Here is a 72089-nt window from a genome sequence, read left to right on the forward strand (position 1 = left end):
AAATTCCAGAATTGCCCCGCCGTGGTGGTCTAGTGGCTAAGGTACCCAGCTGCTGACGCGCAGGTCGCCGGTTCGATTCCCGGCTGTGGCAGCTGCATTTCCGAGGGAGGCGAAAATGTTGTAGGCCCGTGTACTCAGATTTGGGTGCACGTTAAAGAACCCCAGGTGGTCGAAACTTCCGGAGCCCTCCACTACGGCGTCTCTCATAATCAAATGGTGGTTTTGGGACGTTAAACCCCACAAATCAATCAATTAATCAATCAAGAATCCGAGAATCGGAAGAGAACATGTGGTTTTAGAGCCGTATGTTCAGAAAATTAGTGTGACGGAAAAACGTGTTGAGCACTCCGAGATTTAGCGGCAACCATGAATATTGTCCATCCTTCGTTTGTGTCTCCAGAATACTTTACGGGAGACTTTAGAAGACTTTACCTTTTTTGATAAATGCGGAATAAAAGTAGTGCACAGCTCGATCTATCACCCGCTATCTTAACCGGTAGAGCGTATACATTCTGTTCTGAAACAGATACTGAGAGCTCTTAGCTACGAACACAAATGCGACTGGGAAGCGTGTATTCCTCCCGCTATGTTCACTTTGAGATAAGCTCCTCATAAGAGCACTGGTTTTAGCCCTGCAGAGCTTGTGTATGGTAGGAGTTTGAGAACAACGCCATTGCAAATGCTATGCGAGTCCTGGGAGGGATTCGATGAGGACCCTATTGTAGTTTCGTATGTTCTATACCTCCTTCTGAGGCTTAAAAAATTAAAAGATCTAGTGGAAAGTCACATGAAGGCTGCACAAGTGTTGTCGAAGGAATACTACGACAAATCGGCGAAGAAGCGCGCTTTTGAACTAGAAAGTCGGGTAATGCTGCTGCGGCCGCCCAAAAAGAACAAGCTTGAGGTTCATTGAGAAAGGCCTGCCAAAGTAATATCAAAGGTTTCTGTTACCCATTATGAAGTGAAATTAGGAAGGCAGCCAAACAAAATTTAGCACTGTAACTTGATGAAACCATACGTTCATCGTCAAGCGGTCGTAAATCTGTTTTTGATTGCTTGAGAGGAAGTGGGAGCAGGAATTTCGACCTCTAGTGGTGTAATCGAAGGGGGATTGGAGGTAATCTTGGAGCCGTTGCACCTAGAGGCTAGGTTAAGTGAAGTCCAGAAGAAGGACTTGAGAAAGATTTTTTCTGAGTTTAAAATCGTGTTTTTGGACCATCAGGGAAACACGACTGTGATTTAACATGATATCGAGCTAACTTGAGGGGAGCCAATCCGTATCAAGCTGTACTGATGGTTCCTTGTGCAAGAGCATATCATGAAAGAGGAGATCGATAAAATGCTGGAGCCGGAAGTCATAGTACCGGGCGAGAGTGACTATACAACCCCTCTAATATTAGTTCAAGTGCCAGGAAAAATAAGAGGCCATGCATCGAATATCGGCGTCTTAACGCCATAACTCGAGATCAAATTTACCCGATACCAAATCTAGAGGAGAGGGTAGAAACTGTATCACAGTCTAGTTATACTTCCACGTTAGATCTCATGCGAGGTTATTGGCAACTCCCCCTTAGGGAGCGCGCTAGCCGCTATGCCGCATTCATTTTTTTATTCGGAGTGTATTGTCCACTTAAGCTGAGCTTTGGTTTGAAAAATACGTCTGTTGTTTGCCAGGCTTAACGAACCATGATCAGAATTGCCTCTCTGAGTTCACTCTGCCGTATCTTGACGATGTCGCCATCTTCTTAAATAGCTGGGAAGAACATGTAGAGCGTTCACGAGTCGTGCTCACGAAATTTAAATATGCTAGTCTTACCGTGAAACCTGCTAAATCTCTAACCTGGGACACGTCGTGGGGCGTGGCCGGCTAGAACTTCAGTATTTCAGGTAGCCGCCGTCGTCAACTATCCACGACCAATCACAAATTCTCAGATAAGGGCATTCTTGGGAGAAGCTGTATACTATTAACATTACGCGCAAAATCACTCTAGCATTACCAGCGCACCAACTGACGCACTTCGCAAGTCTAAGCCGGTTGAAGTGGTTTGGGTCTCAAAAAAAGAGAGTGCGTTTTGCAAGCTTTTACAAACCTTGAGCAAAAAAACGCGTTCTCATGGCACCCGATATTTTTAAGGGGTTTGTCATTCAATGCGACACGAGTGATCACGTTGGTGGTAACGAAAGGCCAGCTTTGTATTATAGTAATCTTTATTATACATACAAATCTTTAATATACAAAGTACAGTACACAAGTACAGTAGACACAAGTAAGGGGAGGGTTGGCAAAAGGCAAATTAATGCCTGACAAGGTGCCGTAACCTGTCCCAGACTACAAAGCGCAAAAAAAGAAGTAATGTACACATAATTAAAATGTTTTACCAAGAAGCAGCCACATTTACAATTTTTTCATAAGAACTTAAGTCGAAAATTGAGCTGCAGGGAAGAGGCGTACAGTACCACTGAAAAGGAAGGCGCTTGCCTTCTGTGGGCCGTTCAAAAGCTAGCCTGTTATGTCTCTGGTTCCAGGTTTGTGGTTGAAACGAACCACTATCTTCTAACCTGGTTAAATATCAAGTCGACTAAAAGTGGCCGGTTACTGAGGTGGAGCATGATTTTCGAACAGCACATCCTATATGTTTGCTACAAAAAAGGAACGCTAAACGCCAATGCAGACGCATTGAGCCCCGCATTTTAGTTAGTACCTTCTACACCTTTCGGTCTTTCGCTGGCGAGTCAGGGCAAAGTTTTGTCCTCATCATAGCCTTAGCTGAGGGCTTCAGTTGAGAGTGGTCTCAAAAGGCCAACCTTATGCTGTATTCTATTTAATTGCGTTGTTGTACGTGTAAAAATTTGAGTTTAATTTTCAGAGTGTTGTGTCCCACATGTGGCTCTTGATTTAGAGGGAACGGAATTCCGATAGACTCGTAGCTAGATATTTGTTGTACTATAAATTGCCTGGTGTTGTTTTGAGTAACCGAGGGCACTTGCTTGTGTCAGGTGTTTTCTGTTGTTGGACCGTTCTTGACAAGTTGCAGAACCATTGACAAGTTTTGGCGACAAGCCAGTGGAGCTGGGATCCGCCCTCAAGAATCGGATGTGTTAACGAAATTGAGCCTGGAGCCACATTCTTCACCTAACCCTGGGGGGACCTGGCGAATGAGCACCCGACATCTGAGCCACGTGGAAGCAGCTCGTCTTTCTGGCACATTGTCTGGTGGCGGGGGTGCTGTTACGCCTGAAAGCCCATCCCGAACGTCATTGCCTCTGCAAAGGCATTCTGTGTCAAGGCCAGTGAGCGAGCCTACCTGATACCTTCTCCTCATTGACGTCACCTAGTCCAGTGGCGCTGGTGGGTCTTGCGCAACGCACGACAAGCTCTGTTCACGCACGTGTCCGGTTCCAACCAGTTGATGACTCGCCGCCACCTAGTGTGGCGAGTCTTACGCAAAGCGTGGCAATCTCAATCGTCCTTGGGTGCAACCCACTGCAGCAGCTTTGGATTTAAGGATTATTATGCCACCCAGCAAAGGGTCACAATTGGAAGATTCTGACGTGACCGAGTGGCAGTTTCTATTGGACGTTGATGAGTTAAGGCATCGATCTAAGACCTATAAAGAACCAACTGGCGCTTCGCCAAGCAGCCAACCTAAGCTTCAGAGAGAAGACATCTCCACTCTTTGAGTCCCTAAGCTGTCGGCTCAAGTGCAGAAAACGTAACACCTCTATTTTTAAGTTGTACATACATCTTGCCTTAACTCACTATTGTCTGGCCCGCTGGTCTATCAGCTCTGCGCTGACTCAGTCGCGAGCTGAGAAACACACGCTACCAAACAGCGGACGACCTTGGTGGCCCTCGACCTTGGCTGCCTTCGCAACAGTGTCGGCACCGGTGCGAGTCGTAACAGTGGTGGCAGCGGCGACTTTCGGAGCAGTGGTGCCTTCGGGATCGTGTTGGCATCGCGCCTCGTAACAGAACGGTCGGATGAACAGACAGATGAACGGATGCACAGACAGACAGACAGACAGACAGACAGACAGACAGACAGACAGACAGGAACATGGACGGGCGGACAGACGGAAGCAAGAACGAATGGAAGGAAAGACGGGCAGACGGACGCAAGCATGCAAGCTAGAACGTTAGCTTCGCCCGATTCATCATCATTCACTCCGCGTATATGCTGTGATTTTTTGAGGCCGAACTCTCCTGGGAATGTGCGAAAGCTGGTGGCACTTCTTGAGCCGGTGTTATTAAGACGTCAGACAGCATTCCTGGGCATGATGTAGGGCAACCCTAATTGCTGCATTCGACCGGATTGCCGGTTTCCACAGCGAGTGCCATTCGACCTTTTACAGGAACGAGGCTCAACAGATGCCCACATGGAAAACGCTATTCCGAGCTGCGTCTCCAGAGCAAACTGCGTATCTGGACTTGGTATTGTGAAGAGGTTTATTAGCCGTTAAGGACAGTGACGAGACAGCGTGAAGAACTGTCCAGAGATCGGCACAGCAACCAACCGAAGCACTAGTCGAAAGGGCCGGGCGTTGGCGATGCTGCTTGCTGCAGGCACATCTTCTTCTTCACAATCGTCCCCGCTGAAAAAGGAGCCACCCCGGCGACGTAAGAAGTTTCAGGCAGAGGCTCATAATGCGAATTCAGGCGGGAAACATGGACCATGTCACGTGCACGCCGGTGCATGTCGTCTGATCGGAAAACTGGCTCAATTAGGAAATTAACCGGAGAGGTTTTCCATAAAACGGTATAAGGCCCCACGTACCGGGGGACAAGTTTCGATGATAGTCCCGAAGTTTGGTATTGAATGGCGAGCCACACAAGAGACCCTGGGGCATAGCTGGGATCCGGAGGGGAGGTGCCATGGTTTTTTTGCTGGCGTTGCTGCTCATCCGAGGTGAACGCACGGGCGAGCTGGTGGCACTCTTCAGCTGTCGAGCAGCATCGGAGATAGGTGGACACTCGGAAACATCAGGGCGGAAGGGAAGTGGAGTATTGATTGTATGGGAAGGCTCCCGTCCGTAAAGAAGAAAGGAAGGTAAAATCCCGTGGTTGTTTTTATTGCAGTATCATATGCGAATGTGACGTATGGGAGAACATGGTCCCAGTTTCTATGATCACATGGTACATCAATAGAGAGCATGTCACCTAGCGTGCGTTTAACTGTTCCGTGAGCCCTTTAGTCTGTAAGTGGTATGCTGTAGTTTTCCGATTAATGACATGGAATTCCGCAACAAGAGCTTCGATGACCTTGGAGAGGAAGGCGCAGCCTCTGTAACTTAGAAGCTCTCGAGGTGCGCCATGCCGAAGGATAAAGTGCCGTAAAATGGAAAAGGCGATATCCTGAGCAGTAGAGCTCGGCAAATCAGCTGTTTCAGCGTAGCGTGTTAGATAGTCTACCATGTGATGCAGGTTTACGATTGAATAAATTGTTGCTGGGAGGGACATCTTCGGAACTAAGATACGACGAAGCCGTTTAAGGTGTGAAAAGAAAAGTAGAAATTTTAAGTCTAATTATCAAAAAAAGATGAAGTTGCGATGTACAGACACCGAGTCTAAGCAGACAAACTGAAACTTGTTCTAAACGTTGTCCAGCTAGAATGTTTATAAAAATCAACAGTCACCGGTGGCGTTGTTGGTGGCGGTGGCTTGGTAGGTTGAGGTGGCGGCGCTGGCGATGTCTCAGCAGGTATAGTCACGCGCTGACCAGCACGGCGACGTTTGGTGGAAGACGAGGTAGCCCTTGTCTTAGCAAGAACTGCGGCCGCTTGCCGATGCTGGCTCGTCTCGAGGAGATGATCACCACGCGGAAGGTTCCACCCTCCACGGGTGGTTCGGGTTTGGAGTCAAAGCCCGGACACCTGGGACGTGACCTTGAACAGTCACGGCCGGAACGAACCCCTGGGACGTGACCTTGAACAGTCACGGCCGGAACTCTGGACGGCCGCGTACCTCCGAGTACACCGTGGGCAGCTGGAGTGTCCTGGCCTTGCCTGATTTCATGCGGTTGGGTCCGCAACCCGACACCGCAGTCGCGCGACACCCAGGATCTGCACTCCAGCCAGCTCGATCTCGTTCTGCTCTCGACTGGTCTTCCTCTTCTTCCCTCTCGTGCATTGGCTGCAGCGCAACGTTTCGCGCAAACTTCCTCTTCCTTTTGGCGGGCCGCAGTTTCATGCGGGACGTTTCGCGCCAACGTCATTATCAGCTTTCCGCCGCTCAATTGTTTTTCACCGCTGCCATCGCCTCCGAGCACGTTGTACATAACACCACTGTGCCAGCACACTTCAACGACACCACCACTTCACTCTACTACACCACAGACAACCACTATGATCCACCGATCGCCATCTGGTGTCAATGGAAGGGAGCCGTAGAGGCCAACGCCAACGCGATCAAATGGCTTGGCAGTGCATGGAAGTGGCTGCAATGCGCCAGTCGCATGTAGCGGTATTGATTTGTGTCGCTGGTAGTCAGGACAGCACTGCACGAATTCGCGTACAAAATTGTACATGCCGCGCCAGTAATAGCGATGGCGAAGGCATTCATATGATTGGAACACCCTGGCGTGGCCACATTGTAGATCGTCGTGAAGAGAGGCGCATACTTGCGATCGTAAAGTGCGTGGAATGACTAGTAGCCACCGGTGGCCATCGGGAGCGTAGTTGCGTCGATGAAGAAGTTGATCGCGGATTGCGAAATGGAAAGCTTGACGGCGAAGGAATCGAGATATAGGAAGGTTGGGCGTGCCAGATAGATATTCGAGAAAAGATGCGATGCACCGGTCACGACGTTGTTTGGTGGCAATCAAGTCAAAATTTAGCGATGACAAGGTCTCGAGGCAAGTGTTTCTGCACGTCAGATCAGGTGGTAAAGGTGAGTGGGACAGGGCGTCAGCGTCAGAGTGTTTGTTTCCGCAGTGGTATACGATGTGAATATCGTACTGTTGGATGTGGAGTGCCCATCGCGCAAGGTGGCCAGAAGGGTGTTTCAGCGTGGAGAGCCAGCAAAGCGCGTTGTGATCAGTTACTAGATCCTACGGGCAGTCGTATAAGTACGACCCGCAGGTCGCGGCATCAAATCCCGGCTGTGGCGGTTGCATTTCCGATGGAGGCGGAAATGTTGCAGGCCCGTGTACTCAGATTTGGGTGCACGTTAAAGAACCCCAGGTGGTTGAAATTTCCGGAGCCCTTCACTACAGCGTCTCTTATTATCATATGTTGGTTTTGGGACGTTCAACTCCACAAATCAATTAATCGTATAAGAACGGCCGGAACTTTTCAAGCGCCCACACCAGAGCCAAACATTTTTTTGTGCCACGCTGTATTTAGTTTCGGCTTTCGTCAGATTGTAGCTAGCGTAGGCTACAACGTATTCTGAATTGCCGGGCTTTCGTTGAGCGAGGACACCGCCTAGCCCGACTCCGCTGGCATTGGTGTGTACTCTGGGAAGAGCCGTCGGGTCGAAGTGGCGAAGAATAGGTGGGTAGGCGAGCAGAAGGCGCAGAATAGTGAAGGCAACGGTAGATGCAGGGGACCAGGAGGAGAGGTTCACGTCAACGCGAAGAAGCTGGGTTAATTGTGACATGATGGATGCGAAATTGTGAACAAAGCGCCAGACATAAGAGCATAGGCCTATAAAACTGGGAAGTTCCTTCATGGTCGTCGGCTTAAAAAATTCTGCGACTGCTCGAAGTTTTGCTGGGTTAGGTATTATGCCGTGCTTGGGCACGACGTGGCCTAGGATGACGAGCTCGCGTGCAGCAAAGCGGCATTTTGTCCAGTTAAGCTGCAGGCAAGCGTTGGTCAGACAAGTCAAAACTTGCCTGATATCAAGGAGTGCGTAGCAAAAGACATGCGAGAAAACCACGACATTGTCGAGGTAGCAGAGGCACATATTCCACTTGAGGCCACGTAGCGTATTATCCATAAGTCGTTCGAATGTAGCAGGCGCATTACAAAGCCCAAAGGGCATGACGTTAGACTGGTATAGTCTGTCAGGTGTAATAAATGCAGTTCTTTTTGTCAGTCGGCTTCAGCCATTGGGACTTGCCAGTAGCCAGAGCGCAAATCTAGCGACTAGAAGAATTACGCTTCGTGAAGGGTGTGAATGGCGTCATTATTGCGCGGCAAAGGATAGACATCCTTGCGGGTTATCTTATTCAAACGGTGGTAGTACACGCAAAATCGAATAGATCCGTCTTTTTTACGCACCAGGACGACAGGAGACGCCCAGGAACTGTGAGATGGTCGAATGACGTCTCTACGAAGCATATCTTCGACTTGATCGTTGATGATGCGGCGCTCTTCAGTGGAGACACGGTATAGTCCTTGACGCAGTGGCTGGTGTAGGCCGGTGTCAACATAATGTTCGTCTCGTGACGTGTGGCCTAGTTGAGGTTGTGACACATTGAAAGAATCCCGGAGCTCATGCAGAAGATTGAGCAGGTCGGCAAGTTCAGTTAAAGTGAAGGTGGCGGCGATGGCACTAGAAAACGTACCTTTGGATGATTTCTCGACTGCTGACAGTTCTTTTGGGTGGTCGCAGTAGTCATCCGGGAAATTAATCAACGGTGAAGGGTCAAGATTCAGCACGCGGCCGAGACATTTTCTCTCAAGCAAATTGACAGGTGTGAAAAGATGATTGAGTATGAACACATTGCTTCTTCCGGCGGCAAGGTCAATTGTTGCGAAAGGCAGCGGCATAGCTCGACGACTCGTAAGGATATCGGAAGGCATAAAAAAGACTGTACGTCAGTGTAGGCGTTGCATGAAACGGGAACGAGGGCGAACGTTTCAGGTAAAATATCGATATCTTCATGCACGAACAACTTCGGCGGCTGATGAAGAGTGCCAAGTAATGGGACATCACACAAGGATGAAAACACAACTTCAGCGCGTGCGCAGTCGATGACAGCATTACGGCGGGATAGGAAGTCGCACCCGAGGATGACGGCATGCGAACATACAGCGAGCACAATAACTGTAGAGAAATGTAATGAATGTAAAAAAATGCCTTCGCTGGATACTCTTGCAGTGCAGGCTGTGAGAGGCGATACTTGCTGTGCGCTTGCGGTGTGAAGCGACAGTCTCGAAAGCGACGTCATAACTTTGCGTAATAAACGGCAGAGATTAGCGGCAGTAACAGAAACAGCGGCGCCGCTGTTCAAAGCCCCGCCACGGTGGTCTAGTCGCTAAGGTACTCGGCTGCTGACACACAGGTTGCGGGATCAAATCCCGACTGCGGCAGCTGCATTTCCGATGGAGGCGGAAATGTTGTAGGCCCGTGTGCTCAGATTTAGGTGCACGTTAAAGAACCCCAGTTGGTCCAAATTTCTGGAGCCCTCCACTTCGGCGTCTCTCATAATCGTATGCTGGTTTTGGGACGTTAAGCTCTACTTATCAAAGCTGGTGTTCACAAGGGCGAAAGTACAATAAACTTCAACAATTACTGTGATCACTTCAGCGGGAGAGGGGCGTGGGCTTAGACAGTTCAAAAAGAACGCAGTTCTTGCCTCTTGAAATGCGGTGCTTAGTTTTCCTGGTCAGAGGGTTCGGGCCGGCAACGCATGGGGGAGGGCGATCGCCGACGAGGAGAGGGTGCGCGCGGCGTTACGAAGTCGAGGTCGTTAGGAAGCGCGTAGTGAGGTGACGAGACCGGCCCGTATTGGACGAAGGCTTGGATACAGGGTTGCGACGATCGGGCATAGTCGCCGAACGTCTGAGTTCGACAGCGGCAGTAGCGGGCAACGTGTCTGGGAGCAAAGCAGGCGTAGCATATCGGTTGGTTATAAGGCGTTCTTCAAGGATTCGTGACTGGTGGTGCCGCCCAAGGTGCAGTATAAGCAGCCGGGTACGTGGGCTGTGAGCGCGTGGTGTAGGGCGGTTGCGGAAGCCTGCGCACAGCGTCTGCATATGTGAGCGGCGCTCCTTAAGGCTGCATCGCTTGTGAACAGGCGACAGGAGGAGCCACAGGCTGCGCTGCATACGTTAGGGGCGCGGCCACAGGCTGCATGGCTGTCGGATAGGCGACAGGAGTGCCTACCGGCTGCGCGACACGCGAGCAGTGAACACGGCTAGATAGTGGCGGCTCGTGGTGCGCAAGGGGAACAGCTTGGGTAACCTCTTAGAAAATCGTAGTGCGAAGCGGGGCAAGTAGATGGGGGGTGATCGCATGAGTAAAGACACTAGTGAAAGTTGGTGGGTGACTTCTTCACGGACGAAGGCTCGGACTTGCAGAAAAAGCAGTGAATTGTCAGGCATGGTGTCGAAACTGGACAGTGACTCACCACCACGCTGAGGCTGCCAAGTCAGAGTGCGTTGCTTCTTCAACTCTTCGTAGCTCTGACACAAGCTGACGACTTCGGAAACTGTGCTAGGATCCCTAGCCAAGAAAACTTGAAATGCGCCATCGTCGATGCCATTAAGGATTTGTTTGACCTTGTCAGATTCGGGCATATTGTCATTCGCACGTCGATAAAGGTCGACGACGTCCTCGATGTAGCTGGTACAGCTTTCGCCAGTATGCTGAGAGCGGACGCGCAAGCGCTGTTCTGCCCGCTGCTTGCGGACAGTCGACCGACTGAACACCTCAGCACATGACGTCTTGAAGATGCTCTATGTAGAGATATTGTGTTTGTGGTTGTTAAACCACAATTTGGCGACGCCAGTGAGATCAAATATGACGTGGCGCACGTTGTTGGCTTCATACCACCTATTATTGGCGCTCACCAGTTCGTAGTGCCCGAGCCAGTCTTCGACGTCAGTCCCATCCGCACCGCTGAAGACCTTCGGGTCCCGTAGCCCAGGATGGCCAGGGCAGTTGAACTGGGGCGAAGGCGCCGATGGAGTGGCGTTGTCAGTCATGACGGGCGGAAGCGTGTGACTTCGCAGCTCCAGGGTTTAGTGACAAAGATAAACAGCACACTTCACCAAATGTGAAGTGGTTTATTAGCCGTAAGGACAGCGACGAGACAGCGTGAGAAACTGTCCAGAGATTGGAACAGCAATCAACCGAAGCACGAGCTGAAAGAGCCGGGAGTTGGCGATGCTGCTTGCTGCAGGCAAATCTTCTTCACAGTATAAATACCAGACAAAACGTGTGCTGTGTTCAGGCATCTGTTGCCAGGACATCGCTGGACATCACTTTTAATGGTCGAAAGAGTTTGCTATACAAACCTATCAGAAAAGCTGCCCTCATCTCGCTGCAGCTCGACCATTTTGAGGCACCAGCTCATGTCGTTCTGTATGTGCTACCACCTGGGACATGCCTGGCCACGCATTCTGTTGATATCCTCTTTCAAAGAACGAAAGTTAACCTACGTGAGAGGCCTTAATTAACCGGACATAAGTGCCTTAACCGCTTCCTAACAGACTTTCCTTAAGTCAGCAACATCCTTCTCAGGTCTGAGATTACACAGCACAAGCATTATTATAATGAAACGACTCCCAACAAGGATCTCCCACCATCTTCTCCCGCAACAACTCTGCAAGAGCACAGGACATTGTACAGGTTATGTGGAAACCTCACCCCATGCAGACGTCTTATCGCACACGAATATGTCCCTCGACCTAGTCAAGAATGCACAAACGGCCCCGTAGGTTTGTTTGTTCCGTCGCTACATGAACTATTTTCTGCCGTGTTTTTCCGAATGTCGCTAGACAAAGACAGGCGTTCCGGGATTTTGCGACCATGGTGATGCAGTCAGGACTGCCCACAGAATTCTCGTCCGCGATTCGTCAGAAGGTGCTGCACCATGGACGAGCTCAACCCTAGCGACAAAGCCAATTCTACCCACCAGAAAACACAATCAGAGATCTTCGAGTAGAGGTGCAGCATGGCCGGAACCGAACACCCAGATTTAGCCAGTGGGGCTCACCAAAAACATTGTCGGCTATTCCTCGCGACGCAGTCACGGTCGAGTGTGATAAAGAGAAGCTGGCCCAGAGATCAGGTGTTGTCTCTTTTCGCGCTCAAATATAAATATATTTTCGAACAAGCCACTTCTTGTTCGGAAACACTGACGAAGACCGGTCCACCGGTCGAAACCTTTGGAAATGAAACTAAGGCAACCCCGCTAAGTTGTGAAAGTTGTTTCTTATATATATATATATATATATATATATATATATATATATATATATATATATATATATATATATATATATATATATATATATATATATATATATATATTGCAAGATGGCGTAAAGTACACTCAAGACTCTTCTTGTTATTGACTCGAGTATGTGCCCCACAACCTAAACTTCACTGGGAATGATGAGTATGTACAGATGAAAAGATGGGACGCATAAATAATGCTCACACTTATTTTCCCCGCGCACTTGAGCGACCGGCCCGGCTGAGACTTAGGCGGGAAAGGTATGGCGCACAAAGGGTTTAAGACGTGAAACGTGGACTATCTCGGAGGCACGGTAACGACGGTACGAGGAACCATCGACGGGAGTGACAAGGTGATTGACGGGAGATGTTCGTTCACAAACAACGTAAGGTCCTAGAAAGCGTGACTAAAACTTTTCACACAATCCGGGTATGCGAACAGGCGTCCAAAGTAGCACTTCATTTTCAGGGCGGAAGGTGACGTCTCGACGAAAGCTGTCATAGCGTTGCTTGCGGTCTTCTTGACTGGCCTCAGTGTTGAGTTGAGCACGTTGCCGTGGCTCAGCAAGCCTGGAGACGAAATGTTCTGGCGTAGTCGTGGACGTTTTTGTCGTTACATTGAAGGAAGAGGTGTCAATAGTGAATGTCGGCGCACGACCATAGACGAGGAAGAAAGGTGAATACCCGGTGGTTCGTTGAACAGCGGTGTTGTGTGCAAAAGTTACGAACGGCAAGATTTTGTCCCTAATTATCGTGGTTCGGTGCGACGTAGATGGATATCATGTCGATTAGAGTCCGGTGGAATCGCTCTGTTAGCCCATTTGTCTGCGGGTGGTAAGCGAATGTGGTTTTATGATCTGTGCCACAAGTTTTTAGGATTTCGTCGAGAATTGTTGACAGGAAGGCCTTTCCTCGGTCACTCAACAACGCGCGAGGTGCACCATGACGCAACACAATGGCTTTTAAAAAGACGGCGGCAACGTCTGAGGCAGAGCTAGTACGTCGAGGAGCGGTCTCCGCGTATCGTGTAAGAGGGTCGACGGCTGTGACGATCCAGCGTTGGCCCGCTGGCGTTACAAGAAGTTGCCTGACGAGATCTATTCCGACAACGACAAAAGGTGTGTCGGGACATGGAATGGGTTGTAATAAGCCAGCAGGAGCTGAAGCTGGTCGTTTCCGGCGTTGACAAACTGCGCAAAAACCGACATAATTAGCCACAAAGGTAGAAAGACTAGGCCAGAAGAAACGGCTCCTAACGCGTTTGTAGGTCTTTTAAAATCCTAAGTGTCCAGCTGATGGGTCGTCGTGCAATGCTTCGAGAACTTGTTTTTGCAGCGAACGGGGAAGTAGTGGCACCCACCGATGCCCATCCGCATTGTAAGTATAGGGCTGCAGGACATTGTTCTCCAGCTTGAACAGCCGTAGCTGACGACGTAGTCTGGCATTAGGTGGAGAAGGCGAGCCATTCAAGTATCCGATGATGCGGTTACAGTAGGGGTCGTCACGTTGGCACGCGGCAAACTGGGCGCTGCTGTTTATTGGTAGTGACCCAGCAACTGCCAGGGGTGATAACGTGAGTGAAGAGAAAGCCACTTGATCACCTGAGGGGCATTGAGGATGCGTTGTTGGAGATGAAAGTGGCAGAGGCCAGCAAGAGAGAGCGTCAGCATCCTGATGCTGTTTGCCGGACCTGTACACAACGTCAAAAGTGCACTCTTGCAAACGCAGTATCCAGCGACCGAGACGCCCAGACAAATTCTTCAGTGAGGACAACCAGCATAGGGCATGGTGGTCGGTAACCACAGTGAAGTGGCGTCCATACAAATAGGGTCGAAATTTCTGGATGGCCCAAGTGACAGTGAGACATTTTTGCTCTGTTAGCGAGTAGTTCTGCTCCGCAGGTGTTAGTGCGCGGCTGGCATACGCAACTACTCTCCCACGTAAAGTGTCGTCGTTCTGAAGGAGGACAGCACCGATTCTGTGGCCGCTGGCATCTGTGTGCAGGAAAGTGGGTGCACTCTCATCGAAGTGACGGAGGACGGGGTGTGATGTCAAAGCACGCAAAAGGGCTTGGAAAGCACACTCGCACTCGTCAGTCTACGTGAAATCCGTTCCTGACGTCACAAGCTTGTGTAACGGCCCCGCAATGGCAGCAAAGTGACGGATGAAGCAGCGGAAGTAAGATGCCAGGCCCACGAAACTTCGCAATTGTTTTTGATTGCGCGGACGTGGAAAACTAATTACGGCAGCAAGCTTGTCGGGGTCGGGTCGAACGCCGTCTTTGTCGACAATATATATATATATATATATATATATATATATATATATATATATATATATAAATATGTGTGTGTGTGTATGTATATATATATATATATATATATATATATATATATATATATTATGAAGTCTTAATTTGGAAGACCTTTATTACCCCGAGGAACCGGCAGCCGACAGCTACGATGAACGAACTGAGATGATGATGATATATATATATATATATATATATATATATATATATATATATATATATATATATATATATATATATATATATGGCTACTGGTTGTGTTTACTGACACTGCCATGTTTATTTCTCATATACACTCAATGAAGGGGCTGAGGGGAAAGCCGCCATGGTAGCTCATTTGGTAGAGCACAGAACGCGTTATTCTAAAGTCGTAGGTTATGTCCCTGCCCACGGCAAATCAACTTTCCACGCACTTTTGTTTCTTCACATTGACATTACAGTTTGGTCTAATAGCTACGCTATATTTTTTTGGCATTATCGTCTATTGTATCTCAATAATGTTGTGTCGAACACGGAACAACGAGCCCTTAAGTATACTATTCCTCTCCTAATATATATATATATATATATATATATATATATATATATATATATATTGCGGAAATTAAGGCACGCGTGTTGAAAGCAATAGTCAACATTTAACCAATGCATATACGCACGTGCTTGCAGGTAGGGTGTTACCAGCGCTTCTTTCAATACTCGAGCGACGTGATAGTAGCAAGCTTCCGTGGGTACTTCATAGCCTTGATTGACCCATGCCGGGGCGGCATAATTAAGCATCTGCAAGAAGACGTTCCAGAATAATATGTTATTCACACCGGCCTGGCCCATTTCAGGTGTGTCCAGCATGGCTGCGAAAATCGTCAGCGCAGGTCGCTCAATAAGTATCGAGCCTTCACTGTTGTAGTTGTTGTTGGTGTACTTGGCAAAAAGAGATCTTCATTTAGCTGCAAAAGATGGCGAGACACAAACGAATTAGTTGCCGAGTATTTGTAACAGAGACTTTTCATTCAGAAAAGGCAGTTGCGGACAACCTTCATGCCAGTACATTACTGAGCATTTCTACTACGCGTTTTCTCTGTCATTAGTCTGATTCTGAACCTACTGCGAGCATAGTGCCGTTTTCACAGACTCTCAATAGTGAAGGTCTTTCTGAATAGTCTTGTACGTCAGTGAACGACTTACTGCCCAGAGACTTACTGTATACAAAATATTGAACTAGTTTTTCTGAGCTGAAGCTGTGATCTAGAGTAGTGCCATGGTTCTCCTGTTAATAGTCAGCAAGCCAAAGTATACGTTTTCATAATTGTAAAACCAGCCTTCCTGCGACACAGTTGATAACTAGTCAGGGCAATTGGGAAATAGCGGCAGCTAGACTACTTTTCCTAACAGCAAGGTAAAGCCGAATTTGTTTGCTCTATGACGTGAATAATGTACATTCCATCTCACAAGCTGCTTGCAGCGCTGTGGAAGCTACAGGGTGCACGGCAGTAGTATCCAAGAACACTATAAAATAGTACACTCATTGAGCGTGTATTTCTTGGTATATCAACGACAATAAGTGTATTTGTGCATGGTTATTGCAATTTTTTGCCAACAACAACAAATAAATGGTCCCTAATGCGTTCACAGATTGTGCTGAAAGTATGCCAAACATCTTTACACTGACTGGGCACTGACTATTTAGCATTCTCAAAAAAAGCATTGATATATATGGCAAGCGGGCAAACGAACGCTGGTCAAAAACACAATGCAGAGGCTGTAAAAAGTGGTGCGCGATCCTTGGCTAATATGGCTTCCGCCAGCATACTAGCGTCTAGTTTACGGCGTTCTTCGAAAATTTAAATTTACCCGAAACAGGTGGATATGCTAGCGTTGCCCATTCTATAAGTTCTCCGGAATGAGGGCAAAGATAGAGCCAGCATGAGTTTCGCCAGTAAGAGTACTCTTTACCTAACAAAGGTGGGCGAGCGGATTTTGTACTCACTGGTGGGCGTTTCAAAAACTCCCAAGCGTTTTCCCGAAGGTGAACACGGTTAAGTGCGAATGCACGGGGTGATGCTATGAGGGGGAGTAAAGTTAAAATCCGTTGGCATTCGCTGTGAGTTAAGGTTAACTCCCCCGTGTGATAACATTGTGATTCCCAGGAACCATTAGAACCTCTCGGGAAATCTTCGTGAGTTTACGCGTAAATGTGAGAGTAAATTCACACTGTTATGATGTTTATGTCCGCAGCCCGCTTCGCCCACTTGCGCTCGGCATCAGAGGCCCTTCGCCGCGCTGCCTTGTCTTCAACCGGTGCGACATCTTCAATGACGCGTGCAATGCTCGCATTCGATTGCGTTGTACTCGTTGTTGGAGGTATCGCAGTCGAGGTTGATGCCTGCGATGGAATCATACCTATGACGACTTGTCGATCTCGAGCAAGTCGTAGCTGCGCGGGCGCGCGCAGCCAAAGAGCGGAGGGTGGAGCGCGTGCAATCACGTGGTGTGTGACGTCACTGCACCGTTGCTACAGGCGCTCCTCTCCACTCCTCGCACCGTTGCTAGGGGAGAGGAGGAGGTGCACCGCGGACGGCGGATTCAGGGTCGCCTATAACGTGCATTCGCATTTAAAAGGCGGGCAGAGTGTTGCCACCGAAGAATCGTTGTGGTGAGATAAGACGCCAGCGCGAGCTGGGCAACTAGGATCTGCGAGTGCTGCTAAGGCCTGTGCAGAGTTGCTGTAACAGAAATTAGATTTATAGTGTCACCTAGCTTACACCTCACTTCGAAGATGACAGCGAGCTGCTATCCTCGTCAACGGCAACTATGCACAGGATGTTGAAGAAGCCTGACTTCCGATAAAAGAAGTGGCCCCGAAATGCACTCCTCATAAAAGCGACACACATTGTGCAGTCTCAACACCACTAGTTGCATCAGATTGTGGATTTGCGGCGCCAATATAGGCCACCAATTTACACCGACGAAACACGGAGCAATACTTTCCGCACGCATAGGTTGATGAAACCATAAATACCATTCATAAAGCGTGTTGACCTGGACTGTCTTCGGATCTTCAAGATCCTATATATAGTGAAAAAGGTGGCTTACTGCTGGGACAGTAAAGAATCCTGACGACAATTGGGATATCTCCGTTTCCTACATACTTTGTGGAGATCGTAGAAAAAATTAGTGGTAGCATACCGCATTGTTATAACTGTGAATGAAAATTATTCACAGTAAGGCCTGTGATAGACATTCCACAGTGGTTCGGGCGTTCCACAGTGGTTCGAGCATCACATAATCTTGGTAAGGTCAAATTTTTTGACACCTGCATCAAGGTAGCTTTGTAGGTACAGGAATTCAAAAATTATGTTGCTACATGTGCTTTTAGAGCGAGAGCTGTTATAAGATCACAACCTGGGTCACGCACAGTTGTCCGCCGCCGCCGCCGCCGCCATCGCCGCCGGTGTCCATAACCACATCGCGCAAAATTAGAAAAAAAAACGTCGCAGCACCAAGGACACAATGAGGCTCGAACACTGGTCCACTGGGTGACAGCCGAGTTTTCTACCAATGAGTTACGCGGTGCTTGTAACTTGTCAAACTTGCCTTAGGCAGGATTTATGTCTGGAAACCAATCGCGTTATTATGACTTATAAAGTATTTTAAAAAAGCGAAAGAACAACCACTCGTCACACAATGCGGAAAGCGTAAGAAGTGGGCCGTCCAATACCCCAACCCATCAAAAAAGCTTGTTTTTGTTGCCCTATTAACTGTGGCGCATACCCACTTCCGCCATAATTTTTAATCGTCATCAGCCACTGCATGAACAATTGGCACAAAATTCTATGCAAGTGTTTAGCGGATACCACGCTTCTCAGAAAGACAAAAAATAGCATACGGAATGCCGGTCAACTATCTAAATAAATTTATTAATAATGATCTATTGCGTATGAAGCAACTGTGCTTCCAGTAGGTAGCCAATGAGTGCTTTGAAAAGGCTCTGTAAGGCCACTCTTCCAGCTTTCACTGTGACTGTGCTGCGCTTTCCGCGCAGGCCTTGCGTTCTTTTTTTTTGGATTGCGCAGTCTGACATTTGACATCATGAAGAAATTCCGCGGTGTCGACCATGAACTGCATTGCTTTAAAATGAGAAGATACTCCTTAGACACAGGTGACTTTCAGGTGTTTTTATCGGATTCCACAAAGAGCAATCACGGTAGCGGAAACTTCTAAATACACAAACACACACAAAACCATTTCTTTAACACTGCAGTGTGGTTCAAGTGATATCAGGCAGCAACAAAAAAATAACATCTAAGAAAAGTTAAAAAAAAATTATCTTCCTTCAGCCGGATTTGAACTTCGGTTCATAGAAATATAAATGATCTCGTGGTGCAGGCACTCAACCAATTAGGACACAGATGAAAATGCGCGCGACCAGCCTAAGAAATAAAGTATAGGGTCTTTTCGATTTCACCACAATTTCTGCACTTCTTCAGGGGCGCTGCACGTTGGCCGTCGATATAGCAAGCGCACCTCGTGTCACCTGCACATCTGCACTCGATTTGGCCTCGTGCTGCACAAGCTCATTGGCACTTCAGCACTAGCTTTCCCACGAGTTCTCGTTTCGTGCAAGTAGCGCTAGCGTAAATGGTATGGCTGCACTTTTGCTATAAATTTGATCGCTGCACCAATAGCCCGGGTGTCGTGCTACACGAACACTAGAGAAACTGGTATGGCGATTGCTCGAGACTTTCGTGAACTACGTGCAGAAAGTGCAGCCGAACCGAGGAGACTGATAACTAAGTATTCTTCATGCAGGCATGCCTAATAGACGCGCCCCAGCACTTGCAAAAAGGTTCTTCTCTCCACTCGAATGAATATAGGCTCCAAAAGCAACGGTTGATGGCGCTGCGATGGATGGATGAATATACCCGGCAGTGCCCTTTCGATCGGGCTGAGACTCATGCCACGTAGCCATGAAGTATAGTACTGTCGCTATGTGTTTAGGGATTATATTTGTCTCGGCCTTGATTGCACCTACCAATCAGTTAGCCTCCTTCTGGTTATTTCTATCCGTATGAAGCCTATTGTGCCTTCACTGTCCCTAAACTCCCTCCTTTCTCCATACACACTACTTAACGTGTCTCTGCCTTCGTATTCGGCGCATAATGTCTTGGTCCGCAATAATCCCGTTCTGGCTTCGAACAACAGAGATCTTCCCCAAGAATTATCGTAGATCTTGTTAAATTTCATGCTTGAGAGTTCAACTCTGCACAGGTAACGTCATTTCTGTAGAAAAATAGAAACTGGGAATGTACTTCTCGCGATATTCATTGTCTCCACCACGCTGCCACTCGCTCCCGGTATGGGGAACTCGGAGAGATGTAGTGGCGTGGCTGGGGATCACGCCTGGTTCACCGGCAGCCCTTTACAGTGCCCGCGTATGAGGAGACGAGACAAGGCACAAGACGAGCCGACTATGTGCAGTGAGGGTCTGGACGGCACCGACGCCGAAGCACTAAATCTAGCGACTGAGTAACACTCGGCATTAAAATGAACGAATGTTTTATTTACACATATACAGGAATTCAAGCACACAAAGGCATAGAGACGTGCCTTTACATGAATTACTGTTATAGAGGTCTAGGGAAAGCCAGAAAGTAAGCTCTTAGCGCACGTGCATTTGACGCATGGCTACCCGGGTCCATTCACATGCTTCTCATACAAAGTTTTGTGGGCGAAGCATCTTAAGCCCTGGGTCGTGCGTTCCCGATGTAGTAGTAGTAGTAGTAGTAGTAGTAGTAGTAGTAGTAGTAGTAGTAGTAGTAGTAGTAGTAGTAGTAGTAGTAGTACTTGATAGCCACCTTTCGCTTAGTACTTGAAATGTCCGCCGGATAGCGGTTCCAGTATATGAAGAATATCTGATGAAAAGATGCGAGATGGCGGTATTTCGAGCGCTGACTAGATGAATGGACGGACCGACGGACGGACTGATGGACGCTTTGCCATAACCATCATCATTCGCTCGGTGAATATGCGGTGACTTTTTACAGGACGTGGACTGCGTGTAGTTTCAACGCTGATGCACGACGCACGCGCATGAACACTTCTTGCATTGTAGCAGAAAATAGACCACGTTTGAAAGGTACGCTTACGAGCGTTTCCAGCAGACCGGGTATTTGTACTGCTGGTGTTCATGGACAAGACAGTCGTGAGAGTTGGAAGCACGCATTACGTTATAGTGCTTTCTCGTCTGAACCGTGTGCTCTAAGCATGTTCGCCGCGTGCAGGCCGCGACATAGCGAAGAGGCATAACAGTTCGCACTGTTTCAATTCAGGCAGCCACCCCGACTACCGGAGTGAAGCTACATCAACGCAGTTCGCTGCACCAAAAGATAAAGACATCCGCGAGAATTGGGAGTGCAAGCTTCACAGGAAAGAAAATGCTTTCACTTTTTTGCTGTATATCTGAACATCACATTCGACCACACTTAGTGTTGTGTGACTTTGCGCACGATATGAACAGCAACGGAATGCGCATTCCGAGATGGAAGAAGTAACTTGCTCCAGACGCAGTACCGACACTTCTTCCAGACTGCCCATTGTATGTTTCCACCGCAATGCTACTACAAAAACCAGATAGAAAGAGAGCTGCGTCATTAAAAGTTTATCTAGATGGTTAAGGTGGGCATGAGAGCAACTAGGGTGGCGGTGGGCAACCCCCTAAGTCGGTGCGGCAGTCTACCCTGAGAAATAACCAACAGTCTCATCGCGTTTGGAATGTTTCGTTGTCTTGAGGTCCACGCCGCAAGACATAGCCTTGATGCAAGCTTCGGAAAGTATGGACCCTCAAAAAGTCGTTTTACATAACACCAGAGAAAAATATAAAAGGAAGAGACAGGTACGTTAACCTAGAATAACTTGTTTGCTACCCTGTACAGGCGTGCGAAAATGAGTGTTTAAAAAAGCAGAGAGGTAGAGATATATAAAATTAATGAGAAAAAATGGCAGATCCCACGTAAAGTGGGAACCGATAATACGTGAAGCACGAATGAGGAATTGCCACCTCTAAATCAGCACAACACTACGAGGCGGAAATAAATTACACCGGGCATGGCTTCCATGTCATGATTATAATGTTTGGACCTGTCATGTACACTCTTCGTACATTCGATCATGTCACGTTATACCAAATTCGGTGTATGCGGAGCTAGTATAACGGCCATGAGCCCGCTATGAGCGTAGCACGTTATCATTGTTTACATGCGCGCATGTCTTGATTATCATGTTTCGACGCATCGTTATTTTCGTCGTCTAATCACGTCACGTGATATCAGATTCGGTATATGTGAAGCTAGTTAAACGGCCGCGAGCGCATCATGAGCGTGATATGTGGTCATGTTCCTAAATGCTACGCGTGTCATGACTATCATGCTCGCACCAGTCATAAACCTTCATACTCCATTGATGTCACGTAACACCAAATTTGGTACATGAGGAGCTAGCGAAACGGGTGCGAGCGCATCATGAGGGGCCCAATATACTCCAACCTCACGTTCACGAGCGCGGACACTGGGTGCCGCAGCGCTGCGCTAGCAAAACGGACGCCAGGAGCGACCGGTGCGACCAGCGTTCGTTGGCGTAGCCCGGCGCAAACCAGCGCCAAATGCAACATGATGCATTTCGCGCCCATGACGTTACCCAGCTCTACCCAGACAGCACTACGTGTGCCTCTCTTCTTTATGGAGAGACGCCGGGCACGCTCAAACGCTCATGAGTCAACGCAACGCAGCGCGACTCGCACCTGCACGCATATGGCAGTCAGATCGGCGCCTCGCATGGCATCACCGGCGTTATGCGACGCAACGATGGCGCGCTCGTGAACCTGTTCACGTCAGAGCGTATCCGCGACTTGAGTGTGACATGTAGTCACGTTGTTGCATCACACGCTTCTCATGATTTTCATATTTGCACCAGTCACGTACCTTCATCATCCTTTCACGTGATGTAGTTCCCAATTTGGCATACGTGAAGCTGGCGAAACGGCTGCAGCGCATTATGATTTTTATTTATTTATTTATTTTATTTTCAAACTGTATTGGTGCCTTGACTGTGCCTTGTAGTCATGTTCTCACATGACACCCATCTCATGACTATCATGTTTGCACCTGTCACATACATTCGTCATCAATTGGCGGCATGTAATACCAAATTTATCATATCTGAAGCTAGTGAAACGGCCGCGGGCGCATCACCAGTGTGGCATGTAGTGTTGTTGTTACCTGACAAACATGTCTTGATTACCATGTTTGTATGTGTTATTAACTTATGTCGTCCATGCGCGTCACGTAACACCGAGTTTGGTACAGTGGGGAGCATTGTTAGGTTGAACACGCGAGCGCATGTACGACGGCACTATCAGCGCCACGTAACGGCGATTGTTGGAAACATTGCGCATGCGCAGCATGTGCTTTGCGAAACACTCTTTCCACCGCGCGGATCACGTCATCGATACGCTTGTTCGTCGTCTGCTAGCCGCATTATTTGTTCGCTGAGCTGACATCTGCATTTCAAGGTCCATCTGGATTGAAGACTGGCGAGTGAAGGAAAAAAGTGAGTGTAAGAGGGATAGTTATTAAACTTTTTATTCAAGAAAATTGCACTATTTTAATTCAAGTTAAACAAGACCATGAGAACAAATATAAAAACATGAGCAAATCTGATAGCGAGTCATGTGACTACTTACAGCAACGACTGCAGCTATTCTGGAAGGTAACGAGTCTTAAAGTGATCGAACATATTCCCGATCGGCTTTCAGCCTTTTCCACTCGTTGCTGACTTGCGCCCACAACTGGTCCGAAGTCGCGGAATAAAGGGGCTTCCTTGCCAAAGAAGCTTTCAGACGGCCGCACACGTTTTCTATCACATTCAGGTCCGCTCCTTTCGAAGGCCATTCTAGTAGCTGCATGTGCTGCTCCGCCTGGAACTCCTTGACAGCCCGCACAGTGTGTAACGGTGACCGGTCCTGTTGGAACAGGTAATCACCATCTGAGAATAAATGGCTCGCATATGGCAACAGCACATTGTTCACAATGTTGCAGTATTGTACCGACAATAAGTGTCTACGTATACGTTGCAGGGGCCTTAAACCATATCTTGAAACAGCACCCGACTCGCTCACACTCGATCTCCTACTGGCAGAAACACGTTGCACGTTGTCTGGGTCGTTCCTGCGTGGCAGTTTGACGTTAACTAAAACAATTGCTTTTCAAAGCAGGAAGTGTGCCTCACTATGTGCCTGGTAGCCTCCAAACACGCAATCTTTGGTCTTGTCGCGTTGAAAACGTTGACTCATCCGAAAAGATGTAGTGACCCCACTCTTCTGATGTCCATGCTTCGTGCAACTCAGAGAACTGCCGTCATGCGTCCTTGTGTGCCACCGTTAGAAGAAGCTGCTGCACTGCGATGCGACTGCGAAGGCCCGCAGTACGCAGGCGACGTCGAACAGTGATGACCAAAACGTTCAAATCCAAGTCCTCGCGTATTGCTGGGGCTGGCAAAAAAAGGTTACGAACAGCAGCTGCAACTATGAAGGCGTCTTCATCGCCTGTGGTAGCTTTAGTGTGGGGCGCGCGGGGTGCGTCCTGAATTCGACCTTCATACTTGTAGGCTTGAATTATCCTGTTCACAGTCTTCAGGAGCCTATTAATTAAAGCGCCAATATACCGCTGGGAGTAACCTTTCAGGGAAAGATAAACAATTGAGCGCCGTTCATCATCAGGAACCCTAGCCATGATACAATTTGGCGACAAAATGAACGGCTGCAAAATATGTATGGTTGTTTTATATACGGCGTTGCATGCACAACAACTTTGGAGGAAACGAATAAAAACGCCCCCATAGATATACAAGTTTTTTTGTCTTGTTCTGTTCAAGCACAGATGTTTGAAGAAATCTTAAAATGCAGGAGGCATGGGCTTAGAAACAAAAATGTGGCTAGCAGACGACAAACAAGTGCATTCATGACGTCATGCGTGCGGTGAAACAATTATTTTGCGGAAGGCGTGATGCGCATGCGCAATGTTTCCAGTGATGACCGTGACGGGGCGCTGGAAGTGCCATCGGCCACGCGCTCGTGTGTTCACCCTAACAGTGCTCACCGCTGTACATGTGAAGCTATATAATGAAACGGCTGCAAGCGTATCATGAGCGTAGCTTGTAGTCATGTTGTCACATGACATTCATCTTATGTTTATCATGTTGGCACTAGTATCATACCTTCATTATCCATTCACGTCCCGCACTACCAAATTAGGTAGAACTGACGCTAGCAAAACGGCGACCAGCGCATCATGAGCGGGGCATGTAGTCATGTTGTTACATGACACGCATGTGAGGATTTTCATGTTAGGGTCTGTCACTTGTGTTCGCCAAGCAATCATGCCATACCGTACCAGTTTTGCAACATGCCATGTGAACGAAACCGCTGCAAGAGCTGCAGGACAATAAAATGTAATCAATGACATTCATACATACATGTCATGATTTTTATGTTAGGACTAGTCAAATATGTTCTTCATACTGTCATCTTAGGCCATACCAAGTTTGGTATCGATACCTTATTCTAAACGGCCAGGAGAGCAAAAGTCGTAGGCGGATAGATAGATAGATAGATAGATAGATAGATAGATAGATAGATAGATAGATAGATAGATAGATAGATAGATAGATAGATAGATAGATAGATAGATAGATACGCCCAAAGCCGCCGAAGTTCACTAAGAAATGCTTCGCCTTTAAACATACACACTCGTGCACATACAGGGCATTCCGATCACAGTCGCTTGGAGAGACTGGTTGAACGCAAAAATTGCAGGAGCGCCTTAACAGCCTTCTTCCGTGACATGAAGTCGTGTCGGTAACGAAGGCTTCTTTCTTCCGAAAGAGTTTGGGTTCAAGTTAATCTAGTGAACTGAAGATCGACTGTCTCTGCGAGCAGTATTGTATTGGATTTCGAGCAGCAGTATTCGTCAGAATATGCCAAGTGCCCGGCCGCAGTGGTCCAGTGGCTAAGTTACTCGGCTGCTGACCCGGAGGTCGTGGGATCGAATACCGGCTGTGGCGGCTGCATTTCTGGTGGAGACCAAAATGTTGTAGGCCCGTGTGCTCAGATTTGGGTGCACGTTAAAGAACCCCAGGTGGTCGAAATTTGCGAAGCCCTCCACTACGGCGTCTCTCATAATCATAGGTTGGTTTTGGGATGTTAAATCCCACAAATCAATCAGAATATTCCAAGTAGTTTACTCACTACCCCAATGGTCACATTGAGCCGTGTCGGTCATTTCTATGCAGAACGCCTACGCATTGGTAAATGTGACGCCCAACCATAACCGGCAAGGCATTGTAGCGTCTCCCCGGTGATGTTCTGAAAGAATTCGAAGGCTGGGGATAGGTTATAAGGTACATAATCGTGCGTGGGTGAAATATGGCTCGTGCTATTGCGACGTGGCGCGCTTGTGAGCAAGCATGCAGAGTTTCCGTGCAGCATCATTTCTAGAGAGTGGATTTGATATTTGATTGCTTTCAGTTTGGGCAGAACGAGCAGCTGGATCGGCCCGCCCGTCCATTGCCAATTATTCCACAATGACTAGAAAGCCATCGAAAGGATGTTGCATGTCCTTTCTCAATCATTTGGCGAGTTTTTTCTGCAATCTCCAACACCAGTTGTTCGTAGGGGCCGCGGCGTAATGGTGTTAGAAGAGATTGCAGTGCTGCCTTCTTTTTTGAAGACTCACGCCAACATCTCCCTGCTTCCTTGAAAGTATCGAGTCTGTACGCGTTTCGGAGGGCTGCCAAATAATGGTGATTGGGCTTTCCGTATCCTCTGGTGCTCTGCGCAAAAAAGAAGGGATTCACATTGTGCACGTGCTTTTATCTACGCTGGGCTGCCTCCTGCCCTACCCGAAATGCCGGCCAACAATGGACAGGACCCGCGGTTTCGTTTAGAAAACTCCGTGTGCCGATTGCCGTCCTCCGTATATCGGGGAGACAAAAAACTTACCGGAGTGACTCACAAAACGCGTCAATGACGTCCGGCAGCTTTACAAAAAGTGCAGCGCTGTCAACGAGCATGATGATGCGTTTGGCCACCGGATAAATTTTGACGCAACGACCATACTTGAAAGGGAGACTAACTGGAGGAGAAGGGTACTACTTGGGTCGTGCCATATACAGCGAACGGCCCAAAACACCAACCGCTCTCTCGGAACCCTGCTCTTTGTGTGCACATGAACCGCGGCAAAACGAGAGTGGAGGGAGGGAGAGGGGGTGAATAACTGTCCCGCGAGTGCCTTGGAGACGCCTCTGCAACATAGCGCCAGTCCCCCCTAAGGAAGGAACCAAGTCGGTTCTGAAAACGTCGGGTTTACGCATTTTCACATGCTTCTTGGTGTACGCTAAAATAGTTTCCTAGTATATGGTAGAGAGATCATGACGGTATGTCAGAAATTGACATTATTGTCATAATAATACTAGCAGAAACGAGATAGGCTGGAACACCTCGCCCGTGTTTTGACGATTAGACGCCGCTATTAACATTAGGAATGATCAGAGGTTACGGAAAGCATGTATTCATTTGTGTAGAGGTGCTGATCAAACCTGCAAGATAAGAGAGAAGTGACGCGCGTGCACCACGTTCCTGACAACACAAGTAGAGATGATGACGCCACATGTATAGAAACCGCAGTCAACAGTAATTGCGCGGTCCCGCATTGTAACATTGGCGATAGTTGCTAGTGGCCTATTGCTACTGAATTTCGAGTAAGACGGCACCATATGCATAATTATAGTACCATCTAGCTCATACGTTGTATGTAGGACGCACAGCATTTCGCAAAGTGCGCTGATATGTGGTAGCGGAGCGGTAATACAGCCGTTTACATCATAGTATATGAGGAGGTGGTAGGCATGTTGCGCTTTTCAAGAATTAATCAATGCAATCTTTTGATATCACAAAATGAAGGTATGGTTAGGAGTGACGCTGTAGTGGAGTTGGGGAGATATTACAAACGTGTGACCACTTTATTTCATTAAAGCATGTCTAACTCTATATACAAATGCGTCGACAATTATTTCCATCTGTATTTAACTTGGTGACCTTTTTGCCAGAAGTACATTTCCACCGCAAATAACAATCACAAGATCAGCACGGTAGATTACTTATCAGGGCCTGGACAAGTAATATGACCTGATATATATTTCATTGCAGCCCATGACATCATGCGACGAATGTGGCACAGTGCGTAAGGCTGCACGTACTATGCTCCCCTGTGCTAGCCGATGACTTAACCCTACTCTTAGCGCCCTGTTGAAACGCACGGCATGCTATCCAGAGTTTGTGAACGTTGCGAATATTGATAAAGCAAACTACAAGCATTATACAAAAAGAAAATGGTGCAAAGCTGATGTTGCGTACTTCGAAGTTTTGTTCCCCAAGTAGTCAAAAACTTCGTATATAGTATACCTTGTTTGCTCGTTCATTTGCCTCCTTTGTATGCTTAGAACTGAAAGAAAAAGTGTGAATTTGAATCGCAAACAGGCTGCATATAGAACCAAAATTCAAAATTACTGTTTCAGTGTTACCTAAAAGAAATAATTAATAAACTGGTGTCCATTTAACTGAGTCCTTAAGCAACAACTACTTGTAGAGCGGGGGTAACGAATCAAGTTAAAGATGATTTTTTCAACGGCCAGATGTCATGTGTCACTTCACGACTACAAGCCATAGTTTAAAAAAAAGTCGGATGAAAGTGTAATCTTGTAGAGATGAATTCTTGAACACGAGCTGTTGTTAGAGGTACTATGAACACAATATTACAGAGAGAAACCATGTTGCGAGCAAAAGGCCGTGTTCAACAATTTTTTATCTTTACATGGATGAATGTGCGAATAATTTAGCACCACACATTTCATACAGCTGACATTTTTAGATACTGTATTCTGCTTATGCGCCAAGATAATGAAGCTCGCGTTGATTGTATTCACTTTTCTGCTGAGATTGAGGTTCACAACGCAAAGAGTCAGATGACAGTAACATTAATGTCCAGACGCCGTCCTCGTAATGATCTAGGCCGAGGTTGACACGTTGCAATTACATACCTTACGACCTTAAATCCACGGGAGCAATACCACCAACTTGGAGTGTGTGATCCGATCATCTGAAAACTCGGTTACTTTCGTTCGTTGGCAATACTTCGCAGATTCGCCATTTACTGTGGCTTGCTACAGTATTCTAGCAGACACATTACCCTGATTGTGGGCATCTATTTTATTAGTGTATGTAACGTAATTAGAATTCGCCAAATGCAAGCAGAAATGGAACACCGCGAGTATGACCCGTATGGCTGCTTTCTAGTAGGCTCAATCTAGAGCAGATATATTTCAGAAAAGACGAAGCTGTTCTGTGCACTCACATTCTTAGAAAGATTCCATGTCTTGAGCACATCCCTGCAATCACGCACGTGTTTGCTCTAAAAGCGTGCAATGTTTTTCTCGCCATCTTGGTGCTGCCGGAGAAATCTAATTTAGCTAGATATACATGTCATTGCTTTCGGTCAGCGTTACCCTATTGCACAAATGTACCATCCCCAGCGTTTTTCGGCACTGTTTTGGCACTGTTACTTGCTGGTATTAACAGGCACTTCACTGGGCGCACTGGAAAACAGCTGGGTAGCACTGGTAGGGGTGCTGGCTTGACCACTGGGACGCTGGTGCACACTTGGATGCTCGGGAAGCACTGGAATTCCCACTGAAGTGCGCTGGTGGGTATAAGACGCTTGATTTCACGGTTCGGATAGATGATACTTTAACAGATCCCGAGCATGCCACAAAATTTCGCATACCACACGTCATGATCATTACCTGTGATATGCGAAATCACTGTAATTTTTAGTGTTTTCCCTTGGAAAAAGAAGGGAAATGCTTGAATACCTTAAAGCAGACCACGCTGAATATTTTGCTTACAAGTAGGTTTATTTTATAAATCACGCAGTGTCAATGCCAGGGTTATTTCTTGATTGATTGATTGATTGATTTATATATGGAGTTTAACGTCCTAAAAGCACCACATTATTATGAGAGACGCCGTAGTGGAGGGCACCGGTAATTTCGACCACCTAGGGTTCTACAACGTGCAACCTAATCTGAGCGCATGGGTATACAGCATTTTCGCCTCCATCGAAAATGCAGCCGCCATAGGCGGAATTCAGCACTAATTCTTGACGTGCGAATGCATTGCAGCAATCAATGCACGTCTTTTGCAGGCCCCCCATGGCATATGCCAATTTCTCATCAGTGATGTATTGTTGTAACAGTTCCGTGTTGCAGCATTTAAAATGCAGGAAGTAGCCGCCACTCCTAACAGAAACAGCAAATTGTTTACGCCGCAAAATTGATGAGACGCGAATGAGCTAGCTATCTCGATGCATCACAATCTTTCACAGCAAAAGTGAGAAAAACAGCTGTCGGTAGACCTCGCCACACCGGAAGTGCAAGTCTGGTAATGCTTGTCCTTCTACTTACTTAAGGTAACAGTTAGAAACATACCGGAGCTCAAATGCAGATCCGAAACATCGCAATTCAGCTTCTCCGAGAGCAGTCTTACCCTCAGGGCGCCCCTTGTGGCGGGGCGCTCCTTCGTGCCCATCGGCGACCATTAGGCCTAACGTGCTGGCCGCATCGATGTATATGCTACCGGCGCTTCTCGCCTTGAATGCACACAATTCAAAAGTGTAAGAACGACTGCAACGTATAGGTTAGACATCCGTCAACCTAAATCAACCTTTTTTCCTCGTGAGGGGTGCCCGCACAAGAAGCGACAACAATCGATGTGTCGCACTTTCAGCAACGCAGGCTGTCACCGAAAGCTGCCTGGCCCAGTATAGCTCTTTTCGGACTCGTATATAAGACCACGCAATTTTCAGTCAGTAAATTGGTACGCCTTAGTGAACTAATGCACTGGAATACTTTTGCAGAGGATTACACTTGTATTTTCTTGGGGGGGGGGGGGGGGTTGTTCAGTCGTGTGTATCGACATCATGGCCAATCTGAAAACCATGGTACGCCCACTGTACTGCCAGTGAAGGACAGAAAAACAGCTGTCGCTCGATATCTCCCACCGGAAATATATTTCTGGTAATGCCTGTGCTTTTACAGATACAGTTTTGGTAACAGTAAAAACGTTCAGAGGCTCATATACAGAAACTTCAAGCATCGCAACTGCGCTGATTCGAGAATGGCCAGACCAAGCACCCCGTCTCAACGAGAATTAGGCTTACCGTGCCGGCCGCATCGGTGTGCATGTTACCGGCGCTCCTTGCTTTAGGTACGCAGAACTGTATAGGGTTAGAAGGACTGTAAAGTATCTTTCAGACATCTGTCAACCTAAATCTACCGTTTTTCCTCATGTGCGGTACCTGCGCAAGCAGCGACGACGATCGACGTGTTGTCGTTTCAGCAACGCAGGCTGTCCTTGAAAGCTGCCGGGCGCAGTATAGCCGGCACCTCTCTGACTCGTTCGTTTACAAACACGCAATTTTCAGTTGATAATTTGGTTCGCCATGGTGAACTAAGGCACTTGAATACTGTTTTAGCGGATTGCTATAATTTTTTTGCGCTTTTTTTTATGTTGGTATCGATATAAGCGACGTCATGGCCATACTGCAATAACGTCGCTTATGCGAGAAGTTTACCCAGTATGGAATCTTGTACGCACACATGCATCGAACAAGTATTCATAAAACCTTTGTACATCTAGACCAGCAGCAAGAGCGAGAAACGGCTATCAAAGAAAAAAAATCGACTGTAACAGCCAGCAATCTGTGGCTATACAGTCCAATTTATATTTTGTTTGTATTCAAGATGTGAATTCCTCAAAAACATTTGTGCTCTTACCAATATGCGCATAACGTTTAGTGCCCGCAGCCATTCGTTAGCGTCGAATAATGAGGAAATTGTTATTAGGAAAGAAATAACGAGTCTGTGTTAACTGTGCTACCTGAAAACATAGAGTAGAACGGCGTGCTCTGCGAATAAACAGTCATTTTTAAACCTCCGAAACATGTTTTCGCGTGGTGGAGTGAGTTGAGTATGTGTATCCAATTCAGATAGTGCAAGTTCGAATCCTGTTGATAAACATTTTTATGTGAGTGCGCGCGAAATCACATTGTTTACTTATAATTTTATTTAGTTAAGGCAAACAGGCATCCTCGTTTGTATCATGTGAAGCAATTTTGCACAGAGTACCCAGTGCCTCCCAGTAATATGACCCTCCAGCATGCCAGTACCCAGCCCATACTCAGACATGGCGCTGAACGCTGGCACCCAGAGGCGCTGGGTTTTGCAATAGGGTAGTGATGGACTTCCTTACCACCGATGAAGCGACTAGTAGTAACAAGAAGGCTGCAACCGCCTACTCATACTTGGTATTGCAGGCCCCACATACAGATATGGTAATGGCTTCGTTTGACTGTATTTCTTTCTGAGCGCCAACCACTGCATCATCTTCGCCTATTACTCTTCGGGCCGCGTCATCTATTCTTTCTTGCAGAGTTAAAGTCATCCCTCCCATAGCACAGTCTTATTGAACTGCCTGCACAATTTACTTTCAGCTCAATGACACTACACAAGCCGTGTGCTCACAGGCTGAAAACCTTCCGGCCTTTTTTTTTTTCTTGCTCTACATCAACGATTCTTGCGCACAATTCAGAAAGGATTATGATAAAGTCATTTGACATTAAAACTAATATATCAAAAGGAATTGACAATAAGCTAATATTTGCTGCACGTTCTAAATTGGAGCCTGAAGTTGCGTGGATCTGATGTAGGCGTCTGTCTTGCGGTTTTCTCGCTGTTGTTCACTCTGGTACACGCACTCAACGAAATCAGACAACGTAACACTCCAAGCTGCATGTTGTGCGTTTAGCGAAGGTGTTTTGTTCGCACATTGCGTTTCCAACAATTGCTCCCGATGTTTACTTTAGAAACATGCATTGAACAATGAAAGCAACAAATTTCAGCTGAAAGCTTAAAAACTGCCAAATTGTCTTACGAATGTCGTCGTATTTGACGATATCCTTAGCTGTGTCCAGAGAGAAACCGGTGGCTCCCCATCTGTGGGCGAACCTGGTGTAATCACTTTGCCTTGTTAGTGGTTGCCACTTAGCATCTTTCTCAAGTCTTTTCTGCAGGTTTTTATTGTATTTCATCTGAAAAAAGAAAAAAAAACATGACCATTGCTGATAGTTCTCAAAATTGAATATATGCAACAGGAAAATAAATGACGCCTTCACCAAAGTGCTTTTTCTTAGGTACATTGATGTATGAGAGCTTGCACAACGAATCGTAGTGATTGACAGGAATAGCACCTTTTGATAAGCATGCAACTACGTTGAATCCTGCTGGCACATCTCTATGCCGTACATGATCACGCTGGAATATTTGCGTTAGCTGAAGTAATTCACATACACCTGTGCACAACATATGCATCTCTCGCCAAGATCAGGTATAAAATCCCACAATGAGCACCAGTACTCAATACGGGCTGAATGCGCTTGCATGTGCTAGTCACTAACTTGGGTGATAGTGGGCTAACTTGGGCAACATTTTAAGCAATGCCGCTGCCCTTCTACGGCACTTCATGCAGAAGTTTCATTGTACCGTGCCATTGCATGCGATTCACAAGGCGACAGCGGAACACAGTTAACGCACTTGGAAGCAGTCTTCTAAGTGCTAGTGTGTGATCAGTCGAGTGTTCTGAATAAAACTCGAATAGTGTCTTATTAGATGGAGTATTCGAATGTAAATGTGTGCAATGAAAATACCAATTTTCGATACAATATTTATGAACAATAACGAACAGTGCAATAACCTCTATGGAACGAAACAGTGGGACAGAAAGGAATAACTTTTTTTTATCATTCACATCCAAGATGCACGCTGGTCTAAAGAAAATTTGCTGGAGCAGTGGTGCTATATTGGTTATGGAATGAATGCATTTTTGCCAAAGACACCAACTTAGCCGACACGTAGAGTTCGATCTAATGTCTTGACCATGAACTCGAGAAATGATTGTGGTTTTTTATGCACAAATATCAGTTTTTTTTATTTCTTGACCAAGGGCTAGCATGAATACAATAGACCTTTCAGTATGCCTACTTGCATCAATATTGTCTTCCCAATGCTTCATTTGCTATTCCATATGAGCATGCTTCATTTTACACCTAAAATAGTACTTCTAATGCTCTCGTTGGTTTTGTATACAAGCCTTTAGCTTGGTTTACGTAATTATTGTGTCGGTTTAGTTGGTAAGAAGCATGAAGAAGGGCTAGGTAGCACCGAACAAAAATGTATCTTAGATACTATCCTTAATAATTTTTCGGTATCTCGAACATGTATAACGATACGTTCCAATAGCATAAGTATTTCCTGTTGATGTCTCGTGTATCTTAAGGTTGCAGATACTGCTATATCGGTACCCCCGAGTCAAACAACGAATGTTAGCAACCATCCACCTTTTCACCTGATATTACTGCAAAGAACCTACCTGAATGCAGCGAGATTGTTCTATCCTACCGTCAATGACGTCTAGCTGCGCCTCAAGTTGAGCTGTGCGCGTAGTTATTAGTGGAGCAGAGACACGTGTTGACAATAGCGGACGGAATCTCAAAAAGAAGGTGCGTGAAAGACTGCGCAGATTCCACCCTTAATTTTAGCGAAATTTATTTTTTTGTCGTCTCGGTGCCATGACACTTTCTCGCGGCCTTTATACTGCTCAGCATACCTCAATGTGTGCGGTGTCCTTATCCTATACTGAACTATTTTTGCGTGCTGCGTCATTACAGTGTACGAGGAATACATAAACACACACGTGATTTGTAAGTTATCATAGAAAGATGTTTGGCTTTTATAAAATAGGACTGAATTACAACAAATGAGACACTAGCACTTATCGCCGGACTGGTGCCGACGTTCGATAAAATACAACTATTCACCTAACAAAAGACGCATTGGCGCAATATATGTTAATTATTCCTGCTACATTATTCAAACAATGTTTTCGCTATAAATTGATTGTTAGCACAGATGCTTTTCTTGCTTACTTGTGTTTGAATATGCAGGTTTTGCCCATCTGTTTAGCGCAATAAGTCTTTTTCAACCTGTTGCTAAAAACGTGCTTTCAATTTCCTAATGGCTTTTGATATTCTGTGGCATTTCAACTGTTTACATATGTATATGTTATATGAACGAATGAAAATAAGAGAAAAAGAACGGAAGGAAGGTTAACCAGTGTATAAGCAGCCGGTTTGCTGCCTGCGCATGGGAGGGGGATGGGGAGATGAAAGATAGAGAGTAGAGAGGAAAGAGAGATAAGCAGAGCACACTAAGCAGCACACGTGCGCACACTAAGTCATAGTTATATGCTATAGATTGCTGCTCTTCTAATGTGATATAAGAGCAGCGGTAAAATGATGAGGGTGAATCTAAAGCGTGATGTAACAAGTCTGCTTACGACTTGATAACAGAGAAAAATTGAGTTTGCAATCAAATAAGGCATATTAGAAGCAAAATGCAGTAAAGAGAGGGAGATACCAGAGATTACCAATTACGTCGCCATGTTAGCAGAAAATACCTCTCCAACATCACATAAATGCGTTATTTATGAAGGAGATTTACTACCATGACAGGACTCTCAACTATTTGTGGATAGTGCTCGCCCAAAATGAATAAACGATCTGGACGTAGATTTTAAAATGCAGATTTTTGCATGGTTATGCTTCAAAGCAACGCGATCACACAAGGTTCATCACTTTAACTTTTTATTGCGCATGAGATCCCTCGCGAAAACAAGGCTTCAGTCCAGCCATGTTCATGTGGCGCATGTGTTTCCATTGCAGAGAGCTTAGTCCTTTGCTTGGATGCTTGACCCTCCTGATATATTTGCCCTGTCAGCATTTGTATATGTGAAGCCTGCTTTTTGATCAACATTCACTGCTTCTTCGTTTCCTTAGGTTAGAGACAAACCTCAGTGCCACAGGCAGCTATATCACTACTTACAAAGCGATTAGCAGCGCGACGTATGCATAATACACCCTTGTACAGCTGTGGACAATTTGCTTACCTTCGCAAGCCTCTTTTCTACTGGTATTCCCGTGAATTCGACGACAATGTCTAGTAGCGCTGGGAAGCCTTGTTCGAGAGATAAGCGCACAACTAAGTCGATTGGGTTCAATTTCTCCATTTGTCTTATATTGAAGAGATCCAAGCCCAGGGAGATCATCCACTGCTGTACGTGGTAGGCCTGTGTAAGACAGTTATGAAACTTGGTCAAAGGTAAGATAGTTTCGGCTTTAAAATTCATGCACCGTGAAAGTACCACAATGGTAAAAGATATATATTCAATAAAAAGAGAATGTCGATAAACAACTTCGGTATGTGCTTTGAATGTACAGTTCGCTCGAATATCTGCGCATACGTGTAGATTTATACAAAACGAAATGAGTACAAAACAGGCTTCTTGTTTGAAAAAAAAATTGCAGGATATCCACGGGGTGGATGATGGAGAGTGGGGCGAAGCATCCGTCCGTGTATTCGTTCTTGCTTCCGTCCGTCCTTGCGTCCATCCATGCGTTCGTCCGTGCGTACATCCGCCCGTCTGTGCGTGCGTCTGTACGTGCGTCCGCACGTCCATCCATGCGTCCGTCTATGCGCTCCTCCATGCATCCGCCCTGCGTCCGTCCATGCGTCCATCCGTTCGTGCAGCCATCCATGCGTCCGTCCATGCATCTGTCTGTGTGTCCATTCGTCCATCTAGTCAACACTCCAAGTACAACAATCTCGCATCTTTTCGTTATATCTTCCGCATATAGAAGCACCGCCATCCAGCGGACATTCCAAGGACTAAACGAGAGGTGGCACACGCACACTTTCTTACGGCTGGCGCTTCGTGTCTACTTCCCACCTTTAACCACCTCGAGTTCATGGTATATACTAGTTCACTGTATTCATTGTACTGCGGCCCAACGCTCGCTAAACCCTTATGAAACAAAGGAGGTTACGTCCAGCAAGTATAATGTAGCAACCTTTTCTTGTCAGATACTGCTTAATGTACATGCCAATGGCTGCTAATGGGGAATGAGAAACAGAAGAATTTGTCTTTTAGTTAACGCAAACGCTGCGGTTTTTTAATTGTTCAACAACGCACAGGAGAAATCTCCCACCGGCACCCCCTTGAAGGTCAAAGCGTAAGACATGTTACGTACTACGAGGGACGAACGGGTGCCGCTTTAAGGAGCTTCGCCCCTAAAATTAAACCACTTCACTCAAAAGGGAACCACGTGTAGTTGAAGATAATCGGATGCAAACGCTTAAACAGGTGTTGGCGTTGACGCTAGCGCTCATCGCGGCGTTGCGCTGGATAGACACCTGAGGAGGCGCAAAGCACGCAGTAACGGAGTGATGTTTCTTACAGGAACATTCCAATCCATGCTAATGAGCAATGGGAGGCAAAAGATGCCAATCGGACAAACAGACCTGCAGTCCACTCTTAGTTAACGCGAAGGCTGCGACTTTTTATTGTTGAACTACGCAAAAAACAAATGTACCACTGGCATTACCCTGAAGCTCTAGACACAGTGCCTATGTATACGAGGTTGACAGGTTTCGCAGTGCGAGCAGTCTCTCTTTAGGGGCGAAGCTCTTTATAGCAACATCCATTCGTTTCTCGTAGCCGTTGTAGTATGTAACAAATATACCATTTTGACGACCAAGGACGTGCCGGTTAGAGATTTCTTCTGTGCGTTGTTTAACAACAAAAATAGTGCTCAATGTACATGCCAATGGCTGATGGGGAATGATACACAGGAGCATTCGGCTTTTATTTAACGCGCACGCTGCGATCCCCATAAGCAGCCATTGGCACGTACATTGAGCACTATCTGACTGGAAAAGGTTGCTACGTTATCCTCGCTTGGTGTAACCTTCTTAGTTTTAGAAAGGTTTAGCGAGCGTTGAACCTCAGTGCCATGAATACAATGAACTAGTATATACCATGAATGAACTCGAAGTGGTTAAAGGTGGGAAGTAGATACGAAGAGCAAGCCGTAAGAAAGTAAAAGCGGAATTCTCCTATGTCTCAAATCCCATTAGCAACCATTGGCATGTACATTGAGCACTATCTGACAGGAAAAGGTTGCTACGTTATACTCGCTTGGCGTAACCTCCTTGGTGTTAGAAAGGTTTAGCGAGCGTTGGGCCGCAGTGCCATGAATACAGTGCACTAGTATATACCATGAACTCGAGGTGGTGAAAGGTGGCAAGTAGACCCGAAGCGCAAGCCGTAAGAAAGTGGGAGTGCAACCTCTCGTTTAGTCCTTGTAATGGCCGCTGTATGGCGGTGCTTCCATATGGGGAATATATGATGAAAAGATGCGAGATGGTGGTACTTGGAGTGTTGAATAGATGGACGAGCGGACAAACGGACAGATGCATGGTATTATGGGGAATATATGATGAAAAGATGCGAGATGGTGGTACATGGAGTGTTGAATAGATGGACGAGCGGACAAACGGACAGATGCATGGATGCACGCATGAAGGGACGCAGGGGTGGATGCATAGACGAACGCAGGGACGGACGCAAGAACAGATGCACACACGGACGAGCAGATGGACGCATGGACGGTCACACAGACGGATGCATGCACGGACTGAAGCAAGAACGAATTGACGGACGAATGCTTCGCCCCACTCTTCATTAGTCACTGCGTGGATATACTGCCAATTTTTTTTTTCAATGAAAAAACTCGCTAGGTGACGTTGCCTTCATTGGAATTTCAAGGCGAGACAGATGGGGGAATATAGGTGAGAAGAAAGGCAGGAGTACGCATACGTTGTGGAGGGTAGGCGCCACCGGATCAAGCTCACTCATAAGATGCTTCGCCTCTAATACTGAACATATGTTTTGTGCTAATGCACAGTCTTATTTTATAACTTTTATGACAGCCCATATAAAATGCTCTACTTGCTGTTTTCACTACATTTGATGTGTATTCTGCGAGTGCCAGTTCAAGTGGTTTCAATTTAATCGAGTGAAACTCAAGGGCAGCCCCACCCCAGTGGTCTAGTGGATAAGGTACTCGGCTGCTGAACCGCCGGTCACGATAACGAATTCTGGCAGTGGCGGCTGCATTTTTGTTTTTTATGGAGCATCGAGAATGCTGTTGGCCCGTGTGCTCAAATTTGGGTGCACTTTGAAGAGCCCAAGGCGGTAAATATTTGCGGAACCCTCTACTATAACGTTTTTCATATAATTGGGGTAGTTTTCGAATGTTCGACCCGACATATCAAACTCAAGGGCACCTATTCGTGCAAAGCTTTCAGGCCCCCGGTAAGCGTCATGGGTCGCCTAGACGAGTGAAACATCTTAGCTAACGTTTAAATTTTATGAGAATAGTATAGTTAGAAAAAAAAAGTTGGGTGCAGTTCCGACGCGTTGACACTATGGTATATGTACAATATACAAGAGCGAAGCAGCAAGAAAGCTTCGCCGCATCCAAAACAGCGCCACTGCTATCTCCGGCGCCGCGTGAGGACTAGCGAAATGAAAACAGGGCGAAATATATTCGCTGAAGTTCCGCAAGAAGAATGATTGTACTCGTTGGTAATCTGCCTCTTGCGTATGATGTCATATCACCTAATGGATCGTTTACACCGAGTGTTCCGGCCGCCGAAAGTACGCTGAATCCGATTCGGCAACGGCGAGATCCGACAAAATGCTCCTCGCCGCACCGATCGCTCTCGGTCCAAGTTTTGCGGCGTCTGCCGCCGAATTAGCCGCCGCAAACCAAAGGGGCGCTAATCAAGCAGTTCTGACAATCGACGGCGAAGCCCTACTCACTTGTTGTGTCGTAGTGCACGTAACTCAACGTTGTAACCACCGGGTGTTTAACCAGCACTATGCCGACTTCATGTCCCTATTTCGTAGAAGAGTTGACCGAGTTTGTTTTCGGCATGGCCGAGCTTGTTGTGGTATTGCAGAGCAAGACAAACCCACCAGTTCCACTGGCATCGGTGGTTTTTTTCTGCTGCTCGTGCATGCAAAGACAATGACTTGCCAGAAAAGTAAGCAGCACTGCTTCTACCTGCTTCCGCCGAACGAAAATCATGCAAGTCTAGAGCACTGGATAGTATAGTGGCGTTTGCGAGGTGTGACAACAACCGGGTGACAGCGCATCCATCCCGCGTTTGGCTCGCGGTAATTGGCATATTTGGCGGCGCGGGGAGCATCCAGTGTGAATAACGCTGCGTTTCGGCGGCAGGAGATTTCCGCTCAAGGTAGAAAGGGGATTTTTCAACTTGAACAAAGCGCAACAGTGAAAGTAGCGTGAACTAGCGGGCAAGTGATTCCGATCACAAACTTATGTATGTTCGCAATTACATCTGTTCCTTTGTTGAATATTGAAGCGGACGCAGAAATAAAGTCTCTACACTCCAGTGTTAACCCCTGGCACGCGTACAGTCACGCCGTCAAAAGCGTCTGATGCACCTTTCGACGTCGGCATCGGAAGGGCATACGCGACGCGGGGTCAAGCCAGGCTTGTTATATTCGCCTACGTCAGCTTGCGTACAGCGGCGCCGAACAAACAGAAGCTGCGATGCCTCTGAATGCTGGGCCTAATTGCCGACTCTTCAAAAGCACGGCTGAGTGCTGGAAACAAGCACTGAAGCTACTCCTAACGTTTATATATTTATTTATTAGAATACCCTCAGGGCCCGTAGGGCATTACAGAGGGGGTGGGTACAACATATATAACACACAAGAAAAAAAGACAAAATAAAGAAACAAGTATCAGATGCGCAAATCAGGAAGGCAACAGAAGTCAACTAAAAATGTATAAGAATTCAAGCACATACAAGACAAAGATAGATAATGGAAACTGCGTATAGTTACAAGCATTGCTGAGAAATTGCAGTCTTGAATAACAAAGGGTCTGTTATTTATACAACGGAAGAGGGAAGGTGGTTCCAATCGGCGGCTGTTTTTGGTAAGAAGGCTGCTGAAAAGAATTTGGTGCGGCAAAACGGAATGGCAACCTTATGCTGATGATCAATGCGCGATGAGTGGTATGACGGTTGTGAAATGAGGTCTCGCTTCATTGATGGATTGTGAAAAAATATCTTATGAAAAAAATGCAGTCGCGCCAGTTTCCTCCGGACAGTTAAATTGAGTAGGTCAAGGTTAGATTTCATTTCTGATATGCTAGCATTACGGGAATAATTAAAACAAATGAACCGAACTGAGCGGTTCTGAACAGATTCTAACGCGTTAATTAAATTTTGCTGCACGGGATCCCATATAGCGGACGCGTACTCAAGCTTTGGGCGAATTAGTGATCGGTATAATAGAATTTTGAGGGACAGCGGAGCACGAGAAAAGTTGCGGCGTAAGTATCCTAGCGTTCGGTTAGCGTTATTACAGATGTAGGTAACATGCGTGTGCCAAGATAGATTGTTGGTAATGTAAACGCCGAGGTACTTATATGAAGAGACATGCTGAAGTTTCTGAATGATCGCTTCGTCGTCTAGATTGACAACGAAACGACGAATGGCTGCGAGTGCTATAGCAGTGTGATGACGTTTTGTGCTGAATTGGAGCGACGCCTACAAATCCAGCGAATGCCGGCTGGCTGCGCTTGCGCCGATCCTGAGTGCGATTGTCAGCCGAGCAAAACCATCGTACAGACTACTGGAGCATGTCAGTGCTCTTGTGTTTTGATCTGTGAATATTCTGTGGTAGAAACAAGCGTAAACAGTCTTCGGAGGTTCGAAGCTTTGAACGTGAGCCCTCGCCTACCGCAGAGGCAATTGAAAGCGTTGTCATCTGCATCCAGCGTAAGCCAATGCCGTCCAGTTTGTATGAACCAACTCATGCGAGGAACATTGCCAGAAAAAAAAAAACCAACGGTAGTTTCCGTCGCAACAAAGACACTATATACGACGCGCAAAACATCGCGTAGTGCCTACGAAGGAGTTTTTATCTGCACTAGTGTTTGTTTTCAACATCAGTAGTCAACTTCGCTGAAAGCGAACCTCGCACTATAGCCAACACAATTTGAGACTCTGAAATTGTACTAAGTACTTATATAAGTGTATTCGTAGATTGTACGACGCCAAGACATTCGTTGGATTCAGTGCAAACAGTTTGCGTGTGTTGCTCAGCTAACAAAAAGCGTGCGCTGGTTGGTAGCAGTGTGATTGGATTTAGTCTCAGGAACCAGCGACGCTGACACATTATGCTGCCAGCGCTCTCATTTTCATTCATGTATAAGGTAGAAACTTGTACGTGCGTTGCTGTGGTGATCGAAAAAGAAAGTTCCATGATTATTTGTTGCTGGTGTTGCTTACTATTTTACTTCTTGATTCTTGTTCTGCTTCTCAGTCACGCTCAGTAGCACATACGTTAATTGGCAGCACTCTAACACACATATTCTTTCTAGTTAATTCTGCGCAATTTCTGGAGCCCTCCACTATGGCGTCTCTCATAGTCATGGTTTCGTGATGTTAACTCCCACATATCAATCTAGCTAATTCTGATACCCATAGTTAGAGGAATACATTGGCGCTTCTTCATCGTTTTGCAGTTAACTATAACACGTGTTTTGTTTACAACTGTACAGATAATTAACTGAAAAGCTTGTAAGTGAGAAGCACCTGATTTAAAATCAGCTGCACAATGACACGATAGTAGGAAGAGAAAGTTACCACATTTATGCACAGTATGAACGAAAGTGCACTAGTACTGCACTGCACTTTGTTTCGAAAAAATTCCCTTCTTCAGTGGGTGAGTTCACAGCAGCGCTGATGGAATCCTGAACCGTTTTCTGCTTTTAGGGGCGAAGCTCCTTAGGGCGTGGGCTGTGCGTCCCCTGTAGCCTGTATGTAGCCACTTCTAGTTTAGTTCTTGCAGTGTTCACTAGATGGCGGTACCGTCCCCTGTATGTAGCCACCTCTAGTTTAGTTCTTGCAGTGTTCACTAGATGGCGGTACCGTCTCCTGTATGTAGCCACCTCTCGTTTAGTTCTTGTAGTGTTTACTAGATGGTGGTACTTGTAGCTGATGATGAAAAGATGCAAGATGTTATAAACTAGAAAGCGGTACTTGTAGTTGATGAAAGACGCGAGATCTTATAAAATAGGAATGATGTCACATATGGCGCGTGTCATTGGTTGAAGGCAATCGTTCGATTTAGTGCGGCAACGTACGCTTGGGGGAGCGATGTAATAAAATCGAGTGGGCAAAATGTACAGAGGATTCATGGTTTACCAGGTTTACCTCCGGAGCTTCGCCCACTCATCATCATTCACTTCGTCGATATGGCGGAATTTTTACGCAGGCATGTTACCTTCCGATTGCGGAGTGCATTCGTTCAGATAATCGTTTCCTGCTGCTGTTGTCTCGCGCACACAGTTTTCCTTGTACCTCTGATATTCTGTCTTTTTCTCTGGCATTAGAGTCTGCATTAGCAAGCTTCTTTTGTCTGGTGATGTAGAGTTGAATCCTGGGACCTCTCAAAGTAAAGAAGACTAACGATCGCCTACGTGGTTCATTCATTGGCGTGGAGACTGGTTATTCTGACTCTGCAGAGTCTAAAGGAAATTCATTGACTCAAATGCTTCCTGAGTAATTAAGGATCAAAAACGTATATCGCAAAATATACCTTATATCGAAAAATTCTAGGAAATCGTTAATTCTAGGTTTGACGCTTTAAAGACTTGTCTCTCAGCATTGGAATCGCTGCCCATCACGCGCTCACCACCAGCCTCCAGAGAATGCGTTTTTGATGCCCTTCGTGAAGACGTGGTGAAGCTTAGAGCGTCGCTCGATGGTGAGAGCAACTGATCCAGAAGAAACAACCTAATTATTTTTGGCCTAGATGACGCAAACAATGAAACATGGTCCGAGTCGGAAGCAGGAAGTGCTATCTTTCTTACAAAGGCAATGGGGTGAACACATTACTGCGGTAAATATTGAACGCTCTCATCGGCTTGTAGATTTCATGAAAAGAAAAACTGGCCTGTAATTATTCAGTTTCTTAACTTGATGAATAAGGAACGCATCCTATCTCGTGATAATAGGCTTAAGGGCACTAACTTCGCAATTCGGGAGGATTTCAGCTCGGACATCAGGCTTACACGATCTAAACTTATGAAACGTACGACAAATACCTACAAACTTCAATACGATGCCCTACTTGTATGATCTTCGAAACAGACCTTCGTGTATGATAGCACGAAGGATATCGTGATTGAATGAAAAAAAAAATAGCAAAAGGAGCGGTGCCCGAGCAATACTTCCTCATATCTGTGCGTCGGCAGAAGGCGTTCTACTCATCCAGTTTGAATTACCATCTTGATCGTCAACTGCCAAAGCATACAAAACGAGACTGATGAATTTGCTTCTCTGACCTCTTCAGTCTGACCTAATGTGATTATAGGCACAGAACCCTGGCTCCAGGAATCTGTTGGCAGCGTAGAGGTTTTTCCACCTGGTTTTCACGTCTACCGTTCTGGTCGCAACACGCATGGTGGTGGTGTCTTTCCTCTTTTTGATGCGTGCTTACAGTCGTCTCCCCTGTTAACACTATCAGATTGTTCCGAGTCAGTTTGGTGCAATTTCAATTTTAAAGCTGGACAGCCTCTGACAATTGGTTCCTTTTACCGTTCCCCTGCCTACGTAGCGCCTGAGTCTTTCAAGTCCCTTTCCAAGTTTCCCTCTACAATAAGCAATGACTCTTATAGGCAGCGAGTTTAATATGCCCAATGTTAGTTCAGTTAACAACGAACCGGTCCTTGGTAGTCCATCGGCTCTATATATGGAACTTTAGAGGCGATTATTCTCAATGACTTGAATCAGTTTGTTACTGAACGTACTAGGTTTGGCCTCTATAGTTCTTCCGTCTTAGATCTGCTCTTTTCAAATCAATCATCCATCGTGCATGATAACACTGTTATTTCTGAAATTAGTGACCATGACTGTATTTTGGCACAATTTCAGGTAGTCCTCTTTTGTGCGCACGATCGACCAAGGCAGATATATCTTTTTGGTAAAGTAAACTACGTTTCGTTATGAAGTTACCTTCCAATTTTCTGCAGAAATTCAATCATTTACCTTAGTCCGCTGATTGCAACTCCCCGAGGGACACATTTTGCTTCACACTAAAGCACACGGTTGACAAACATGTTTCAAGTAAACATATATCTGCCAAACAGCGTAGTGATAAACCTTGGGTCACTTTGGAAGTTAAGCGAATGATCAACAAGAGACATCGTCTCCTGAATTCTTATAGAAAACAGAGCAATCCTGGTGTATTTGCTGTAATAATGTCGCTTGGAAAAGATATAAACACAAAAAACAAGATTGCCCAGGAAAAATACTTCCTAGCATCGCGCCCAAAAATACAAGAAATCCTGAACGAAATGTCGAAGTGTTTAAAATCGATCGGCAAAAATATCATTTGGTATACCAAGCAAAAATGGTGGTGTACTTTTAATTGATGACACCGATAAAGCTTCGCTTTATTCGCTATTTTCTGGCTTGTTTTACGCACCCTGGCCGCAGTGATGTACGGTGTATTCCTGACAATGTTTTTCAACCTATGATGGAGCTGGTGATAACACATGGTGGTGTACTTAAGTTGCTTGACCAAATAGAGGCTTCTTCAGCAAATGGCCCTGACGGTATACCCTCTTATGTGTTAAAAGCTTGCTCTGATGTAATTGCTTACTACCTTGTTATAATCTTTGAGAAATCATTGCGTACTTCTTTTTTCCCTAGTGAATGATAAGTCACTAACGCGGTTTCGATACACAAGGGTGGCACAAAAATATTGTCTCCAACTACAGGCCAATTTGCTTAACGAGCGTGTGCTGCAAAACAATGGAACACATAGCCTACAGCGTTATAATGATACAACTAGAAAGTCACAATTTTTTTACCGAACCTCAGCATGGTTTTTGGTCTAGTCTTTCATGCTCAACACAGCTCATCTAATTCAGCCATAGTCTTTTTTGCTAATTTGTTGGGGTGCACACGAACTGCCTATTCCTGTACTTTCAGAAAGCGTTTGATTTTGGGCACCATGTTCTGCTGCATAAACTCTCATCCCTGCGTATTACTCCTGCATTGCTTGATTGGACCCTCGTTGTCGTCGTTAGCATCTCAGGGCGTCCCTGCGCTGGCGGATGCCCGTAATGGCAAGCCAGCCCCCGAAGAAGGCGCTAGCCTTCGACGTAGTCGTCCCCGAGGGAACTAGTACCGAAGACGTCGTTGACGCGACGTCTTCAATAGTAGGACTCGAAGAAGTGTACTGCGTTCAGCACTTTGGAGGCCGGAACTACCAAGTTACCGTCAACAGTGAGGCCGCACTGGCCCAAATCGTAGACGCGTCGCACCTTATCATCCGAGGAGAGCACGTTGCCATCGCACCCCTGGGACCCCAAGTGACCCAAGCGACCGTCCTGTTCCTGCCGTGCCGCGTACTCAGCCAAGCCCTCACACAAGCACTCTCTCCCTACGGGAAGGTGCTGCACATCACCAGAGGACTCAAGGGATGGCGCCCAACCGTGACCACTGGGACGCGATACGACCACATCGAAATGAAGGCTTCGTCACCGGTGCCCAACTACCTCAAGGTCGCAGGCCATCGAGTAACCGGTGGCTATAAAGGCATCCAGCGAGTGTGCCGTCGATGTGGAGACAGTGGGCACTTCCGCATGAACTGCACAGCTCCGTTTTGTGGAAGGTGCAGCGTTTATGGCCACGACGGGAAAGACTGCTCGCTGCCGTGTCGCCGTTGTGGGGACCCGCATGCCCCCGTGGCCTGCACCATCAGGCCATCGTATTCCGAGGCGGCATCCAAGGATTTCCCTCCACTTCAACCAGGAATGCCATCTAAGAACAAGTGCGACGATTCGTCAACGCAAGCCGCGGTAACCGACCACGACCAAGCCAAGCCATTGTCAGACGAAGCGCCTCCTGAGGACGGCGTCTCGGATGGAAATATTGCATCTGACGCTCCTCACGTTGCTGCTCTGTTGACAACAAGCTCAGGTGTTATCGAGGAGTCTACATCTCAAGACCACGACGCCTGCGTCTATTAGGACTTAAACAGCACCGCGAGTGAGGCACCCCTACAAATTGACGAAGCCACCAGCCCCACTGACATAGGCCAGGACAGTGGAGACGCCTTTGTACCATCCTCGTTCAAGAACCCTGGACTCCAAACACCACCGGATAACGCCTCGTGACTTAGAAGCCCCCACCAGAGACAGAATTCCTCTGCAGACTTCGACGCAATCCCGGAAGCTCGAAGCCTTTGGTGGAAAACTACTTTACTTTTCGAATGTCCAACCTATTGTAGAGTACGCGTCTGTGGCGCAGGACCCACAAACATAAATGTTGTCTGATATGCTTGAGACCATTCAAAACCACGCCACTCGTTTTTTGACTAGAAACTACAACTTCGGTGTTTGTGTCACTGCGCTGAAAGAGAGGTTGGTATTTGTTGCATTACGTAGGAAACACTTGAGATTAGAAAAGCTATTCAAAACCTTTCATGAGTTGATCAAAATAGATAAGGAATCTTACTTTTCACCTCCTCATTTTTTCTCTAAGAGAACTGACCACGCCCTAAAGTTAGGAGAAATTTTTTGCTGAGCAAACATCTAACAAAAACCCCTTTTTTCGCTCACAATCTCCCAGTGGAATTGGCTTCCACAGAAGGTTGCAGACTGAAGCACTGAAACATATTTCAGGAACATATTGCTACTTTCATAGCTGAATCTTTTATGATCTCTTGTTTTGGCCATCTTGGTTTTGTATAGTTTTTTTGTGTAAGCGTGTTTTACTTTGTGCAGTTTCCCCCGGCCATTGTGCCTTCGGGCGCTTCAGGTATTTTCAATAAATAAATGAATAAATAACTTCAAACATTGCCTCTTCCAAATTATCAGACTATTTAGGATTGTGCCTGTATTTATCTGTTCCTCGAGACGGTAATTAGTTGGTATGAACATTATTGGAAGTCCGGCAGAGCTTTCGCCGACCGGGCCATAGGTCTCCCATGTGGGGACGTCAAGACCTTGCCTGATCACCGCCTCGCGGGCCTGCTGGACGACCGAGAGTTGGTTACCGAGGCTATGGCTGCACAGGGCAGCGGCCAACCACGGCGGAAGGGTTCCGGATTTTGCACCTTGCGGATTTCTAGTGCAGTCTCAGATCATGTGGTTTAACGTGGCAAACTCACTATGGCATAACTTGCATATATTCGTCGGATATATATTGGATATATATTGGGTCTATTGAATAGCGATGGGTTGGGATGAGTGTGCGTCTGCAGCTCCCGTAAAGACACCGCCTGCATCCTGTTCAGCTTCTCGCTGGGTGGAGGAAAGGTTCGGCAGGACAGGCGATAAGCCTTGGTCATTTCGAAACGGTAATGAGCAGAAGAGATGATGAGATGGTTTCCAACATTGAATCTGTATGTTTTTGTAAGGATTGCTTCAACTCTGTTCAGTTTGTAGTATACGCATAAACTTACAACTTATATGCATGAACCTAAGCATATTCGAAATATAAATATATTCAGTTTAGCTACGCTACAAAACTTCCCAAAAACTTCCATGCAGTGCTCTGGTGTAATCCTAAACCGATACCTGTCGGATCGAAAGTTTCGGGCATGCTTTATAGCAATATAGGGTATTTCGGCAACTTGTGACATGTGAAAGCATTCTGCAGTACTTGGTTGCAATCTCAAAGCGAATATCTGCTCATCAAGAAGTTTCAGACGCATTTTGTAGATGTTAAAGGATATTAAAATTACCAACAAACACAGCACTGATCTGAAATAACAATCCAACTTAGAAGTAGTTTTAGTGCTATCTAGCTTGTTCGAATAAGTTTATGGAACGCTGGAAAGATACGCTTGGTTTGGTTCATGATTCTATTGTGTCTGACTTTTTGGGGACACTTTTATCAAATTTTGTCCTTTTTTACCAGGCTGCACTCAGGAGGTAGCGATAGTTGTTCACGTCACACTTATTGTGAAATTATTATTTAAATGCTTTCATTTTGTATTTATCTACACCACTCCTACAGTAGCCCCACATTGGGCTGCAGTATTCTAAAATGAATAAATATACCACCCGAAATCATTCCACACAGTGCTCGCTTCGAATCCTATGACTGATACCTGTTGCGTCATAAAGTGTTGGGAGTGGTTTATTGCATTGGAGAACATTTTGGCTGCAGACAACGTTGAAAATCCTTCTGTACTGGATTTAGTTGCGATCTTATGACCAATATCTGTGACTTCATGAAGTTTTATATGTGATTTGTGGTTTTAAAGAACATTTTGTGAAAAAATAGTGTCCAGAAGTCCTCCATACAAGATTAAGTTGCAGTCATTTTAGAATATCTATCACATCATGAAGTTTCAGGCTCAGCTAGTTGTGTTAAAGCATATTTCGACTACTGACAATGCCAAAAGCAACCTATGGAGCAATTCGTTCCTTTCTGATGACCAATATCTGTAGCTTAATTAGAAGCCAGGTGTGCAATGTTGCATAAGCGGAAATTTTGAACATTCACATCATAAAAAGCCTTCCATACAGGGTTCAGTTGCAATCAATCTTATGATCGATATCTGTGACATCACGAAGTGTTGGGTGGTGTTTATTGATTCAGAGAATATTTTGACTACAGACAACGTCCAAACGTCTTCGATACAGGATTAAGTTGCAGTTCAATGAGCAATATCTGTCCCATCTTGAGGTTTCAGGCATAGTTAGTTGCGTTAGAGCGTATCTGGGCTACAGACAATGTCTAAAATCATTCTATGCAGTGCTTGATTCCCATCTTATGTGACATCAAGAGCCAGGTGTGCGTTCTTGTATTACAAGATATTTTTAAAACACACATCATCAAAAGTCTTCCATACAGGGTTCAGTTGCAATCTTATGATCAATATCTATGACAACACGAAGTGTCAGGTGTGGTTTATTGCTTTAGAGAACAATTTCACTAAAAACAACGTCCAGAAGTCTTCTATACAGAAATCAGTTGCAGTATTATCACCAATATCTGTCACATCATGAAGTTGCAGGCACTATTAGTTGTGTCAAAGCGTATTTCATCTACGAAAAAAATGCTCAGAACCATTTTATACAGTGCTTCTGTCCGAACCTATGACCAATATCTGTTGCATCTTGAAGAGCCAGGTGTAGTTTGTTGCATCAGAGGATGTTTCTATTGCAGACATTATCCTAAGGCCCTCTATATATAGTTCCATTGCAGTCTTATGACCTAAGTCTTGTACATCATGAAGTTTCGGCTGTTAATATCAGGTGATTGATTGATGTAAATGATGAAGTGTAAAAGTATTGATTGTACCAGGATGTTAACAACAACAATAATAAATTTGGTAGTGTAGCTATAGCAACCTGGTGACTTATGCACCTTGATTTTTATAAACCTGATTTTTAAACCTAATAAAGGATGCAGCCACCCCCTCAGTCACCGAAGAGGGGTGGGAGCAAGGTCAGTCCTATAGGTGTTTATATTAGGGTGAGGGCACGAAGTCATCCCTTAAATATACATAACACCCCTGCCCCCCCACCGGCCCATTTAACAAGAGGCCTGCGCACGCCTACAGTTGACGTATAGTATATCCTAGACGCAAATTTTCATTCGCCGAAGTGGCGCAGGCATTGATGTTGATTTCTGGGCATACCGCTTTAGTTAGCTTGGTAACTGCGATGTCAATTACTTCAAAAATAGTCAAAACTTTGTTGGGTTAAGCAAAATCAATATTTCACCGCACTATCATATCTGCGGCAACGTATGAACCCGCTCTAGTTGAGAACGCGCCATTCTGTGCAGAACTAGGACACTTTCAGGCCAAAAGATAATGCAACACTTTGCAACAGCATTCGACGCGTGAGCGTCAACTTGGTCGACGAGTGCTAGTGATGGCGCACCATTTTCCTCTACAGGTGAAACTAGACAATTTTGATGCGTAGGCGCGTGCATACACGTGTCAGTGATTGGCACTTTATTCGGACATTCGAAAGTGTGTACTCTTAGTCTCCCTTCGTGTCCATTATTACCAAGCGTGTGAAATGTTAGTGTCCCTTCGTGTATATTGGGCCCGTGTCTGCATTTAATCTGCAAATGTTTTCGAAAGATGTTAGTCTTGCGTGTGGAGAGAGTGAACAAAACAATTATTTGATGTTCTGCTGAAGAAAATGGGTGATTAATATTCTGGAGGCGCTGCGTTAGAGTCCCTCGAGCGTGCAGCGGAGGCGAACGAGCGCATCAAGTAACGTCACACGTGAGACATGACTGCCATCTGGCAGTTTTTTTTTTCAAAAGCAAAGCGCGTGGCTCTGAGACGGGTTTGCGCGCCCGCCTCAGAGGTGGTATGGTGTAGAACGCAAGGCGACGGGTAGGTGCCACCACCGTCGCGTTTTAGCAAAGCGTTGGAAGCACTCGCCTTTCCGTGCAAGCGTTGGATGGTCAGCGCAGCGTGATGAGCGCTACGGTCCTTAAAATAACTTATGTATGCCTTTTCCACTAAAAGGCGCACTTGCAGAATATATACGTGTTGTTGTGGTGCCCCAGACACGCGCAATAATTGCTTTTTATTCGACAATTTCACAAGTATCAAGGCTGAATAATCAGCAACATAAATGGGCGCTGCGGATGTGGTTGGCCGTTTCAAATACCCGATGCTGTTGAGAGTGGACAAAAAGACAAATGTCTGGACAGACAGACAGACAGACCAAAATTTTTGCGTCGATGGTCCCCAAGAAAGTCTTCGAAAAAAAAGTTTATACTCTTAGTATTCCTTCGTTGGCGTACTTTACCGCGATTTGTTATTCCTCACGTAGGACCAAATAGATTATGATGATGATATGTGGGGTTTAACGTCCCAAAACCACGATAAGACTATGAGAGACGCCGTAGTGGAGGGCTCCGGAAATTTCGACCACCTGGGGTGGACCAAATAGATCCAAGGATACATTTAGGAGATCCTGTTCATATGGCAATGCATGTTATACGTTGCGTCGTCACAATTTACAGCTGTTTTCGTGAACTATGGGCGAGGGGCTAACGGTTTTTGTGGTTTCGGTTCTTGCTTTCTCAATGAGTTGCACAAATTAAAAAAATAATGCTTATGTTGAAAAACACGTCGCTCCTACAATTTGTTCACTCTATACTACGCTTCTTACTTATTTATTAATTATCTTATAATAAATAATCTTCAGCTGTTTTTGCAGTTTACTTTCGCTTTTTCCGTACTTAACACAATGTTATGAAATATTTTCTAGCAGAAGGTTTAGGAGCCAGCAACATTCTTCGAAGGTAAACTGCCAAGCTTAGTGAAAGTTTGCGACAGTTGAAATATTGAAAAAAGTAATAAATTAGTATGACGTATTCTTGAGGGTTTTGAGTAAATAACGGTGCATGCTGCAAATAAAAAATAATTGCCTATAAACAAGAACTATATATTCCATACTTAAATTCCTGAGAATTCAATGAACGCATTATGAAACTGAGAGGGGCCCTAAACCACCCAGCGGTCGAAATTTAGTTGAGGCAAGGAAGTTGTGCTCGAGATTACAACGAATGCGTAACCGCGAGAATTTCTCAAATTGGAGCCGTAAGAGCGGAGTTACACGCTTTAAATGATCGAAACGCGATGATCACTTCTATCCCTCTTTGTTGCGCTTGCCTCTTCCAAAACCGCTTGGGCCCCCCTCGCTGAGTCTGCTGAGTGCCCCTCCTAATCTCGCGTGGCATATGTCACCACTGATGCGCTTTTCGAGACAGCGTCTACTTCCGGTTGCCGTCATCCACCACTCCGACGACCTAGCTCACCGTAAACTGTGTTCTGTGTGTCATCTGGGTGCACTGAGCATTTACTTAGCGCTGTTACTGTCATACCGGCCCGTGCTCCTATGAATTTTGCCGGTATGGATCCTGTGTTGCGTTACAGGCCACAGATGTCGATTCGCAAGCGGCATCGCGACCGAGAACACCAAAGTGTGCGCGAACAGCTGTTTGCAGAGTGACTGGAAGTCGCCAATTGTCGTTCGGCCAATCTCAAGCATCGAAAGTGGTACTGTCATCGAGTTTCACTGGTAATGTCACACATGTCAGTGATGGTAATGACGGGGACCGGAAAGGAGAAGCAATTTTTTTTTGAAATCGTGACGCGCCCGCTACCTGCAGCGCTGTGGCGTATGGCATCATTGATCGCGACGGCATTGTGCATGCGATGCGCTTGTTTACTTCAAATGTTTGGGAAAATATCGGAAGGGGTTTAGGGGCCCTTTAAGGTAAAATCTGAGACAATAATAAGATACTTTTATCAAATCAAAACGAATAGCAGAAAAAAGAGAGAGGGGTAATCAAAGAGGAAGAGATAAAAAAGGTCGCTGTTTTCTACCTCTCGCAGCAGGGGCAGGACTCAGCGCTTTTAGGGAAGTGGGGAAGGGGAAGTAAAGATGATAGGAAAGAAGAGAGTAGAGAAAGAAAAACGAAAAACATGGAAAGAGAACTTCTTGTGAGTACATTCAGTAGAATGAAGCGAAAGCGTTTGTCTATAAGGCGGTGAGGTCTGCAGACACAGGGAACTCGAGGAAGCCTGAGAGAGCTTGCGTTTTCGAGCGCGAGGGAAAAAAGGATATCTTCCACCGTCGTCGCAGGGAGACGAAGCCAACGATAGCACGCCATGCTCTGTGGCCAGGTCATGGCAAGAGAAATATGCTGGAGCATTTCATTATTGCAGCACCTTTGCCACGTAGGCAATGAAAAACGACCTGCGGAACACATGCGTGCCACAGGCTTGGCGCTGTCGGTACGCAGGTGAATAACAACCGCCGCTCGCATTTGTCCAGGCTGGCCTCTGGAAGGAATGATGGAGATTCGCCGCTTGTCACCCGCGTGTCAGGGTGAGCCATTGGTAGGAGAATCCGCAGTCGCTGCTGGGAGTAATCTGACTGGGCGTCCGCCTTGGGGACTGACATGTCAAAGTGGTTTGCTGCCTCAGCGGTGGCATTAGCATCCTCGTTGCCAGCTGTCCCAGCGTGTGAGGGAAGCCAGTGGAGGGACAGGCGCACACCACTATCTTTTTTGGCAGTCATTTTTGCGTGTAGCAAAGACACAGTGATGCCTGCTTGCTCTGCTTGAAGCAGGGCTTGTAGGGCCTTGTCGGGAGTCGCACAGAATCTCCACTGGCAGCTGGGGCAACGTTGCAGCGAGGCAGTCTGTTGCCAGGGCTGACAAATTGATCTGCACTGAAGCTGGCATAGAAGGGAAGTCGGCACCGGATGTTTTTTTCAGTCGATGGTATGACGCAAGTAGCCACGGCTTATTGGGAACTGTCCCAAGTAACCCGTTCGTGAACACCAGGAGGTACCTCGTTATACTTTTAGGGAGTTTCGCCACGGCTGCCTGGAGGAGCTCACGTGCCGCTGTCTGCCTTTTGCGGAGGTTGTCCAGCCCTAATTAGAGGTCCAGAGGCTGCCGATGATGTGAAGGGGGCTATATAGGAGAGGAAGCTTTGGGCACCAACTCTTAAAAGAGAGCAGAATTCCGTACCATCTGTGACGCTGCTTCGGTCCGCAATCTCCGAAGGAGGTCAGCGCCCCCAGGAGCCCCCTGAAGACAATCCTCGATGCAGTGCCTGCCGCAGCATCAACAGTGACAGAGGCCAAGTGTGCGCCTTCGCCTGTGTTGCAGCTACAGGCGACTGGCGGGGAAGTCCTAGGAAGTGTCCGATTGCGATGATCTGTTATCACTCTAGCTGCGCTTTGCGATGTGTCACCAGCTGCACCAGGGGCAGTGCGTACGTTTGCGCCACTGTTGCTGCTCTCTCGTAGAGTCTTAGGCCAGACGTGGGGTACACCTTTGGCCCCTACTGAGCAGCTTGCTTACAGCAGTCTCGACCCTGGTGGCCTCGAAGGCAGCGAGTTCAATGGCTGGTATCCAGGTAAAGCCGTGGTCGATCCAAGCCTCAGGTACGTCACTGTCAGGTGACCAGCCGTCACTGTCGGCTGGTCACCTAGCATAAGTCTTTGGATGGCTCTCCGTGCAGTATCTCTGGGGTGAACCAGCAGTGCCTCCGACTTCGCGGACGACCAGGTCAGTCCGATTGCATTGAAGAAAGAGGTGTCAGCATCCAAGCAGCGTTGTACAGAGCGTCTCATGACTGTAAATTTTGTTTAAGCCTTTTATCTTATAGTAACCCATCATCTGCGTACAAATAGGACTGGGTGGGATAGCACTTCTCAACGGGCATCGCGGCCTGCAGCCCCGCTAGCACCAGGTTGAACAAAAGGGACTCAGACAGAACCTTGTGGAATACCAGCTGTCACTTGTCTTGGATCACTGAGCGTCACGATTGGCATGTCACCAACATACCGCACCCACACGGTTGAAAAGTGTGTGGTGTTTTAGGTCCTGAGCCTTTAGACACCTTTTCTCAGCCTAGTGCCTCGGAGCACGTAAGTTCAAATGATGGAGGTCGAGCACAGGATGGTGCTCTGGCACCCTGGACTGAATGGTTGCTGCCTACGCTACAGCTACCATGTTCAGAAAATTCTAAACCTCTGAGACGTCTTGAAACTGCCTCCGGAAAGACCGCAGATTGCATATACTGCCGGAAATAAAAGCGCGCGGTTTTGTGCCGGAAGAAGAATCAATAGAGCTATTAGGAGACCCTGTGATGCTTACAGTCAAGTGCGCACACATCTGACAGATTCACCAACTAGAAATATTTAATCATAAAGTAGGAAAGAAATTCTATAACTGTTCTTTATTCCTAATTAGCGTGATGTATGCCTATTGACGCCTGTAGTACACGTCAAGTTGCCTTTAAATAAACGCTATTCGTCAGCCAGGAACGCTTTGCTTATACTATTTTAAGGGTAGCTTGCTGTCTGCGTAGATGTATAGCCGACGCATGCTGCACTCAAGCCTCTGGAGAAGCAGCTTGTTGCCAACGTTGTCGTTTTGCGGCTGCTTCCACGACCCTCGCCTCACGCTATCTTGTTCTGTGCGTCGCCGTTCGCAGTCGCGGGTGAGAGAGCGTTCACCTTTGTTACCATCGATGCAAGAAAGAGACTTTGTGGCCTGGAACGCGCTTTCTTTTTTGACCGTCATCAGTCACAGGACAAAGTGCACATAACACCTCACTGATGTTTAGCGGGTATCTGACGTATGAGCAGAACGCTATTGTTATAGTGGCATATTTAGCGCTTTCTTACTTCATGAATGTTGTGGTGGGCGTGTAGTGGGTACCTTGCATATGCTGTGCCATGACGGTGCGGTTGGCGTATAGTGGCTATTTCGCATGTGATCTGCTGAGCAATTTCCATCAACAACTAAGAACAGACAAACCAAGACCCTAAAAAGATGTCATGCCTTTGAAAGAGTCATTTATATACGCAGTACCTCCCCAGAAAGTCTGATATGCACTGGCGGGTTCCCAGCCATCTCGTAGAACTTAAGCCAGCAAGAGTTGTCGCCGGCCCAGGCTCACTGGGAAGCGAAACATTCACGCACGCTTTGCGGTGTGGTTTGTCTACAGCGGTACAGAGCATCGAAGCATTGGCAGGCTTAGCCGGCAGTGTTTAACAAACTACCGCATCATTCCACGCCGTATTGTCGAAGGCTTTATGAAACTGGGTTTAGACGCAGTGCGTGCACAAAGATGGCACGATAGCGTGACGTCGTTATCTGGCGAAATCGTGTTTTGCCGGGCGGCAGTGCGTTGGTGGCATGAAGGTGTTCAAAAGCTATAGGAGACATGTCTTGATCCCGATCAATCGCTGACATGTAGTCCTTTGGCTAAGCGTACTTTCCAGGCTATGACCAACCAATCAGGTCCTTCGACAATGGATCGCTCATTACACTAACTGTGAGAAAACCTGGATTTACACTACACGACATCTTGTTGAGACGTCATAATCCTTCGTTAGAGCAGTGCTCACTATTTATCGTCCTGCTCGACCGCTACCGCACTAGGCTTAACCACCGGCCTAGCATGAGTGGAGGTGCCCAGCGCGACGCGGCCATTGTCGCAGCGACCGTCACTGTTAAAGATGGCACCACTTGCTCAAGGTGTGCGGTGCATGCAGACCTTCGTTCCACTGGCCACATCTCATCGGCAAACACTTGCGAAGCGGCTCTGAAGAAACCATCCACAAGGGAACCTAACCCAACCACTGCCCGATGTGGGCTGCAAAGTGACTCTACGGATACGTGGGGGTCTCGACTGTTGTTGCGAAAGACGGCGACGCCAACACGGTCCCGAAGGCACCACTGCTTTCAACTCCGCCGGGAAGGTCACCAGCCGTTTGGTAGCGTATGTTTCTCAGCTCGCGACTGCTTCTGCGCAGAGCTGATAAGACGAGCGGACGAGACGACGGTGAGTTAAACAAGGTTTATGTACAGCATATATACAGAGGCGTTACAATTTCGGCACTGGGGCCTACAGAGACTCGAAGAGCCGAGCTCTCCTCTCTAATACATAGGTCAACTTTTCGCCTAAGACCACTGACTCACACACATGTCGGCTCTCCGACATGGGGACTCCTCTCTCATAGGAATGCCGATCGCGACACGCCGCAGGGCTTTTTTATATGCACCGGGTCCAACCAAAATGTCCAATCAGAAGCGCCGCTGGTCGTCAGGGCAGACTCCTCCAATGGGGTTGCCGCGCCATGCGTCAGACCACCAGACACGAGGACGCCGGCTCGCTGTCACGTGCGCCGCTGACTCAATGCACGTGGGCCAGAGAGGCGCCGCGCGTGTTCACGCCGTGGAGTTGTTCGTGCCAGGCGGACTGCGGGCTGGCCTTGACCCAGATTGCCTTTTTCAGAGGCACGGACGTTTGACGAGGACTCGCTGGCATAACAGCACCTCCGCCGCCAGACAATGCACCGGAAAGCCGAGCTGCTTCCACGGGGCTCGGATGTCAGGTGCGCTCGTTCGCCAGGTCCCTCCAGGTTCGCCTCCAGGGCCATGGGGAGAATACAGCTCCAGACTGTTCCAGGAACACATCCCATTCTTGACGACGGATCCCAGCTCCACTGGCTTGTCGCCACAACTCTCCGGCCAGCTTCGCTCGTCTCTTCTGACCATCTTCGGTTTCAGCACTTGTCGATGGTTCTGCAACTTGCCAAGAACGGGTCGACAACAGACAACACACGACACACGCAAGTGCCTTCGGTCACCCGACAGAACACCAGACAAAGTATAGTACAACATATACCTAGCTAAGTGTCTATCGGAATTTCGTTCCCTCTACATCAAGAGGCACATGTGGGACAAAAGACCCTTAAAATGACAACTCAATTTTTTCCCCACGTACAACAACGTAACGAATTAGAATACCACATAAAGTTGGCCCCTTGAGATCACTCTAAACGAGAGCGCTCAGCCCAGGTCGTGATGAGGTCAAAATTTTGCCCCGAATCGCCAGCGAGAAACCGAAAGGTTGAGAAGGTACTAGCTAGAACGCACTGCTCAATGCACCTGCATTAGCGTTTAGCTTTCCCTTTTTTTTGATAGCGAACGTCAAAGTTGCGCTGTGGAGCAACATGCTCCACCTCAACAACCGGCCACTTTTAGGCGACGATACCTATGCGGCACCAAGAGCGGCTCACACCTTCGACGTTGCACAGGGGAACAACGATACGGCTTGCTACGGATCGACTCCTCCCAAGTTAGCTCTATTTTGTGTTCGATCACCGTCGTGTCTCCGGGACGGTCCGAGAACACGTATCCAAACTCGGAAACAATCCTTTTCAGGTCCTCCTCCTGGACTTCAGTTAACCTAGGCTCTAGGTAAAATTCCTCCAAGGTTACCTCCGATCCCCTTTCGATTACATCACTGGAACTCAAAATTTCTGCTCCCTCTTCCTCTGAAACATTCAAAAGCAGATTTACGACTGCTTTCGAGTTACTGTGGTAAATTTTGTTCGGCCGCCTTCCTAATTTCACTTCATAATTTATATCGCAAGGCTTCGATAATACTTGGGCGGGCCCTTCCCAATCAACATCAAGCTTGTTCCTTTTGGACGGCTGCAGCAGCATTACCTGATTATCAACTTCAAAAGCGCGTTTCTTCCCCGATTTCTCGTAGTGCTCCTTCGACAGCACTTGTGCCGCGTTTTTGTTGCTTTCCACTTGCGCTTCAATCGAGAGGTCCTCACGCTGCTCTCGAATGAGCGTCTCTCGATCAACTCTCGGCAGCTCGCTCCAGCTTTCCGCTACAGGCGAGAGCGTTGCAGCCCTCTCCCTCTGATCCAATGGCGCCATGTCGTCTCCCCTTTCTACGGAAACCGCGCTGGTCGGTCCGGTGACGGGCCGCTCGCGCGACTGCTCACATGACTCACGCGGAAAGTTTCCTCTCTGAGGTTCCGTCGACCCGCCGACAAGGTCATTTGAGAGTTCACCGCTTTGAACAAGGTCAAGCTCTTGCGAGAGCTTCCGCGCTTGCGATCGCGTGAGGGCCATGTACGCTAAGTTGGGGAAGAACGATTTACCCTGCTCTTTGAGAAGCTGCTCTGAGTTGTTGGAGAAGAGATAAGGAAAACGATCGGGAAGCGCGGCAGACACAGCCGCTTCGGTGCGAAGCTTACCGAACGGGCCTTCAAGGACAACCGTGGCGATTGGTAAGCAAGCACTCTGCTCCTCGGCGACTTGCCTGATCCACGCGCATTCTCCTGTAAAGTCGTCCGGAGACACCAATGAAGGATGGACAACATCCATGGTTGCCGCGGAGTCTCTAAGTGCTCGACACGCTTTCCCATTCACACTAATTTCTTGGATATACGGCTCCAACAACCGCATGTTCTTTTCCGATTCTCTAATTGTTGCAAAAGCAAACTTTTGCTTACAGTTTATCGCGATGTGCCCTTCCTTTTTGCAGTTGTAGCAGATTAGTGGCTTCCGTGATTCAAACGCCCGTGTGGTATCAGTGCGTTGTTTAGAAACCTCACTCAATTTTTCCGCTTCTGTTTTCCCTTCCTCTACAGTGTCCTTCGTAAGAGACGGGTCCTTTTTGAAATTACGGTGCGGAGCGGGTTTTCGTTGATCAGGTTTCTTTGAAAAGCCCTCTTTGCTTTCATCCTTTTCAACGCGCACTGCCCTGCTATGCAACTTTCGGCGAGTATAATACTCCTCAGCTAACTCTGCTGCCTTGTTTAGCTGTACTTCACCAAGTTTGTCCTGCAGCCAAAGTTTGACATCCTCCTCGATGCAGCGGTAGAATTGCTCCAATGCAACGCATTCCACCACTTTATCGCGGTCCTCATAAACACCTTCGCCCTTGAGCCATTCAATCAAATCGGCTTTAAGACGAAACGCGAAGTCAACGTGTGACTCATTCCCCCTTTTAGCATACCGGAACCTTTGCCTGAAAGCCTCGGGTGACAACTTATAACGTCTCAAGAGCACTTCCTTAACCTCGTCATAGCTCTCAAACGCTTCCCTCGACAAGCAAGTTATCGCGTCGGACACTTCGCCGGGAAGAAGAGCTAGCAGGTTCCGCGCCCAAAGAGACTGCTCCAAAGCATTTCGCTCACAGACGTGTTCAAACTTGACGAGATACTTCGCCATGTCCTCGCCTACTACGAACGGTGGCAGTTGATCCCGAATTCTAATACCGCTGACCTGAATTGTCGGAGAAGCTGCGCTAGGCGCCTGCGAACACTGTAGGATTGCCAATTCTATTCGTTTCATCTCGAGGCGCTCCTGTCTCTCGGCCTCCTCGCGCTCGCGACGTTCTCGCCTTTCAGCTTCTTCACGTTCGCGAGCTTCTCGCCTTTCAGCCTCTTCACGTTCGCGAGCTTCTCGCCTTTCTTCACGTTCGCGAGCTTCTCGCCTTTCAGCCTCTTCACGTTCGCGAGCTTCTCGCCTTTCAGCCTCTTCACGTTCGCGAGCTTCTCGCCTTTCTTCACGTTCGCGAGCTTCTCGCCTTTCAGCTTCTTCACGTTCGCGAGCTTCTCGCTTTTCAGCCTCCTCGCGGCGTGCTTTGATATCCACCCAGGCCTCATCGACTTCCTCAGCCGACACTCCCTCATCCTTCATGATCTCAAGGATCGCTTGCTTTCGTTTCGCACAGCCCAAAGTAATGCCGAATTCCTCACAAATTTCGATGAGTTCCTTCACTTTAAGGTTCTCCATCGTTCACACTAGCCTCTTGCTGTTTGCCCCTGTTAATAATCTACTTGCCGTACCCACTATAAGCCTACTAGCAAGACGCGCAAGCAATTTTGCACACTCCCGTGTTTACCCCCTCCGCATTAACTTTGGTTTCAAAGCGCTTCGACTTGGCTTGAAACGATCAAAGCTCCCTTCAATGCTTCACACAGCCCTTCTCTAAACTACTACAACCTGAGCTAGAGTAGTCTGGTGAACTGAGGGGAAAACATCAGGCACTCACCGCATCGATGTCGCTGACGCCGGTCGATCCCGCAGCTGCCAACCACTGTTGCGAAAGACGGCGACGCCAACACGGTCCCGAAGGCACCACTGCTTTCAACTCCGCCGGGAAGGTCACCAGCCGTTTGGTAGCGTATGTTTCTCAGCTCGCGACTGCTTCTGCGCAGAGCTGATAAGACGAGCCGACGAGACGACGGTGAGTTAAACAAGGTTTATGTACAGCATATATACAGATGCGTTACAATTTCGGCACTGGGGCCTACAGAGACTCGAAGAGCCGAGCTCTCCTCTCTAATACATAGGTCAACTTTTCGCCTAAGACCGCTGACTCACACACATGTCGGCTCTCCGACATGGGGACTCCTCTCTCATAGGAATGCCGATCGCGACACGCCGCAGGGCTTTTTATATGCACCGGGTCCAACCAAAATGTCCAATCAGAAGCGCCGCTGGTCGTAAGGGCAGACTCCTCCAATGGGGTTGCCGCGCCATGCGTCAGACCACCAGACACGAGGACGCCGGCTCGCTGTCACGTGCGCCGCTGACTCAATGCACGTGGGCCAGAGAGGCGCCGCGCGTGTTCACGCCGTGGAGTTGTTCGCGCCAGGCGGACTGCGGGCTGGCCTTGACCCAGATTGCCTTTTTCAGAGGCACGGACGTTTGACGAGGACTCGCTGGCATAACACTGTACTAAGTCGCACCCCTACGTGTTACGACAACTCGTTCTCAAAGCAGTCGGACTGCCCATCAGCAGCCCCGATCAGATCAGAGTCAGTCCTAACAGTCGCACAGTGCTCCCGAGTGCGTCAAGCATGAACCGAGCTCATTTATACCACCACATCCAGACCTTAAAATACAACTGCGTCTTTTACGAAGCCATCACTCATATTGCCGACCCTGTAGATTCTTGCCATGGATGGTTTCAACTCCCTCTGGATTTCCGTAGAGAGGGAATACTTTCAATCCTCCAAAGATGCAACCAAACCATCACCATTGCGGCCGCGTGCCGACTGAACAACACCGGAACCATCTTGGTGGTATTCCGGGGCACGCGCGTTCCTTTTTCCATCAACTGCGAAGGTTGCACGCTTTGCTGCCTACCATTCCGACTAAAAGTTGAAGCCTGCGCCCGTTGCTGAAAAACTGGACATCGACTGGACGTCTGCCCCTCTACACTCAATCCAATCTATCACAAATGTGGACTCAAGGCTTCCTCAATGAACCATGATTGTTAACCCGCCTGTTTTGTGTGGTGGAGCTCACCTCACTGATTCACCGATGTGCTAACTGCTTTGCAAGACCAAGACACTTAAACAACAGACACCTTCCAAGCCCTCGGTAGTTCCGTCATCGCACACAGCCAGTCTTCATCAATCGCGAGAGTGTGGCCCACAGCGGAGTTTCAGCAAGGGCAAGAGACGGGGCCCAAACTTGACTCCCAAAGAAGTGAAGTTTTCTACCCTGTCAACGGACCCTCATCTCATCAAACATCTGCAAAATTCATTCAAGGTAAGCTGGGCACAGGCAGCTGCTTCTAACTGCTCCTCATCTTAAATCATTAGTCTAGAGAAAGTTGCAGCTAAAAATGCCAGTCTCAAGACAGAAATCCAGATGCTAAAACTCGAGCTTCGTTCCCGAATGTTCCTTAGCAATCCTTCACAGCAGTCCGAGCCACGATTTCCTATTCCTGCTGACTCGCATCCTCTCATAGAACCCACGATACCTGTTACTCATCTTACAATCTCACATGGACACTGCAGCCCCAATCTCCCGAAACATGAGCTCCCTGCCAGCCTTAAATAAGGGCAGAAATCCAGCCACACAGCGCCAGGAATATTCTCTCAGCGACTCAGTTTTAACTCTTATTGTCAGGATAAAAATGGCAGCATGTCCACAGAATGAATGATGGATAGTGGGGCGAAGCATCCGTCCGTCCATTGGTTCTCGCTTCCGTTCATCCACGCGTGCGTCTGTATGGCCGCCCGTGCGTCCATCCGCCCGTCCGTGCGTGTGTCTGTTCGTGCGTCCGCACGTTCATCTGTGCGTCCGTCCCTGCTTTCGTCCATGCATATGTCTGTGTCTCCGGTCGTTCACCTACTCAACACTCTAAGTACCACCATTTCGCATCTTTTCATCATATATTCCTCATATAGAAGCACCGCCATCCAGCGGACATTCCAAGGACTGGACGAGAGGAGGCATACACTTACTTTCTTACGGCTTTCGTTTCCTGTCTGCTTCCCACCTTTAACCACCTCGAGTTCATGGTATATACTAGTTCACTGTATTCAGGGCACTGCGGCCCAATGCTTGCTAAACCTTTCTAAAACCTACGAGGTTACGCCCAGCGAGTATAACGTAGCAACCCTTTTTTGTCTTCTGTGCGTTGTTGAACAACAAAAAATTCGCAGCGGGCGAATTACCAAAAAGCCTGATTCTCCTGTCTCTCATTCCCCCTTAGCAGCCATTGGCATGTACATTGAGCGCTATCTTTTATTGTTCAACAACGTACAGAAGAAATCTCTCACCTGCACCACCTTTGAGGTCAAAATGTAAGACTGGTTACACACTACGACTACTACTACGAGGGACGAACTGGTGCCGCTTTAAAGAGCTTCGCCCCTAAAAATGCACATCCCATGATCAGGGGGAATCGATGATATGCGAAGCACGAATAAGAAAGGATTGTGTGTCAGTTAAGATCAGCACAACAATACAAGGTGAAGGTAAATGATGCCGTACATGAGTTCTGTGTCAGGATTATCATGCTTGGATGCGTCGTTTACCTTCGCCATCTATTCAAGTCACGTGATACCAAATTTAGTATATGACGAGCTAGCGAAACGACCGCGAGCGTGCTATGAGCTGGGTATGTTGTCATGTTCTTACATGGCACGCGTGTCAGGATTATCATGTTTGCACCAGTAATATACCTTCATCTATTGACGTTACACAACACTAAATTGGCTATATATTGAGCAAGCCAAACGGCCAAGAGCACATCATGAAAGGCCCAATATACTCCAATGTAGCGTTGACAAGCGCACACGCTGGGCACAGCAACGCTACGTTAGCAAAAGACGAGCACTCTATATTCTAACGCCAGGCGCGACCAGCGTCCGTCGGCGCGGCTAGACGACAACCAGCGTGAAATGCGACATGCTGCGATTCGCGCCGATGCGTTACCCAGACAACACTGCGTATCCCTCTTTTCGTGACGGAAGGCCGCCGGACGCGCTGAAACGCGCATGCGTCGAAGCAACGCAGCGCGGCGGGAACCTGCGAGTATATGGCAGGACCAGCAGCTGGCGTGGCATCGCCGTAGTGACGCGACGAAATGAACGCCGGCGAGCACACGCACCACGTCAAGTCATAATGTATTGGCGCCTCATATGTGGCATGTAGTCATGTTGTCACACGACACGCATCTCATGATTATTATGTTTGCACCAGACACATACCTTCGTCATCCATTGACGTCACGTAATACCAAGTTTGGCACAGATGAAGCTAGCGAAATGCCCGCGAGAGCATCAAGATTGTGGCATCTAGTCATGTTGCTACATGACACGCATGTCATGATTATTATGTTCAGATGTGTCATTTCCCAATGTTATCCGTTAACGTGGTGTAATACAGAGTTTGGTGCATGTGACGCTAGCGAAACGGGAGTGAGCGCATCATGAGCGTAGCACGAAGTCATTTTGTTACATGACACGCATCTCATGTTTATCATATTTGCCCCAGTATCATACCATCGTGTTCCATTCCCATCCCATGTCAGCAAACTTGGTATAAGTGAAGCTAACGAAATGGCCCGCCACGCATGATGATTGTGGCATGTAGTCTTGGTATTACATGACACGCATCTCGTGATTATCGTGTTTACATCAGTCACATGCCTTCGTCATCCATGAACGTAACGTAATACCAAATTTCGTATTTGTGACGCTCGCGGAACGGCCACGAGCGTATCATGAGCGTGGCATGTAGTCATTTTGTTACATGACACGCATGTCACAATTTTCATGTTTCGGTCTGTCGCTTGTGTTACCCATGCAATTATGTCATACCATAACAGTTTTCAAACATGCCATGTGAACGGAACCACCGCAAATGCTGCATGACCATCAAATGTAAGTTATGACATTCATTACATATATATGTCATGTAGTTCATGTTAGGACTCGTCAAATATGTTTTTCATACAGTCATATAATGCCATACCAAGTTTGGTAACAATACCATTATCGAAACGGCCAGGAGACAAAAGTCTTAGGCAGATAGATAGATAGATAGATAGATAGATAGATAGATAAATAGATAGACAGATAGATAGATAGATAGATAGATAGATAGATACGCTCAAGGTTGCCGAAGTTTGCTAAGAAATGCTTCGCATTTAAAAACAGACGTGCTCGCGCAACGCCACATCAAGTTAGTGCCAAGGTCGCTACTTAGCGGCCATTCTAGTGCACTCAAACGCTTGAAAGCGTTCGGTTGATGTCATGTTCAATTGTTATTCCATGAACGTGAGTGAATCAGAGAGACGAGAGAGTGTGTTTGTATATATGCGTGTGTTTACACTTCAGTGCAACGACGCCTGTTTCAGTCTGCAAGCTGGCACTGGGGTACTTTTCGTCGTGTCGTTGAAACGACGGCCACAGTTGGCGGATAACAGGTGAAAGACGCCGTCTGCATTTGTCCTCCTTAGTTTTCATTGGCCGATTTCAAGCGCTCGCACGACATCCAAGACACGCGCAAGGCGACGCTTACGGTACTACGCGAGCAATTTTCTAGCTTTTCAAGTGCGAATGCACTTCACTATAAGCGACCCTGAATCCGCCGTCCTCAGTGCGCCTTCTCCTCTCCCCTAGCAACGGCGCGAGGCGCGAAGAGCAGCGTCTGTAGCAACAGCGCAGTGACGTCCCACACCACGTGATTGCGCGCGCTCCGCCCTCCGCTTTATGGCTGCGCGCGCCCCGACTATTTCGATATCGGCAAGTCGTCATGGGTGTGGATTCATCGCAGACATCAACCTCGACTGCGATACCTCCAACAAGAAGTACAACGCAATCGAATGCGAGGATTGCACGTGTCGTTGAAGATGTCGCGGCTGTTGAAGAGAAGGCAGCGCGGCGAAGGGCCCGTGATGCCGAGCGCAAGCGGGCAAAGCGGGCCGCTGACATAAGCATCATTATAATGCGAATCTACTTTCACGTATACGCGTGAACTCACCAATATTTCCCGGGAGGGTATAAGGGTTCTTGGGAATCGCAATGTGATCACACGGGGGAGTTTACGTTAACTCACTGGCGAACGGATTTTACTTTACTCCCCCTCATAGCATCACCCCGTGCATTCGCCCTTAACCATGTTCACCCCTGGGGAAATGCTTGGGAGTTTTTGCAAGCGTGAATGAGTGGTGTCGTCTGGTGTCATCTTTCGAACTATTGCGAGAAAGAGGGAGTGGAACCGCCCCCTTAACTTCAGTAGTGACCACTGCAAAAGGTAATATCTAATAACTCCGCGACAAACACCTACCCAGTGCGTGTCGATATAGTGCTCCTCAATGTACCGGATAACGAAATTATTATCTCAGTATAGTTCCACAACGGAGGCTGAGGTTAACCACGCGCTTGCGAGCCTTTACACCACATCCGCCCCAGGCCCTGAACTTGTCATTAATAAACTCCGAAACTTAGATAGAAACTCAATCGCAGCCCTCACTAAATTTTAAACCGCTGCCTCGACACTTCTACATTGCCGGCTGCGTGGAAGGAAGCCAGAGTTTTTTTTCATCAAAAAAACCTGGTAAGCCAACAAACACAGCCAACCTACGCCACATTTCCCTCACATCGTGCATTATAAAGGCACCTGAACACGCCATTCTCCACCGCCTAACACATTCATAGATGAACACAACTTATACACTGGGGAAATGATAGGCTTCTGTAAATTCCTTTTCAGCCAAGATGTCACGCTTGAGTCGAAGCATGGCATCATTATCGCCAACTCTAGCCTCGATACTCAAGCAATTCTCAATTTCAATCTCCATCGGGCTTTGATCAACGCCCGCCACACCGCCATACTGAGTGAACTAAGTGCTGCAGGCGTTGGTAAAAAAATACAGGATTAAATAGCTACGTTCCTTTTGAACCGTATGGCCACTATTCACAATGGGCCTGAACACTCTTGCTGTAACACCTTGGGGAGTTTCGGCACACCTCATGGATCAGTGTTATCCCCTTTCCTTTTTAATCTCGCTATGATGCGATAGATCTCATGTTTTCACTTTATGCAGATGATATTACCCTCTGGATGACAGGCCACTCTGACCGTCACATTCAAGAGACTCTGCAGACTGCCGCTGACGAGGTTGTGGCTTGTGCGGGTAACATGAATCTGATCTCTCCACCCACTAAACCCGAACTCCTCCTCCTCTCTGCCCATCGGGGCTCTGAAAAGCACATCTTTGATGTACAAATAACACTGAACAATACACCCGAACCCCAAGTTGACAGGCTGAGGGTGATTTTACCAATCATACAACGTAATTGAGAAAACACACACACACACACACACCATTGAAGAACTTCAGACAACTGGGTCTCACACTGTACGCCTTATACGCAGGATATGTAATAAGCATGGTGGCCTACGAGAGGCAGAGCTACTCTGCCATATCCAAGCGTTTGTCCTCAATACAGTGAGTTATTACCTCCCTTATGAGGCCCTTCCGAAAAGGGAAGAAAATGACGTAGACACCTTGTTAAGCAAAATCTATAAATTCACTCTCAGAGTCCCCATTCGAACGTGCACCACAGGGCTCAGGAGACAGGCACATTCAACACCTTTAGCAAGCTTATTGAAGCACACTTACCTTCACAATATGCCCATCTCTTTAAAACACAGACCGGGACATGCATACTAGACACTCTCAGTATACGGCCAACTCCAACCACTAACGCAAAACACACTATTCCGCATCAAATACCAATGAATACATACAATTCATCGCTCCCTAAAAACATCCACCCTGTGCACCACGAGCCAGATAGACGACAGCGTGCAAAAACTCTTCAAAAATGATTTTTTTACTTCTAAAGAAGTGCTATACGTTGATGCTGCCGAATACAGTACCCGCTTTTCTTTCGCCCTCACAGTTGTCAACTCACAAAGCCAGATAGATACTGCCGCTTCCATTTCCACTTCCTCTTTTGAGGAGGCGGAGGAAGCAGCCATCGCGCTCACTTTTACAGTGTCAAGTTATTCACTTAATATTAGCAATTCCAAAACTGCTATCTGCAATTCCGGAGCGGGTAGGGTGTCCGAAGCAGCTCTTCCCCTTTCCTGGCCCATCCCTCGCAAGAAAACACTGCTTTAATGTAAACTCCCGCGCACGCCGACCTTGCCGGTAACGAGGCGGCTCACGCCACCACCCGAGGATTTACGGTACGGGCGCAGGCGCTCCCAGAGCCAAGCTCCGTTTGTGCCAGCGTGACCGCACTGGATAAAGCCCCGCTGGATATTGCCCCGCAACCTTTCAGATACTCATGAATTCCTATCTGCCACCAAAGCCTACCTGAAAATTTGCTGAAGGGCTATTTCGGCCCCTACACAGTTGTCAACGCCTGGGTGACGTTAACTACATGGTCGTTTCGACAGCCTCTCGAAAACTCGTCAGTAAATACCAGGAATCGTGCAGAATGTGCGAATCATGCCCTAGTGTTCGGACTGATATGCACCATACATGTACCGCACCGGCCTTTCTAGTAGACCATCGGGACGATGTTTTCTGGAGAGAAAGAAATGCAGGATTGAATGTGTAGCACCAAAAGAAGAACGCACAGCACGCGCAGCAAGAGAGAAAGAAGACGTTCTTTTCCGATCAGTTTGCAAGTGTTCTGGTAGTAAAGTGATTACTCCCGTGTTGAACTGCTCTGTTTCTGCGTTGTGACAATACGTTGCTACACGAGCGCAGGGAGGCCACCGAGGCATTTCTTCGTCGAAAGCCATAAAGAATGTGTAGAAAGGAGTCAATTCAGCAGATGAATGATATTGGAGACGGAGCAGCCGTATACCGTATCTCCGTGAAAAAGCGGACGCACGTGTGACACCTGCAGCTGCACCACCGCGAGCTTTGCGTGGTCACATACGACGACCTCGTCCTCAACTAAGGTGGCTTGACGGTTCCTATTGAGGAGTGAGCATTTGCTCTAGCACTGCAGAAAAAAAGAGGCGTTGTTCTGGCATGCGTTAGTATGAGTGTACGGCCAATTTTTGGTACACTGTAATGCGTGGAAACCATGTGGCCATACCCACTCTACAGAAGCGCATCTGATATAATATCCAATCTTGGTTCACGTCAGCTATCAGCGACTAGCAGCCATCTGTCGCGTGACAAAATATATGTCGTATTACGGACGTCATAAGTTAGCGTATAAGCCTTTGCATAAAACATGAGGTGCTTCAGAAAGCGACCACTGTGCATTCCGCTTGTTAACACTTCTCGCAGAGCACGACTGTAAGATCAGTTTCTAATTTTCTTCCTGTACGTTTTTTTTAACTTCAAGGCAATACCCAGCGCTTCAAATTGTGTCTCAGTTTCTTTGTTCGACAGTATTTACGCTTGTCTACTCTGGTATCCAGCACTGACGCGCTTTTAGTGCTATATTGGCAGAAAAAATTAAAGTAATTCACGTTTTTTGTTGTCGAAAGGGCGCAGCGTTGGTCTTAGTTGCAAGAAAAAGATAAGTAAAAGAATATTTTTATGCGAGGAATGGTGGCAGGCTACTCAATTCACGCGCACTGACATGTCAAGACGTTTGTTAGTGTGCCAGGCTACCGTTCCATGTCACTGCAACGCAAAGAACACCAGATAGCTAGAATATCTGGAGCTGTCCACTGCAGAGGCTCGAATAATCACATCATAGCTTTGAACGTCGAGCCTCAGGTTATAATACATAAGCCAGCGTATTTGAAAGCGTACAATTATATTTCGAAACCCAGACTTGACCACCTAATGAAGTTGCTGGTGGCTGTGCCAATACTAGGCTAAAATTTTGGCAAGCCCACGCAACAGTGGTACGAAAACATCATTGTGGCAATTTGCGAAAACTACAGCGCAACCATTATTTCTCAAAGACTTTATGTTACGCATATGTTAGGCAAAGTTTTGGAAAAAAAAAGCCCACACAACAGTCGCACGTTTTTCTCAATTAAGAAAATATTATTTATTATTTATTTGGACAATACTGCGAACCTTGAAAGGTCCAAGCAGGAGAGGGATGTACATATCCAGCAGACATGCGTATGGATGCAAGATCGACACATGATGTGAGGGTACATAATCAACAGGTAAGTATACAATCATTATACATTGGATGACAGCAAGGGTGAACACTCTGGCAAAACATTCCAATCGGAAACAGTTCTGGGAAAAAATGAATATTTGTATTGGTCTGTACGGGCAAAGAACGGTGTAATACTTCGGCTATGTTTGTGACGAGACGCTCGACTAGGGTTATTAGCTATGTAATCTTGCGACTGGATTCCCAATTTATTAAAATATAGCTGGTGTAGAAAGTTTAGGCGGGCACTTTTACGTCGGTTGGCCAATGGCTCTAGGTGTGCGAGCTCCAACATAGCTGAATGGGAGTCGCGACGTCTAAAACGTTTATAAATAAAGCGAGCTGCCAATCTCTGAATTTTTTCAAGCTTTTCTTTATTAGTGATAGTATGGGGATCCCATACAATGCTTCCGTATTCTAGGGTGGGTCTTACAATGGATTTGTATGCAATGAGTCTAAGCGATGAGGGGGCATCACCTAATTTATGCTTCAGAAATCCTAACTTTTTTCTCGCGGAGGAACATATGTTATTTATATGTGTTGACCAGTTAAGTCTGGACGTCAAGGTTAACCCCTAAACAAGGTTTTCGCAGATCAAGGTTTTCGCAGATCGGCAACAAAATATTGTTGCCGATCTGCGAAAACTCCAGCGCAAAAATCTTGCCTGCAACCATTGGACGAGGCCCTTGACCAGCACATAGTGGCGTCACGAAAAGGCCGTATAGATAGCACCCGCTTAAGCCGCAGTGAGATCTTCACGGCACGCTTGGTTCTTACCTCCAATTTGCCTTTTCTGACAAAATTCCCGCAGGCCTGAATCATTGCAGCTGCTTTCTGGAAGTACGTTTGCCCTGTCCTTGGAATCACCATGTTTACGGCAAGTCGCGCTGTTGCAAATGCAATGTTTCTGTTAATCTGAAAAGACAAAATCATAGCACAGAGTTGTTTACAGAGGAAGTTCTACTTCCGTGAGAAACGATCAAAATTTGCATAAAATTGAGAATGCTGTCTTAAATAAACCTTGTCTCGTAAGCCAGACCTTTGCAAATGTAGAGAAATGTTATTTTGCCGCGTGAGCATATGACATAATGCTACGCAGTAGTTGCAACGATAGTCTTGTGTGACTATTGCAATAGACGGAACAACGCGACTGCAATGCTGCTTGTAAGACGGGTGCACAGTAACCCGATGCACGTACCAATGATTGTGCCTGATGTATATACCACGTAACCCCAAACAATACGCAATTACGGGGTTATTTGTATTTTAATATTACACTGTTTATGCGGTGCGCAAGGAATGATATCTTCAGACTGATGCCGGGTCTTCCAGAACCTACAAGGTGCTTTAGCGTTGCCTGAAATTGTCCCCCTGCGACTTTCCTTGTTGGAATCCCTTTTGCAGGAGTGCTCGAAGTCTGCATAGAAGAGGGAAACTATTTGCTTGCTGGGGGCCCAGGATGCTTTCCCTCGGGTATATGAGATGACGTTTTGTTTGCTGGACATACAAATTTTCATTCACCTAATTGTGATAGTACAGGATGCGGTACAGGTACGGTCTATAATAAATATATATATATATATATATATGTATATATATATATATGGCAAAGAAGTGTATACCTAAGGGCTTGTTTTTCCGTGTTTTCACACAGTAAAAATAACATCTAACAGGCAATAATGCCAAGAAAGGTATAGAGAAAGTAAATAGAACCAATATAATATAAATAGGAAGAAAG

This window comes from Rhipicephalus microplus, chromosome 3, assembly GCF_043290135.1.
Source record: "Rhipicephalus microplus isolate Deutch F79 chromosome 3, USDA_Rmic, whole genome shotgun sequence".
Lineage (NCBI taxonomy): Eukaryota > Metazoa > Arthropoda > Arachnida > Ixodida > Ixodidae > Rhipicephalus > Rhipicephalus microplus.